The sequence below is a fragment of the Hyperolius riggenbachi genome, chromosome 1 (assembly GCF_040937935.1).
Source record: "Hyperolius riggenbachi isolate aHypRig1 chromosome 1, aHypRig1.pri, whole genome shotgun sequence".
In the NCBI taxonomy this organism is placed as follows: Eukaryota; Metazoa; Chordata; class Amphibia; order Anura; family Hyperoliidae; genus Hyperolius; species Hyperolius riggenbachi.
In genome coordinates, this window is record NC_090646.1 from 85,202,428 (window position 1) to 85,274,516 (window position 72,089).

Sequence of the window (72,089 nt, forward strand, 5' to 3'; positions counted from 1 at the left end):
TAAATTTGAAAAGTGGTATTATTATTTATTAGTATTTTTTATTTACAGCACCAACTTCGGTAGCACTGTATATTATTGTCTTCGAGTTTTATATACTTATAAAATCCATGATGGCCACACTGGACATTTTACAATTCATTAAACTACTGTACGATGAGCTTTTGGCATCTGCAAATGAATTCAGGCATGGATGTAATGCTTGTCTAGTGTGCATGATGTAATGTGTGTTCACTGAGACAGAAAGCTTGGCTGTAAAACTCCTGCATAGCATCTGTGGATGGACACTTTCCCAGTCTATTTAACCAGCTGAGCGGTCTGGACGAGCTCAGCTCGTCCAACACCGCCAGCGGCTGCCGCTCAGGCCCTGCTGGGCCGATTTGAATGAAATAAAAAGCAGCACACGCAGCCGGCACTTTGCCAGCCGCGTGTGCTGCCTGATCGCCGCCGCTCTGCGGCGATTCGCCGCGAGCAGCGGCGAAAGAGGGTCCCCCCAGCCGCCTGAGCCCAGCGTAGCCGGAACAAAAAGTTCCGGCCAGCGCTAAGGGCTGGATCGGAGGCGGCTGACGTCAGGACGTCGGCTGACGTCGATGACGTCACTCCGCTCGTCGCTATGGTGACGATATAAGCAAAACAAGGAAGGCCGCTCATTGCGGCCTTCCTTGTTTATTCTGGGCGCCGGAGGCGATCGGAAGATCGCCTCCGGAGCGCCCTCTAGTGGGCTTTCATGCAGCCAACTTTCAGTTGGCTGCATGAAATAGTTTTTTTTTTATTTAAAAAAAACCCTCCCGCAGCCACCCTGGCGATTTAATCAGAACGCCAGGGTGGTTAATCTGCATTCCTTGCTTGATGTATACATTTATTATAAGGCTGTCTCCAGTACTTAAGAGGAACCGTAATAACACATACTGTAGTAGAATGTAATAAATAATTCAGGATAACCATTTTTCGTGGTTATTTTTTCGGTGTCAGAGCGAGGAATGCCTCTGATCAGTGTCGCTTGCGAATTTTCGACCAGTCATTTTCGCATCGAAAATGCTATTTTCGATTTCGAGAATATATTAGCGAAAATGCATTGCAATACTGGTCAAAGGAAATTAAATTTTCTTTCTAATGTGAAAATTCACGATAAACCACAAAAAAAAAAGTTTACCACGAAAATTCGTGACAAGCGCAAAAATAATTTATTTTAGAGCAAAAATTTGTGCAAATAAAATCACAAACTTATTACAAAATGAATTTCAATGGCATTTTTACATGAAAGTAAAATTTTATGTTATTTTCATGAAAATTGATGCAAAGAGAATATCGGCATTTTTCGCTCATGACTGCTTCTGATATAGGCCTCATTCACACCGGGTGCATTGAAAAACGGGTAAAAACGCATGATAAAAATTGCATGCGCTTGTGCGTGCTTTAGTGCGTGTTTCAGTGCATTGCAGTGCGGTTTTTTAAAGCATGTTTTGCTTATTGTAGCAGTAGCATTTGTCAGTAAAGATTTGTTTTCATCTGTAAATGTATTTTTTCCCCCAAATACAGGTAAAAAACACGTGCGCTTCTATGCGCTAAAAAAGCGCACCCATTGAGGTGCGTTTTACAGCTCAGCGCACAGAAATGCATGCAACATTATGTTTTTGTAATGCAACTCAGCACAGCACATAGATGTGAACCAGGCACATTTAATTACATGGGGAAATCAATACCTTGCAGAACACACAGGGCAATGCGCTGCAAAAAGCGCACAAAAACGGCCATAATGTGAACGAGGCCTTAAAGTGAATGGGAACCACATTTAACAAAATGAGACAGATACTTACCCAAGGAGAGGGAAGGCTCTGGGTCCTATAGAGCCTTCCCGCTCCTCTCCTGGTCCCCTCGTTCCAGTGCTGGCTCGCCCGGTAGCAGTATTTGAATAAATTAGTCAAATACTGCTTTACCCGGCCGAAGGAGGCTTCAGAAGTCTTCAGGGAGCCCGACTGCTCCTGAAGAAGGGCGGCCCTGTACTGCGCCTGCTCAAGCACGCTCTCTTGCACGCTCACGCCTGTGCAGTATGGAGCGTGCGGCTCCCGAAGACTTCCAAATACCCTTTCGGTGGGGGATTGAAACAGGGGAGCCAGCACAGGATAGAGAGCACCGAGAGAGGAGACGGAAGGCTCTATATGACCCAGAGCCTGCCCTCTCCTTAGGTAAGTATTTGCTTCATTGTTTTTAAAATGCGATTCCCATTCACTTTAATCCCATAGTGTTCAGCCTACACTATAATGTCGTGCAGCCTTCTACCCCAGAGCACTCTGGGAGAGGATGTGATGTTCCTGCTTACTTCACAAAGGGGAAAAAAAATATTCCAAAGTGATTTACTTTGCCAGTAGTAAAGATGCTAATTTGTGAATAATGACTGTAAGAAAAGCAATTATATTTGTTAAAGTAAACTTGTAATAACAAATATAAAGATAGATACTTAGCTAGGTAGAGGGAATTCTCTGGATGACCAAGGCCAGATTTATACTTGATCTGCCTCTAGGCCTACTATCTTGTGGCTCCCATTCCATATGCAGTAGCTGCCCTCCAATTCACTGAGCAGCCCCCTCTTCAATGTGCAGTATACATATACAGTACCCTCTGTTTCATGTACAGCTCCCTTAACCTCTTGAGGACTGCAGGGCTAAACCCCCCTAGTGACCAGGCAATTTTTAGTTTAAAAGGCCACTGCAGCTTTAAGGCCAAGCTGCAGGGCCGCACAACATAGCACACGAGTGATTCCCCCCCCCCCTTTTCTCCCCACCAACAGAGCTCTCTGTTGGTGGGGTCTGATCGCTCCCCCCATGTTTTTTTTTTTTTTATAAATATTTTTGTTTGTGTTTTTTTTAAAAAAACAGCTGTTCCTTTAAACCCCTTCCCTCCCTCCCTCGCTTCCTCCCCCCAGCCAGCCAATCATGGCGATCAGCTCTCATAGGCTTTACCCTATGAGAGCCGATCGCTCTCTTGTCCCCCAGGGGGACAGCCGTGTCACACGGCTGTCCCCAGTGCAGCGCTGCTGCTGATCGCAGCGCTGCACAGAGTAAATAGACGGCGATTACGCCGTCTAACAGTCTCCCGAGCGGCAATAGCCGCTCGGAGACTGAAGGCGGGGCGGAGCTCCGCCCCTCAAGCAGGAGATGCGCGCGCAGCCTGCGCGCGATCTCCTGCAAAACAGAGCCCCAGGACTTTACGCCAATTGGCGTTAGGCGGTCCTGGGGCTGCCGCCGCGGCCACGCCTACTGGCGTGACGCGGTCGGCAAGAGGTTAAGCTTAATTTCGACTAGGTACAGGTGCAATTTTTATTGCGTAATATTTGCAATATACCTTAAGCAGCCTCACACTGATGCTTATCCTAGGCTGTTTATTATGCAGAATACTCCCTCTCCCCCAAGCATTCTGGGAGACCAGCTATGATTTGGACTGGCTTTAGAACTTTCAGTAAACTAACATTCTGCAGAGATTGCCTGCCAGTGCCAGTCAAGTTTTTGCCACCTCTGATACATTTCAGAGTGTAAATCATGGAGTGGATATATTTTACAATGGGCAAAAACTGACTAATTTAAAAATGAGTCTAAAAAATAAATAAATAATTTTATTCATTATGTTATTTTGGTGACAGTTCCTCTTTAAGCAGTTACAGCAGAATACCCGAGACAAAAGCACATAAAGGACACAGCATTCAAAAGGCTGTATGCAGCAACAAGCTATATTGGAGCTTAGTAGACACACACTGCAAGTTACGGGCGAGCTCCACCTGAAACATGTAGTGTGTCCACTAAGCTTCAACACAGCTTGTTGCTGCATACAGCCTTTTGAATGCCGTGTCCTTCTTATGCTTTTGCCTATTGGATTTACAGCGGCGGTGTACCTGTTGGATGCTGCTGGTCACCAGCTGGACGGATTTTATTTCCTGAGGTTTGAAGCTTTGTTACTAGCAGAATACCCAAGACATTTAAAGAGACACTGAAGGCACTTAAAAATGGCTTTTTAATTTTTATTTACTGTATGTTAGGCATGTTTGCCCCTGTTAAAACGCCACTATCCTGCGGCAGAACGAGGATTTTTTACCCCCCCCCAAATCCCCTGTGCAAAATTCATGACTTTCTTGTTCATGGATTTTGCTGCCCGGAGAGGCAGAGCTTTCAGCTGTAGCTCTGCCTCCATGCGTGTCAATCAGCGCTGATCACCGCCTCTCCCCGCCCCTCTCAGTGAAGGAAGACTGAGAGGGGCGGGGTGAGGCGGTGATCCGTGCTGATGGACGTGAGTAGAGGCAGAGCTACAGCCCAAAGCTCTGCCTCTCACGGAAGCGCTCCCTGCAATGTGGAGGGGATTTGGGGGGGGGGGGGTAAAAAAACCCTTGTTCTGCTGCGGGATAGCGGAGTTTTAACATGCCTAACATAAATAAAAGGTAAAAAAAACATTTTTAAATTGGCTTCAGAGTCTCTTTAAGTTGGAAATAATAATAATAAAAAAAAATTGGAACTGCTTTATCCATTGCTCCATTGTACTATTGCTATTGTTGCACATTTGGATTTTTGGGAATTTCTTTCAAGGTCACAGCTGGCTGATAAATGAAATGGAGAGGTAACTATAACGTAACTAAACTAAAAAAAAATCTTATTTATTGCATACTATATAAACGTACACTCAAACAGAACTAAAGGTACTCTGTAAGTCTAAGTTTTGACTGTTGTGTACAAACCACAAATCATCAAGTTGATGACAATGAAGTAGCATAAATTGGTTAATATTTCATTAGGATACTTTATTGTTTCCCGTCATTTATTAACAATCGTGGTTTGTGTTTTGTTTCTATGTTGCGGTCTATCAGGACGGCCAGCAGCGGATGCAGGAATTTTGCCGTCCTTTCTATCTGTTTCGCTGCCGGTGGGATGCGTGGGTTCCGCTGTGTCCTGCCGCTTGGCCTTGAGAAGTTAAAGATTAGCGCTTTTCTGTCCTTCTTCTTGGAGTTGGCAGAAGATTTCAGAAAGATCTGCAATAATAACTGCTGCCTCTCCAGATAGCCGTCATTGCAGTGTCCTGTTCTGCTGACTCCTCCGCCGCTTTCAACTGAAGGATAGACGGGATGCTAGAAGTTTGACGATTACTTTACTCTACACCTCAATCCCGGCTTGTCCCCTCTGTGACCACTGAATCCGTTTACAGAGTATATATTGATTTCTGCTTCTTTTTTCTCTCTCTCTCCTCAGTCATCACATTCCCTGTGAGCGACTTCTAGGAAAAAGCAGCAATTTGTCTCGTAATGTGGAGGCTTTGGCCTGGCCCCAGGCTTTTTCTGAAGATTCCCCTGAGCTTACACTCCCCAGCCTCATCCCCAAATACCAATGAATGGTGACATTGTCCTCCCCCTGTTCCACCCCGTACCAAGCTGCGCACTGGGAGCAGGTGAATGCCGCCATTGAACTAGGGGTGGACAGGCTGACTGTGAGATGAAGGCGAGGCACTGAGGGCTGTATATAGGGAGAGAGCCAGGTAGCTACTTCTCTGTCCCAGCTCAAGAAAAGCCATTCACGCCACACGTACGTGTATAGACCACTGTGCACAACGCCTGTTTTCTTTTATTACCATTTATTTCTCCTATAAAGGGGAATTTCACTTTCGTTATTTTGACATTCTAATAAATATAGACAAGTGCCGCACAAAAGTTTTTTTGTTATTTTAAAATGAAGATATTTTGAGATATTTCTGAATGACTTGTCGTTCAAACCAGTCGTTTGAACGCCAGTTTGGCGTGTGTACGAACGATCATTAGACTGATAGCAGCAGTTTTGACTGATCCGCTTGGCGGATCCATGGACTAACTGTCGTTCTAACAACAGTTAGGTCCGTACATGTGCACAAATGACTTGTTGTTTGACAGTCTATTAGTTTGACACTAAAAGACATTCGAACAAGTTGTTTAATCAGTCATTTGATCCATTGTTTTATCCAGTCCATTGACCATCCAAATGACATATAAATTAGCTATAATTAGCATTTCGAACATTTTGTCAACTGTCTGTACAAGGAGTCTGAACGACTTTTTGTTTGAATGAGAAGTCGTTAAAACGTCCAGTTTGGACGACAATCGGGCATAGAATCAGATGTGTGTGCGCACCTTAAAGAGACTCCGTAACAAAAATTGCATCCTGTTTTTTTATCATCCTACAAGTTCCAAAAGCTATTCTAATGTGTTCTGGCTAACTGCAGCACTTTGTACTATCACAGTCTCTGTAATAAATCAACTTATCTCTCTCTTGTCAGACTTGTCAGCCTGTGTCTGGAAGGCTGCCAAGTTCTTCAGTGTTGTGGTTCTGCTATGAACTCCCCCTTCCAGGCCCCTCTATGCACACTGCCTGTGTGTTATTTAGATTAGAGCAGCTTCTCTCTTATCTTTTACAAGCTGGATAAATCGTCCTCTGAGCTGGCTGGGCTTTCACATAGTGAGGAATTACAGACAAGGGCAAAGCTGTTTGCAGGAAGAAACGAGCAGCCTGAAACTTCAGTGCATGAGAACAGGGGGAAAGAAACACACAAATGATCTCTTGAGATTCAAAAGGAAGGCTGTATACAGCCTGCTTGTGTATGGATGTATTTTCTATGTGTGGACATACTGTACATCAACCTACTTCCTGTTTTGGTGGCCATTTTGTTTGTTTATAAACAAACTTTTTAAAACTGTTTTTAACCACTTTTAATGCGGCGGGGAGCGTCGAAATTGTGACAGAGGGTAATAGGAGATGTCCCCTAACGCACTGGTATGTTTACTTTTGTGTGATTTTAACAATACAGATTCTCTTTAACCACTTTACCCCCGCGCGTACGTATTTCTCCGCCCCTTTTTCCATCCTTTAAAAACCAGGGACGGAGAAACACGTACTTTCCGCGTTCCCGACGCTGTCCGCGCTCCCGCTCGTAAACACGCCGCCCGCCGCTAGTAAAACCGCCGCCGCCCGCTCGCCCGGAGATCAATGAACGGGAAAATCCATTCCCGTTCGTTGATCTAAGCCCCACAATGACCCGCTGCTCTCCTATGGGCAGCGCGATCATTGTGAGAAGAAACTCACGTGTCCAGCCTCCTTATTCTTCCTCCAAGCTTCCGGAAGGAGGCTTGGAGGTCGCAATAAAGCAAAAAGTTACTGTGGCCATCTTGTGGCCAAATAGTAAACTACACCCTACACATTTTTCACATACAAATAAATGACTTTTACACAAAAAATTAACTCATTACCTCCCACACTCCCCATTTTTTTTTTTTTTTTGTAATTAAAAAAAAATTCAAAAATTTACAATTAAAAAAAATACATAATTAGTTACCTTAGGGACTGAACTTTTTAAATATTTAAGTCAAGAGGGTATAACACTGTTACTTTATAAACTATGGGCTTGTAATTAGGGATGGACGCAAAACTGAAAAAAATGCACCTTTATTTCCAAATGAAATATTGGCGCCAAACATTGTGATAGGGACATAATTTAAACGGTTTTATAACCGGGACAAAAGGGCACATAAATTTCATGGGTTTTAATTACAGTAGCATGCATTATTTAAAAACTATAATGGCCGAAAACTGAAAAATAATTTTTTTTTCCCCCACATTTTTCCTATTTTCCCATTAAAACACATTTAGAAAAAAATAATTCTTGGCATAATGTCCCACCTAAAGAAAGCCTAATTGGTGGCGGAAAAAACAAGATATAGTTCATTTCATTGCGATAAGTAATGATAAAGTTATAGACGAATGAATGGAAGGAGCGCTGAAAGGTGAAAATTGCTCTGGTGGTCAGGGGGTAAAACCCCTCAGTGGTGAAGTGGTTAAGTAGTGATACTCATGTCTAGAACTCATGGAGAAGTATGTGATTTGTATGATCAGCTGATAGATTTGCAAAGTTCTGATTTCCTGTGATCCCACCCAGTTGTAGCACATGAGCATGACTACCAAATCAGAGACTTACAATGGGATGCGAAAGTTTGGGCAACCTTGTTAATCGTCATGATTTTCCTGTATAAATTATTGGTTGTTATGATAAAAAATGTCAGTTAAATATATCATGTAGGAGACACACACAGTGATATTTGAAAAGTGAAATTAAGTTTATTGGATTTACAGAAAGTGTGCAATAATTGTTTAAACAAAATGAGGCAGGTGCATAAATTTGGGCACCACAAAAAGGAAATGAAATCAATATTTAGTAGATCCTTCTTTTGCAGAAATTACAGCCTCTAAATGCTTCCTGTAGGTTCCAATGATAGTCTGGATTCTGGTTGAAGGTATTTTAGACCATTCCTCTTTACAAAACATCTCTAGTTCATTCAGGTTTGATGGCTTCCGAGCATAGACAGCTCTCTTTAACTCACACCACAGATTTTCAGTTATATTCTGGTCTGGGGACTGAGATGGCCTTCCCAGAACGTTGTACTTGTTCCTCTGCATTAATGCCTTAGTGGATTTTGAGCAGTGTTTAGGGTTGTTGTCTTCAAAAAAGATCCAGCCCCAGCGCAGCTTCAGCTTTGTCACTGATTCCTGGACATTGATCTCCAGAATATGCTGATACTGAGTGGAATCCATGTGTCCCCCAACCTTGACACGATTACCAGTCTTTGCACTGGCCACACAGCCCCACAGCATGATGGAACCACCACCATATTTACTGTAGGTAGCAGGTGTTTTTCTTGGAATGCTGTGGTTGCTTTTCCTCCATGCATAACGTCCCTTGTTATGCCCAAGTAACTCAATTTTAGTTTCATCAGTCCACAGCACCTTATTCCAAAATAAAGCTGGCTTGTCCAAATGTGCTTTAGCATACCTCAAGTGGCTCTGTTTGTGCTGTGGGCAGAGAAAAGGCTTCTTCTGCATCACTCTCACATACACTTCTTGTGTAAAGTGCGCTATTGTCATGATCACTGCTGCAGCAGGCATTGCTGGAAGTAGTAGTGCTGCAGCTCAGGCAGTTCTGATCTCTTTCCATGCAAGCTGCATAGCTTTGTCTGCCTTTCCCTGCTGTCAGCTTGTGACTGATTATCATTCACCTGTGTGGGAATCTGCATGTCTGCTCCCATTGGATGACCTCAGTATAAAGATCTGCTTCCTGCAGGACTCCTCGGGTTTTCATAGCTTCAGTTTAAGCCTGTCTTGCTGTCGCTTCAGCCCCCGATCGTGTTTCTTGTTCTAAAGATACTTTGCTGGTTTTGCATCATATATTGGTTCATTGCCCATATATATGCATACCAGCACGTTTATTATTTTCCTTGTATTCGTGTTACGTTGATACATCAGTGACGCTGATATATACGTACACGAACTGTTTATATCCTGTGTTCAGTTAGTCAGTTCTAGCACGTTGATCACCCGTGCTGAGCTAGTTATCCTGTTCCTGGTCCTGTTTGTGGATTGCGTTCATCTCTGTGAGGAGATAACGAATCCTTCTGAATCCTGTCCTGTTACCGTTTGTGGATTGCGTTCATCTCTGCGAAGAGATAGCGAATCCTTCTGAGTCCTGTTCCCTGTATTACTCCAGTCCTAGTCAGCGTTCCTGCTTATGTCATATATCGGTTCATTGCCGATATATACATATGTTAGTCAGACGTTACAAATAGTTTCATTGATAGCTGTAATTGTAATACGCTAGGAATACATACTTATTGTATATTTGTCTGTGTTACGTTCATCTATCTTGATCCTGCTATTTCCTGACTATCCTGTCCTGTCTTTGTGAGGCACGCCATCGCTGCAACGCATTGGCTGCCTCATTCCAGTCTGTCTTGTTGTGGACGCTTGCTGTCACTAAGTAGCGGCTAGCTAGCAAGCGTTCATTCTGTCTACCTGTCCTGATCTCCTCAGTTCTGGTTTATGCGCTCAGCGCTACTTTGCGCTGAGACGTTATAGCGAAAGCATTGTTTGTGGCTGTCGGATCTGCACCGGCTCTGTGCGCCACAATCTCCTTTTGGAGTCAGTCCTCCCCTCCACTATACTGGGGATAGCCTGTTTCCTTGTGCTAGTGTGTGTACCTCCTCCACGTCAGCTCATGCGTTGCATGCTGACTGTGGAGAATACACCACCAAGCCTTACAGCTATATGGTTGAACGATGCACAGTCTCGCCATCTGCAGCAAGATGGTGTTGTAGGTCTTTGGTGTTGGTCTGTGGGTTGACTCTGATTGTTCTCACCATTCGTTGCTTTGGTTTATCCGAGATTTTTCTTGGTCTGCCACTTCCAGCCTTAACTTGAACTGAGCCTGTGGTCTTCTATTTCCTCAATATGTTCCTAACTGTGGAAACAGACAGCTGACATCTCTGAGACAGCTTTCTGTATCCTTTCCCTAAACCATGATGGTGAACAATCTTTGTCTTTAGGTCATTTGAGAGTTGTTTTGAGACCCCCATGTTGTTTCTCTTCAGAGAAAATTAAAAGAGGAGGGAAACTTACAATTGACCCCCTTAAATACTCCTTTTCATAATTGGATTCACCGATTCACCTGTGCATGTAGGTCAGGGGTCACTGAGTTTACCAAGCCAATTTGAGTTCCAAGAATTAGTTCTAAAGGTTTTGGAATCAATAAAATGACAAATTTATGCACTTGCAAATTTTATTTAAACAATTATTGCGCACTTTCTGTAAATCCAATAAATGTCATTTTGCTTCTCAAATATCGCTGTGTGTGTCTAATATATGATGTATTAAACTGATATTTTTTATTGTAACAGCCAACGATTTATACAGGAAAATCATGATGATTAACAAGGTTGCCCAAACTTTCGCATCCCACTGTACATATCCATCACCTGACCAAACTGATCACATGCTGCTCTTAGACATAACCATGACTAAACTATAAGTGCAACATGCTTAGACACTCCCACCTCACTGCAGGATTAATTGTATTGGAAGAGCCCTTATTCATTTTTCTACACCTGCACTAATCCGCAGGCTGGCAGCAAGTGTTGACACACCATTCTGACAGTTTCTTTTACAAACACTGTGGAATGGGTGTGTGCTACATGCACACAAAAACAAAGAAAGGCTTGGTTCACACATAAAAAGGTGTCTATTCCTGTCCTGTCAGTTTTTGACAATTGGCATCAGTTTTGTATGTGTTTATATGGGTGTGATCACACATAAAATATATACATTTCCTGTCCAGTCTGGTAAAACTGAAAGAAAAGTGATGGAAAGCTGACAGGACAGTACTGAACTGGACTGTATCAGAAATGTACAGATTTATGTGTGAACAAAGTCTAAGGCCCGGTTTACATCTGCGTTTTTTTTGCGAAGCCGAACGGACAATGGAACCTTACGGATGGTTCCGTTGTCAAATGCTAATGTAAACCAAGCCTAAGCAAACTGAAATAATGTGTGGCATTTATCCTAGCAGTAAGTAGAGGCAAGGAAGATTAATAGGTCTATTTCTCAATGGGAAAACAGACTATTCCCCAGGAAGATGTTTTTCCAGGTCAGCACATGTATAAAAGCATCAGTCAGCTGAGAAGAGGATACCTTTTCAGCAAGATCTCCACTTTTATAGCTCAATTAAAATAAAATGATGAGATAATTGGCAGTTTTAAGTGTTCATTCACCACCCATACAGATAAGTCTTGAAACTTTTATCTGTTCCTGGAACTCAGAAGTTAAATAGTTACATAGTTATTTGGGTTGAAAAAAGACATACGTCCATCGAGTTCAACCAGAAGTTTTATGACCTCTAATTAGTTATCAGTGATGGTTATGCTTATCCCTAACAGTGGCAGTGGCAAGGGAACACAGGCTAGTTCTAAGCAAGATTAGAACAGTACATATACATGTTAATCTCATCATGGTACATCATGCCGCTTCAGGTACTCTTTGCAAAAGAGTACCTGAATTCAGAGTACCTGAATTCAGTCTCCCGGGTCGCCATCTACTGCGCCTGCGCAGCCCTGGCCACACGCGTCCTCGTTCTGCGCAGGCACAGTAGAGATTTTCTAATAGTGCGTCTGAGCAGAGCGAATGAGGATGCGCAAAAACTGAGCCGCATTGGGGGACCGGGGGATCGTTGAGTACCAGCGTGGGACTGGACGGCTGCAGGGAGATGGGAGAAACCCCAGGTAAGTGAATATCATTTTTTTTTTAAACAATCTTCATGTCTGATTAAGTGCTTCTGTAAATAAAGAAATGACTGAGAATCCCCCATAAATAGATGGATTAGTCCAAAACCTGACAGATCTGTCAGATTTTCATTGCCTACTGTAAGTGATAGCGACATAGGGAAAATAGTAATTCATATTGCATTTGCACATTTATATGTACCGTATGTATTTTAAATGTTATACTTTTTCACAATAGTTTGTCTTTTAAAATAACTGCTATTTACTGTGTACATACTGTACACACGCCCGATTTGGCGTGCGGACGACTGAACGACGGGACGTTCAAACGACCTGTCATTCGCAAAAATCAGACGTGTGTATGGGCCTTAAGAGTCACTGCACTCTTCACAGGAACACAGCCCTCTGTCCTGCCTTACCTAATACTGTGTGACGAGATTACCAGAACAGCTAACTCAGATTTCGCTGGCAGCTTGCTTGTCCTCTCAACTGTAATTTCATTTTTTTTTCAAACTGAGAGATTTTGGAGCATTTCCTATTGCCAAACTTGCCAGCAATAAGTGCTTGTGAGTTCTTCATTTAGGGAATGGGCGCAGTGGCGTAGCTAAGGAGCTCTGGGCCCTAGTGCAAGTTTTACATTGGGCCCCCAAGCACTCTATCCATAACAATTGATACAGTGCATCATGAGGATTACCAGCCAATCCTATTGCCAGTTTCACTCAATCATTAAGAAGCATTACTCAGGTGAAAGCCTGAGTGACCCTCCCATGTCCCGGGCGATGGGGAGCGAGGTTTTGTGCTGTGGTGCTGTCCTTAAGCACCATGGCCTCGCTCCCCACACATGCGCGCGCACTCGCAACACATCTGCCACTATCTTCCGCTGCTGCAATCTGGGGGTGTCCTTAAATAAGAAGACCTCCAGAGCTCCCTGTCGGCTGTCCGCACATCCCTGAAGCCTCCGTAGCTGAGGCAGGCACCACCAATCAATTTACCTGCATCCGCGACAATGCACGGAGTGCACAGAGCAAGCTCTTCTTCCATCTCCCTGTTCCAAAAATATATTTAATATATGGTCCCCAGATAGGAGACCCTCCATGGGATTTGCAGCGAACTACCTCCTAAATGCAGCAGCGGCCACTTATCACCTAGAATAAGATATGGCCCTTTGTCTGGAGAGGGCTTTAAAGCAAGAGCCAGATTATAGTCAATGTGAGAAAACCCCTGAAACCTCCATTATTTATGACAGCTAGTTTGGCTTTTGTCCCAATGCCTAGTGCCAGAAGTCGGAATTCATACATTTTCCACTGCTGCCCATGGCCTACCACAACAGAGGAGAGAAATGCCTGATCTGTCTCGCTTCAGATAAGCAATGGCGTCTCGTCGGTCAAGCATACGACATTTTAATTGGAAGTTAGGAGCCCGGGTCTGGACAGATATGCACTGCTGATTTGCTGATCGATAGCGTTCTCACTCTCTTGGCAGTAAAGTACAGTATCCTTTATCAAAAAACCTGACAGGTCCTCTTTAATGCATCCAAACTTCAGCAGGCATTGTCAAAGTTTCAGTGACCACGAGTGATGAGCGCTTGCAGTCCCAACGTGCTGACCTCAAATAAACTTTCATTGAAAGAACATTGCAAAGAGGCAAGCCATACAATTCCCTTGCTGAACAGAAGTGAAGGAAGAGCGATGGTTACAAAGGGTGCGCAGAATGAGGCACTGTTGCGCTGACCATGTGACACCTATTGAGCATAGCGAGGGGATGAATTGCTACACCGCTTGATTCACACACATTCCTCATAGCTTCCTGCTGTGAAAGTCCTTGGCCAGGGATTAGTTTGATCACATTGCTACATTAGCAGCATGTTGCACTTTCAGGATTGGAGCCTTTTCTCCAATCTTTTGAGTTAGGGATGATCCTGCAGACAGGACAGGAACATCACAACCACAAGTGTAAGTATTGTTGTAGTCTAGGGCCAATTAACTTATCTGTATGTTGTTGGCATGTGGGAGGAAACCTGAGTGCCTGGAGGAAACCCACGCAGACTCAAGGAGAACATACAAACTCCTTGCAGATGTTGACTTGGCTGGCATTCGAACTGGGGACCCAGTCGTCACCGTGCTGCCCCATATAACAATAGGATACCTAAGGCCCCCTTATAACAAATGCAGCCTCATGCCCCCTTATAACTAGCTTAGCCTTCTACTCCCCATATCCCCATATGGAGAATAACATGCCTAAGGCCCCCGTATGACAAGTGCAGCCTCATGCACCTGTTAAGAAATATCAGCAATCAGTCTCCTGGAAGTATAGTGTAGGTTTATTTACTGTACAGGACACAATACAATACAGTATGTCTGCCCAGGAAGGCTCGGAACAGTAGAGATATAAGCCAAATTACACATTATAATTATTCCTCCTACCTTGACCCCGATTGGGTCTAAGCTAACCAATGGACACACATAAATGAATACCTATGAGCAGATGAGGTTGGTTAGTTGTTAACTATTATCACTGGTATTTGTTTATGCAGTAGTTATAATTCAAGCCTAGTTAGATTTCCCTACAAGACACCACAAAACCATCCCCCTCAGCACATTCCAAAACCCAGGAAAACGTGAAAGAAGAGAACCAGTTTAAGTTTTGTAAGAGTAAATGTATAGAAATGTACAGTAAAAAGGCAATGTGGCAAAATTTCTTACAGGAGGCCATTTTGTTATACTTACAATGTTACATTCACAGTCATATAAAAAGTGCTACCACATGGCCCACGCTATGACAAGTGCAGTTCCCTGGCCCTCCATACAATGGGAGCAACCTCATGGTTCCTGTACTCCTCATTCTAACACAACGAGGGTTGTCCACAGACCTCAGGAATCACTCTGTTAATCTCGGGGAGTCACAGATCATCGTAAGAGGTCCATCAAGCCTCCAATCATAATCCAGTCCATACACAATCCATTGATTCCGGACTCAACCCTTGCACGAATAATCTTCAGAATTTATTGTAATAATGTATGCGGTTATACAGCAGCCAAAAAAGCACAACGTTTCAGGCTACGTGCCCTTTCTCAAGTGCTTGAGAAAGGGCATGTAGCCCGAAACGTTGTGCTTTTTTGTCTGCTGTATAACCGCATACATTATTACAATAAATTCTGAAGATTATTTGTGCAAGGGTTGAGTCCTGTCCTCATCTCCCATTTAGGAAGTGTAGTCAGTTCGGTAGGTAAAAACATGTATGACTGAAGAAAAAACAGGCGGGCCGGGGAGGTTTGGTTTTAAAATAAACACTGCTTCTGCAAAGGAACAACACTTTCCTACGTTGTGTATGATTGTGTGTATGATTGTGCCATTAGTATCTGGGCTGATGCTATCAATTCCAATCTGCATCATAACCTGCAACTGAACCCAATAGCAGAAAAACAGCCCCAAAATATTACAATGAAGAAGCCCAGCAGATTTTTTTGTGTATTTTATGAACAATATGTCTGATTTTTTTTTTGTCAGAAAACCATTTCAGGAAGCTAGGACGGGCAACAAAAGAATGGAAAGCACCCAAGGGAACGTTTCCCTACCAGGCAACTCATTCTCACACTTATTGTACTTTGTTGTTTCAACTCTCAGCTGCCATTATGAACACATTTATTGCATTTATTATTAACACTGCACTTTATTACATTGACTCTCGACACTTATTTATGGTATATGTGTAAATACAGTATTTGCCTATATTGAAAGTGGTAGGGAGCACCGATGGTAAAGATGACAGCGTGCCCAGACCCCAACCCCAGTGTCTCCTGGGGTACAACAATCCAAAAAGCAAATGGGTTGGGCCACCAGACGTAGTTACAGTTCTTTATTACATATTTATTACATAGGAGAATCGGCAGCAGTGATAGACTGACGTTTCAGGCAATCTTGCCCTTCATCAACCTGCAGTAGCCACATATAACACGTGAAACACACCACCTCTAAATATACACCCAGCGAAGTGTGGGCGGATCTGATAGAGAACCACTGAATCAAAATGTAAATCAAGACTAAACGTCACCATCAATGGCTGTCACTCACTGCTCCAACGCCATGTCTATGATGCACCTCCGTCCCTCACAACGTGTGTAAGAAACACAACATGCTCCCCCCCCCCCCCCCCCGCTGAACAAACGCAAACAGTGCAGCATCAGCGGGCCTACGTTATTGGAACCAAACCAATTGACAGACAGTAAGGCGGACACGTAGTTCCCTGTCAGAAGTGGGGTGGAAAAAGCACTACTAAACGGAAATAGCCAATAAAAATGGTTACCAGCATAGGCCTCAACCCTCAACACATGGGGGGCGGCAGTAACCACCATAACCACACATGTGTCCACACCATGGCAACCAAGCTGTTGTTGACAAGTGTGAAAAGTCATCGGCTGTGCATGGATAGAAAAAAGAAAAATAGAATAAAGTGATATAAAGCTAATGTGGTATCTCACCTGGTCCACCGCATAGGTCCACAGATTACAGTTCTGTCTCAAATAAAAAGACATAATAGCATGATTAACATACATTGTAGAAAATAGATAATAAAAGCACATAGCTGAACCGTATTGTCAAGCAAGCCTAACGAACATTTAAAGTGGACCCTACTCGGGTCACCCGAGCTCCTGCAAAGAACAGACTGAAAACTGTTCATTCCAGAGTCGGACTGGGCCACAGTAGTACAGTTTTTTCCCTCAGTGGGCCCCGCCTCCAGGTCTCTGGTGGGCCCCCCCTCCTTGTCTGACAGAGCTCCAATTGCTGAATTACTCTGAATTACAATGTTGCTAAGATCGTGTACATTTGGCCCTGTCCATAATACATCATGACCACGCCCACCTTCCGGTGCATGGTCACGCCCTTTTTTCACTGCAATCCTGGGATGTGTGGGCCCCAGGTTTAAATTTCTTTAGTGGGCCCCCAATGTCCCAGTCCGACCCTGGTTCATTCCACATAGAAATGCTGTAGAAATCAGCTGCACTGAGCTGTGTTTGTTTATTTAGATACAGTTGAGTGTAACAAGTGTGTAATCAGTAGGCATGACACACAGGTCTCAGCATTAAGGGCTGGTTCACACAGGCATTTTTGTGGCTTTTAAAGCGGCGTTTCAGATGCAGTGTTTTTTGGGACCTACTGCTGTCCCATTCAAGTGAATGGGAGCGTTTAGAGCTGGCTTTTGCAGGCTTTCATGAAAGCCTGGCGGTAGATCCCGGCGTTGCATCTACTCTTGAAAGCAACATGTTGCTTTCAGAGGCAGTAAACTCCAGGAATCAATAGCAGAGACCAGAATTGCTAGCCTTGAACGCTTCCTAAAAGCCTTCAAAAGCTAGCGTCTAAACGCTGGCATTTAAACGCCGGCGTTTGAACGTGGCGCCGAGCGTAAGCTCGGCAGAAGCCCGTGTGAACCAGCCTTTAGCTGTACAGGAAAGACATATGCTTTAACCCTTCCTTTGTTCCCTGAAAGTTAATCCGCTAAATTTTCAGGGCTTTTTTTTTGGATTTCTGTACATTGTCACAAAGAAATGTTTTTCCCTGATTGTTTTCATACTGTCCCTAATCTTTTAGAGCAGAGAGGAAGTTCTGAACTCAGATCTACTTTAAATACAGAAGCTTAATTCATATTCCTTGTCCCTGTCACCCCACCTCCAATTGGCTGGAATCCTATCAATGAGGGGTGACAGGGACAAGGCCCTCCTCAAAAAGGATGCCTTTTGAGATAGAAAGTTGGGGAGTTTTGGGATGGGTGGACTCAATAGGGAATATGATTTAAAGAGAATCTGTATTGTTAAAATCACACAAAAGTAAACATACCAGTGCGTTAGGGGACATCTCCTATTACCCTCTGACACCATTTCGCCGCTCCTTGCCGCATTAAAAGTTGTTAAAAACAGTTTTAAAAAGTTTGTTTATAAACAAACAAAATGGCCACCAAAACAGGAAGTAGGTTGATGTACAGTATGTCCACACATAGAAAATACATCCATACACAAGCAGGCTGTATACAGCCTTCCTGTTTAATCTCAAGAGATCATTTGTGTGTTTCTTTCCCCCTGCAGCTATCTTCCACTGCAGAGTGCAGACAGCTCTGCCTGTATGTAATTCCTCAGTATGTGAAAGCCCAGCCAGCTCAGAGGAGGATTTATCCAGCTTGTAAAATATAATAGAGCAGAGAGAAGCTGCACTAATCTAAATAACACACAGGCAGTGTGCAGAGAGGGGCCTGGAGGGGGGAGATGCATCACAGAACCACAACACTGAAGAACTTGGCAGCCTTCCAGACACAGGCTGACAAGTCTGACAAGAGAGAGATAAGTTGATTTATTACAGAGATGGTGATAGTAGAACGTGCTGCAGTAAGCCAGAGCACATTAGAATAGATTTTGGAACTCGTAGGATGGAAGAAAACCGGATGAAATTTTTGTTACGGAGTCTCTTTAAGCCAAGTGATTTGAAGGGAATATATTCCCTTCAAATCACTTTGTGTGTTCCCATCCTGGTGCTACTGTGTGTAGTTGGTAACTTGTGCTTGTGCAGGGTTGGTTGATTATTAACATCCTGTACTAGCAGAACTAAAATATTTACCATAGTCCAGCCAGGATTTTTCCCTCTGCATTCCTAATGGGTTTTAAGGTGCAATGTCATTCTAGGACAGCAGATTGCACCTGCTTCACATAACCAGGTCCAGAAACTAAGGAGGAAGGTTTGAGTAGTTTTCAATGCAATAAAAGGCAACTGACAACAACACACACTATAATGTTTTGTTTTCAAATGCACAGTGGATATAGAAAAGAATCAAGCTATTCATGCTACAGCTTTGCAGTCTAAAATGAGAACACACACTAAACAATTTAATTTCTCCAGATGTATTTACTCAACCCGTTATAAAATCTAAGTGAAATACAGAACAACACAAAAAAATCAATCAGAAGGATCTAAGATCGCTCCCTACTAACAATGCTTTTAAAATCAACCATGTTAAACACGTCCAAAAGAAGCACAGGTGGGGTGTAACGATTTTGGAACTTTCTCCGTGATCAGCGCACAACGCGTGCGCTGACAGGGCGGAAATCCTCCACAAGCGTGTAATTGCAGGCACCCAGCAAAAGGTGCTACGCACCTGTAGAGGGAAATTCCTGTCGGCATATGGCGCTGGGGAGTGCAGAGGAACCAATCCTCTGTACCTCCACAAATGCCAGACAGGGATTGTACGAAGCGCAGAACGCAATCGCAAGAGAGGCGATTGCGAATGAGAACGAGCAAAGGGACAGGTTGTATGTGTGTGCGTCAATCCAGTCACCGCCCCGCGACCGCGCACACACAACAGCAGACATGAAATAGGAACGCGATCGCAAGAGGTGCGATCGCCAGACGTGACACAAGGCAGATCAGAATAGAATACAAGGGTAGCAAAGGCACAGCAAATAATACAATGAGAAGATGCGGAAAATAACAAACGCTAGCTAACCGCGAACACCGCACTCATTCGCAACAGTGCACGCGGTTATGTGCGGTCTCCACGTGATAAGCACAATAGAGACAAGCACGCCTAACTAACCATCGACAGACAAACATGAAACAGGGGACGCGAACGCTTGCTTAACGGTTACCTCACCGAGCCTCCAGCAAGCGGTCGTAGCAGACAAGACAGACACACGAAAACAGGGACAAGCGAGAGATAGGATCCACAGCACTAGCGAAAAGTGGCTAGCGCGATCCAGGTACAGAGTAGCAGAACAGAAGGATCCACAGCACTAGCGAAAAGTGGCTAGCGCGATCCCAGGAGACAGAACAGAAGGATCCACAGCGCTAGCGAAAAGTGGCTAGCGCGATCCAGAGAGGCAGAACAGAAGAGATAGCTGGTAGCAACCGCTGCACCAGCTATGCTCCAAGAACAGAGATCAGAACGACTTCCTATCGACCACCGCTGGGACAGGACAATCGCAACAGACAAACAAAACAGGTAAACAATCCTAACTGCACTAGGGAAATCTGCCTAGCACAGTTTCCAGGAATTACTCTAAGCTGATCTTCAAACAGAGAGTAAGGCTGACACCCCACCAGGAGTGTTACATAGGACGAAATCCTTATGAACAGCGAAGCATTGTGGGAAAGACATAGTACTTATAGTACACGCCTCCAATGAATGTGGCTAGGCAATTTGCATGACAACGTATGCAAATTCCTCTGCAAGCACAAGCTGCAAAACTGACAGAAGCTCTTCTTTCCAGAGTCCTGCAGCATGCAAACCTACACAATGGTCAAAAGGCTGCCTGCCTGCACAGGCAGCTGAGCAAATCATCACAGTACCCCCCCCCCCCCCTCCAGGGTCGAATTCCAGACGACCCTCAAAACTGCTATTAGCAACAGACTCAAACTGAAGACTCATGAAGGTCGGGGCAGCCTGACAAGGTCCAATTCCAGAGTCAGTCCACCCGAAACCGACCTCATCGGAAACAGAAGCCACCGAAACATGCCCATCAGTACTACCAGTCTCGGTATAACACCCATCAGGACTGTGAACGCCAGAGAAGAAGCCATCGACACCCTCCAGACAATACCCACCACCTTCCAAGGAGCGTCCGAAAATACCAAACCTGCCACAATACCTGTTCGAAGTGTCCCTTACAACACAAAAGCCACTGTTGATCTTATCCAGGGTACCAAGCAAAATTTCTCCCGGAATCTCTCAGGACCTTTTGAAGCTCCACAGAGATCCCAAGAGGGCAGAACAATCACCAGGCTCACATGGAGAATTACCAAGAACCCCCATGGAACCAATGACAATTCCGGATTCAGAATTACGAGGACACCCATCAAGATCAAGACTTTCAGGGACCACTTCTGGCCATGCAAGCAGGCAGGCCATATCAGAGCATGTCTCCACCGAGGAAGTATCTGAGTACGCTGGTAACCGAGGCACACTTGGGCTTTCTGGGTCACAGAGCACACTGGGGTACACCAGCACAGGAGAAACCTCAGGACATGTCGGGGAACTGCCAACCTCAGAGTCCGGCACGACAAGACCAAAACCAGTACCGGACAGAGAATCATCATGAGTGGAGGTCACAGGCACTGGACTTTCAAAAGAAGACTCGGATACAAATTCAGAAATTTCTGTGACAATAATATCATCATTGACTACATATGAGTGAAGCTCCATCGGAACTGAAAAGGTAGCCAGCAAGGCAGCAATGCCTACGGAAGAGGGTAACACCTCAGAAGGACTTGGGGGGCAGGAGACATCTCCTACAAGTTCTGCACCCTTTGGGAGGAACTCAGAGACCTCCAGAACATCAAACAAGACCTCAGGAACATCATTTTTCAAGTTTTCTAAGAAGGATTCTGTACTATCCATGTTACAGGGCAAAACTGGAACTTTATTTGGAGAACAGGGCAGATGTCCCAGGGAAGGTTCCACCATAAACTGAGACTGAATTTCATCATCATGAGTGGAACGTACAGGAATTTTCACTGGACCACACACTGACTCCCTAACTTTAATCTCGCTGCACCCAGAATTCTGCGTAGCAGTCAAACTAGCTTGCAACTCCAAAACTGCAGAAAGACAGGTAAAAATAGCAGCAATACCTAGGCGAGCCTCTAGGGGCAGGGCAGTAGACATTGTACAAGGCAATATTGACTCATCCAGAGTACAGGGTGGAGAGTCAGAACTTTCTTCAAAGCAAGAAAGGGACTCCCAAATGTCAGTGTGATTGGACATCGTTTTGTTATTCACAGAGCAGGCTCAGAGAAAGCGTCTCTAAATAAGGCAAAGAAGGTTCAGCATCAGATTCGCAAAACCGAAGCACTGTCTCACTCTTAGATTTGGCTAACAATGTCGAATCCGAGGAATCAGGACGCAAAACCTGCAAATCAAAATTCACTTTAGGTTGTGAAACTGATGCTTCCATAGCGCAAACCTCCGCGATCTGTGGAGCAGACTGCAAGGCATCTAGGACCGAAACACTGGAGCAACTGTCTCCAGGCAACGGGCCCTTACAGGTGAGAACAGGGTGAGACAGGGAATCATTTGCAGAAGAAATAGCGACATCAACAGGATAAACTTTATTAGGCATATTAATTTTACTTTTGACGCTGCACAGTCGAGAAACTTTCCCCATAGCAGGGTCACAGATGGAAGATCTCAAAGATCTGTTTCTAAATGACAAAGGATCCCACACATCCTTGAGGAAACCGGCAGACTCATGCCGATCACAATCTGCAGGAACATCCGAGAAACAGGCATCAGATCGCACAGATTCAAACTGCACACTGTCAGGAGAGAATCCTTCAGGATTCGCACAGGAATCAACCACAGCGGCACACTCATTCATTTCAGATTGCACAAAGTCAAGACTCTCATGCTTTACCCCAGAAAGGCAGGAACAATCATCCGACAACGATGTCTCTTTATTGGAATCAATTGGTTGGTGTGTGTGCAACTCATCCAAAATCGTTTGCCATACATAGATCACCAGATCCACATCATCCTTGTCACATTCATCGGAATCAATCAGAAGGTACATAGAATCAAGACAAGCATTCAAGACATCTTCGCTTTTTGCGATGTAAAAATCGCAAAAGGCTTTCCAATCAAAATCGAATTCCTCCAGCAAGGCCCCAACATCCCAGGAAGCAAATGGGGGTTCAAACAGGCCAGTATCCAGATAATCTCCATAGGGGTGGAGTTCAGGAACAAGAACCGATTTTTTAACTGCTTTAACCCATTCAGGTTCCATCGTTTTCACGTGAGAAATGTTCACCTCCCATTCATTAGCCTATAACTTTATCACTACTTATCACAATGCACTGATCTATATCTTGTTTTTTCTGCCACCAATTAGGCTTTCTTTGGGGGGTACATTTTGCTAAGAGCCACTTTACTGTAAATGCATTTTAACAGGAAGAATAAGAAAAAAAATGGAAAAATTCATTATTTCTCATTTTTCAGCCATTATAGTTTTAAAATAATACATGCCTCCATAATTAAAACTCGCGTATTGTATTTGTCCATATGTCCAGGTTATTACACCGTTAAAATTATGTCCCTATCACAATGTATGGCGACAATATTTTATGTGGAAATAAAGGTGCATTTTTTCCATTTTGCATCTATCACTATTTACAAGTTTAAAATAAAAAAAATATAGAAATATTTCATCTTTACATTGATATTTAAAAAGTTTAGACCCTTAGGTAAATATTTACATGTTTTTTTTTATTATTGTAATGGTTGTTTTTTTTTTATATTAAACATTTTATTTGGGTACTTTTGGGAGGGTGGGAGGTAAACAATAGATTTATAATGTAAATGTGTGTTAATTCTTTTTGTGTTTTTTTTTCAGGTGTAGTATTACTTTTTGGCCACAAGATGGCGGCCATGAGTTTGTTTACATGACGTCACTCTAAGTGTAGCACGCGCTTAGAGTGATGCATCGGGAAGGAGACGGCCAGAAAAAGCTCAGCTTCCGAGAGAAGCTGTCGCTTTTTCAGCGGGGGAGAGGAATCAATGATCGGGCTCCATAGCCCGATACATTGATTCCTTGGCTACCGAATCCGCGGCCGGGAGTGCGCGTGCACGCACACGATCGGCCGCGGGGGCGCGCGGTAGCGCGCATGGTTCCTGGACGTAGAAACTACGTCCAGGAACCAAAATAGGTTAATGTAGTGTGCGATCCTACCTATAGCAGGATCCACATAAGCTTTGGATTGGGGCAAAAAACCTGGAAACTGATCAGCAGATGCATTATAAACATCATTATCATACTGCATGGTTTTGCCCATTTCAGACTTGACAGAAATAACCTCTTTATTTGTGGTTGCTATGGGCAACGGATCTTTCCGCTGGGAAGCCTTCCTAGATCTTTTACGTTTAGACTTAGAGGCTTTGGATGGCTGCTTTATGGATGAAAGAGTAGATGGAACAGCTGATTGAGCTGCTGACAACAACTCATAAGGCCTGGAACCCACTGAAATCCGCAAACGCAAAACGCAACCGCTAGCGTTTTGTCTGAGCGTTTTGCAAGCGGATTCATGCGCGTTTTCAATCGTGTTTTGCAACAGTGTATTTTTTTGCTCAGCGGTTGTGTAGCGTTTTGCGTTTCGCGTTTTTATCCTGATTGGTCCTGTGAATTATTTTTAATTTTGTTACAGTGTGCTGAACCGCAAAACGCTAGCAAAACCGCTCAGTTTAGGTTTTGCTGAGCGTTTCTGCTAGCGTTTCAATACTTTACATTGAAGCGCTAACGCTCCCAAAATGCTGCAGGTCCTGCGTTTGCGTTTCTGGGAAACGCAAACGCTCCTGTGGAAGTTGCCCCATCCATTAACATCAGTTGAGCGTTTTGGAAAAACGCTAGCGTATCGCAGCGCTGCCAAAATGCTCAAAAAACGCTCTTGTGGGTTCCAGCCCTAAAGGGGGTATGGTAATTGAGGTAATCTCAGCCAATTGTGAATTAAAAAGGCCAAGAATTCCAGGGGTCTTTGACTCAGGGTGGTATGATCTAACACATCATAAGCCCACATTGACATTTCGCCCCCCAACAGAATGTAGACCATTTGGGGGGCCCAATTAGACACTGGGGTGCATTGGAATTCAGGGTTCGCTAACAGTTTCGTACACTCAGACAAAAATTCGTCTGCTGATTCAGGTTCAAGTTTTTTAAATCTCTTAAAGGTACAAGAGCCATATTCGACAAAATCGTACAAATCGGAAATTCCGTCTACACTGGGGTTTTGGGTTTGGCTGTTCATACTGTAACGATTGTGGAACTTTCTCCGTGATCAGCGCACAACGCGTGCGCTGACACGGCGGAAATCCTCCACAAGCGTGTAATTGCAGGCACCCAGCAAAAGGTGCTACGCACCTGTAGAGGGAAATTCCTGTCGGCAGATGGCGCTGGGGAGTGCAGAGGAACCAATCCTCTGTACCTCCACAAATGCCAGACAGGGATTGTACGAAGCGCAGAACGCAATCGCAAGAGAGGCGATTGCGAATGAGAACGAGCAAAGGGACAGGTTGTATGTGTGTGCGCCAATCCAGTCGCCACCCCGCGACCGTGCACACACAAGAGCAGATATGAAATAGGAACGCGATCGCGAGAGGTGCGATCGCCAGACGTGACACAAGGCAGATCAGAATAGAATACGAGGGTAGCAAAGGCACAGCAAATAATACAATGAGAAGATGCGGAAAATAACAAACGCTAGCTAACCGCGAACACCGCACTCATTCGCAACAGTGCACGCGGTTATGCGCGGTCTCCACGTGATAAGCACAATAGAGACAAGCACGCCTAACTAACCATCGACAGACAAACATGAAACAGGGGACGCGAACGCTTGCTTAACGGTTACCTCACCGAGCCTCCAGCAAGCGGTCGTAGCAGACAAGACAGACACACGAAAACAGGGACAAGCGAGAGATAGGATCCACAGCACTAGCGAAAAGTGGCTAGCGCGATCCAGGTATAGAGTAGCAGAACAGAAGGATCCACAGCACTAGCGAAAAGTGGCTAGCGCGATCCCAGGAGACAGAACAGAAGGATCCACAGCGCTAGCGAAAAGTGGCTAGCGCGATCCCAGGAGACAGAACAGAAGGATCCACAGCGCTAGCGAAAAGTGGCTAGCACGATCCAGAGAGGCAGAACAGAAGAGATAGCTGGTAGCAACCGCTGCACCAGCTATGCTCCAAGAACAGAGATCAGAACGACTTCCTATCGACCACCGCTGGAACAGGACAATCGCAACAGACAAACAAAACAGATAAACAATCCTAACTGCACTAGGGAAATCTGCCTAGCACAGTTTCCAGGAATTACTCTAAGCTGATCTTCAAACAGAGAGTAAGGCTGACACCCCACCAGGAGTGTTACATAGGACGAAATCCTTATGAACAGCGAAGCATTGTGGGAAAGACATAATACTTATAGTACACACCTCCAATGAATGTGGCCAGGCAATTTGCATGACAACGTATGCAAATTCCTCTGCAAGCACAAGCTGCAAAACTGACAGAAGCTCTTCTTTCCAGAGTCCTGCAGCATGCAAACCTACACAATGGTCAAAAGGCTGCCTGCCTGCACAGGCAGCTGAGCAAATCATCACAGTACCCCCCCCCCCCCCCCCTCCAGGGTCGAATTCCAGACGACCCTCAAAACTGCTATTAGCAACAGACTCAAACTGAAGACTCATGAAGGTCGGGGCAGCCTGACAAGGTCCAATTCCAGAGTCAGTCCACCCGAAACCGACCTCATCGGAAACAGAAGCCACCGAAACATGCCCATCAGTACTACCAGTCTCGGTATAACACCCATCAGGACTGTGAACGCCAGAGAAGAAGCCATCGACACCCTCCAGACAGTACCCACCACCTTCCAAGGAGCGTCCGAAAATACCAAACCTGCCACAATACCTGTTCGAAGTGTCCCTTACAACACAAAAGCCACTGTTGATCTTATCCAGGGTACCAAGCAAAATTTCTCCCGGAATCTCCCAGGACCTTTTGAAGCTCCACAGAGATCCCAAGAGGGCAGAACAATCACCAGGCTCACATGGAGAATTACCAAGAACCCCCATGGAACCAATGACAATTCCGGATTCAGAATTACGAGGACACCCATCAAGATCAAGACTTTCAGGGACCACTTCTGGCCATGCAAGCAGGCAGGCCATATCAGAGCATGTCTCCACCAAGGAAGCATCTGAGTACGCTGGTAACCGAGGCACACTTGGGCTTTCTGGGTCACAGAGCACACTGGGGTACACCAGCACAGGAGAAACCTCAGGACATGTCGGGGAACTGCCAACCTCAGAGTCCGGCACGACAAGACCAAAACCAGTACCGGACAGAGAATCATCATGAGTGGAGGTCACAGGCACTGGACTTTCAAAAGAAGACTCGGATACAAATTCAGAAATTTCTGTGACAATAATATCATCATTGACTACATATGAGTGAAGCTCCATCGGAACTGAAAAGGTAGCCAGCAAGGCAGCAATGCCTACGGAAGAGGGTAACACCTCAGAAGGACTTGGGGTGCAGGAGACATCTCCTACAAGTTCTGCACTCTTTGGGAGGAACTCGGAGACCTCCAGAACATCAAACAAGACCTCAGGAACATCATTTTTCAAGTTTTCTAAGAAGGATTCTGTACTATCCATGTTACAGGGCAAAACTGGAACTTTATTTGGAGAACAGGGCAGATGTCCCAGGGAAGGTTCCATCATAAACTGAGACTGAATTTCATCATCATGAGTGGAACGTACAGGAATATTCACTGGACCACACACTGACTCCCTAACTTTAATCTCGCTGCACCCAGAATTCTGCGTAGCAGTCAAACTAGCTTGCAACTCCAAAACTGCAGAAAGACAGGTAAAAATAGCAGCAATACCTAGACGAGCCTCTAGGGGCAGGGCAGGAGACATTGTACAAGGCAATATTGACTCATCCAGAGTACAGGGTGGAGAGTCAGAACTTTCTTCAAAGCAAGAAAGGGACTCCCAAATGTCAGTGTGATTGGACATCGTTTTGTTATTCATAGTACAGAGCAGGCTCAGAGAAAGCATCTCTAAATAAGGCAAAGAAGGTTCAGCATCAGATTCGCAAAACCGAAGCACTGTCTCACTCTTAGATTCGGCTAACAATGTCGAATCCGAGGAATCAGGACGCAAAACCTGCAAATCAAAATTCACTTTAGGTTGTGAAACTGATGCTTCCATAGCGCAAACCTCCACGATCTGTGGAGCAGACTGCAAGGCATCTAGGACCGAAACACTGGAGCAACTGTCTCCAGGCAACGGGCCCTTACAGGTGAGAACAGGGTGAGACAGGGAATCATTTGCAGAAGAAATAGCGACATCAACAGGATAAACTTTATTAGGCATATTAATTTTACTTTTGACGCTGCACAGTCGAGAAACTTTCCCCATAGCAGGGTCACAGATGGAAGATCTCAAAGATCTGTTTCTAAATGACAAAGGATCCCACACATCCTTGAGGAAACCGGCAGACTCATGCCGATCACAATCTGCAGGAACATCCGAGAAACAGGCATCAGATCGCACAGATTCAAACTGCACACTGTCAGGAGAGAATCCTTCAGGATTCGCACAGGAATCAACCACAGCGGCACACTCATTCATTTCAGATTGCACAAAGTCAAGACTCTCATGCTTTACCCCAGAAAGGCAGGAACAATCATCCGACAACGATGTCTCTTTATTGGAATCAATTGGTTGGTGTGTGTGCAACTCATCCAAAATCGTTTGCCATACATAGATCACCAGATCCACATCATCCTTGTCACATTCATCGGAATCAATCAGAAGGTACATAGAATCAAGACAAGCATTCAAGACATCTTCGCTTTTTGCGATGTAAAAATCGCAAAAGGCTTTCCAATCAAAATCGAATTCCTCCAGCAAGGCCCCAACATCCCAGGAAGCAAATGGGGGTTCAAACAGGCCAGTATCCAGATAATCTCCATAGGGGTGGAGTTCAGGAACAAGAACCGATTTTTTAACTGCTTTAACCCATTCAGGTTCCATCGTTTTCACGTGAGAAATGTTCACCTCCCATTCATTAGCCTATAACTTTATCACTACTTATCACAATGCACTGATCTATATCTTGTTTTTTCTGCCACCAATTAGGCTTTCTTTGGGGGGTACATTTTGCTAAGAGCCACTTTACTGTAAATGCATTTTAACAGGAAGAATAAGAAAAAAAATGGAAAAATTCATTATTTCTCATTTTTCAGCCATTATAGTTTTAAAATAATACATGCCTCCATAATTAAAACTCACGTATTGTATTTGTCCATATGTCCAGGTTATTACACCGTTAAAATTATGTCCCTATCACAATGTATGGCGACAATATTTTATGTGGAAATAAAGGTGCATTTTTTCCATTTTGCATCTATCACTATTTACAAGTTTAAAATAAAAAAATATAGAAATATTTCATCTTTACATTGATATTTAAAAAGTTTAGACCCTTAGGTAAATATTTACATGTTTTTTTTATTATTGTAATGGTTGTTTTTTTTTTATATTAAACATTTTATTTGGGTACTTTTGGGAGGGTGGGAGGTAAACAATAGATTTATAATGTAAATGTGTGTTAATTCTTTTTGAGTTTTTTTTTCAGGTGTAGTATTACTTTTTGGCCACAAGATGGCGGCCATGAGTTTGTTTACATGACGTCACTCTAAGTGTAGCACGCGCTTAGAGTGATGCATCGGGAAGGAGACGGCCAGAAAAAGCTCAGCTTCCGAGAGAAGCTGTCGCTTTTTCAGCGGGGGAGAGGAATCAATGATCGGGCTCCATAGCCCGATACATTGATTCCTTGGCTACCGAATCCGCGGCCGGGAGTGCGCGTGCACGCACACGATCGGCCGCGGGGGCGCGCGGTAGCGCGCATGGTTCCTGGACGTAGAAACTACGTCCAGGAACCAAAATAGGTTAATGTAGTGTGCGATCCTACCTATAGCAGGATCCACATAAGCTTTGGATTGGGGCAAAAAACCTGGAAACTGATCAGCAGATGCATTATAAACATCATTATCATACTGCATGGTTTTGCCCATTTCAGACTTGACAGAAATAACCTCTTTATTTGTGGTTGCTATGGGCAACGGATCTTTCCGCTGGGAAGCCTTCCTAGATCTTTTACGTTTAGACTTAGAGGCTTTGGATGGCTGCTTTATGGATGAAAGAGTAGATGGAACAGCTGATTGAGCTGCTGACAACAACTCATAAGGCCTGGAACCCACTGAAATCCGCAAACGCAAAACGCAACCGCTAGCGTTTTGTCTGAGCGTTTTGCAAGCGGATTCATGCGCGTTTTCAATCGTGTTTTGCAACAGTGTATTTTTTTGCTCAGCGGTTGTGTAGCGTTTTGCGTTTCGCGTTTTTATCCTGATTGGTCCTGTGAATTATTTTTAATTTTGTTACAGTGTGCTGAACCGCAAAACGCTAGCAAAACCGCTCAGTTTAGGTTTTGCTGAGCGTTTCTGCTAGCGTTTCAATACTTTACATTGAAGCGCTAACGCTCCCAAAATGCTGCAGGTCCTGCGTTTGCGTTTCTGGGAAACGCAAACGCTCCTGTGGAAGTTGCCCCATCCATTAACATCAGTTGAGCGTTTTGGAAAAACGCTAGCGTATCGCAGCGCTGCCAAAATGCTCAAAAAACGCTCTTGTGGGTTCCAGCCCTAAAGGGGGTATGGTAATTGAGGTAATCTCAGCCAATTGTGAATTAAAAAGGCCAAGAATTCCAGGGGTCTTTGACTCAGGGTGGTATGATCTAACACATCATAAGCCCACATTGACATTTCGCCCCCCAACAGAATGTAGACCATTTGGGGGGCCCAAGTAGACACTGGGGTGCATTGGAATTCAGGGTTCGCTAACAGTTTCGTACACTCAGACAAAAATTCGTCTGCTGATTCAGGTTCAAGTTTTTTAAATCTCTTAAAGGTACAAGAGCCATATTCGACAAAATCGTACAAATCGGAAATTCCGTCTACACTGGGGTTTTGGGTTTGGCTGTTCATACTGTAACGATTGTGGAACTTTCTCCGTGATCAGCGCACAACGCGTGTGCTGACACGGCGGAAATCCTCCACAAGCGTGTAATTGCAGGCACCCAGCAAAAGGTGCTACGCACCTGTAGAGGGAAATTCCTGTCGGCAGATGGCGCTGGGGAGTGCAGAGGAACCAATCCTCTGTACCTCCACAAATGCCAGACAGGGATTGTACGAAGCGCAGAACGCAATCGCAAGAGAGGCGATTGCGAATGAGAACGAGCAAAGGGACAGGTTGTATGTGTGTGCGCCAATCCAGTCGCCACCCCGCGACCGTGCACACACAAGAGCAGATATGAAATAGGAACGCGATCGCGAGAGGTGCGATCGCCAGACGTGACACAAGGCAGATCAGAATAGAATACGAGGGTAGCAAAGGCACAGCAAATAATACAATGAGAAGATGCGGAAAATAACAAACGCTAGCTAACCGCGAACACCGCACTCATTCGCAACAGTGCACGCGGTTATGCGCGGTCTCCACGTGATAAGCACAATAGAGACAAGCACGCCTAACTAACCATCGACAGACAAACATGAAACAGGGGACGCGAACGCTTGCTTAACGGTTACCTCACCGAGCCTCCAGCAAGCGGTCGTAGCAGACAAGACAGACACACGAAAACAGGGACAAGCGAGAGATAGGATCCACAGCACTAGCGAAAAGTGGCTAGCGCGATCCAGGTATAGAGTAGCAGAACAGAAGGATCCACAGCACTAGCGAAAAGTGGCTAGCGCGATCCCAGGAGACAGAACAGAAGGATCCACAGCGCTAGCGAAAAGTGGCTAGCGCGATCCCAGGAGACAGAACAGAAGGATCCACAGCGCTAGCGAAAAGTGGCTAGCGCGATCCAGAGAGGCAGAACAGAAGAGATAGCTGGTAGCAACCGCTGCACCAGCTATGCTCCAAGAACAGAGATCAGAACGACTTCCTATCGACCACCGCTGGGACAGGACAATCGCAACAGACAAACAAAACAGATAAACAATCCTAACTGCACTAGGGAAATCTGCCTAGCACAGTTTCCAGGAATTACTCTAAGCTGATCTTCAAACAGAGAGTAATGCTGACACCCCACCAGGAGTGTTACATAGGACGAAATCCTTATGAACAGCGAAGCATTGTGGGAAAGACATAGTACTTATAGTACACACCTCCAATGAATGTGGCCAGGCAATTTGCATGACAACGTATGCAAATTCCTCTGCAAGCACAAGCTGCAAAACTGACAGAAGCTCTTCTTTCCAGAGTCCTGCAGCATGCAAACCTACACAATGGTCAAAAGGCTGCCTGCCTGCACAGGCAGCTGAGCAAATCATCACATGTGGCACCAGAGAATCCCAGTGCTTGGTAGAGCAACTGAAAGCAAACAATCTATTTTGGGGGACAGGCACAATTTAGAAGATGAATTCAAAAAATAGTCAAAAAGTAATACCAATCCCTAGAAGAAAGGTAAACAATATAATTAAAAAGTGGAAAGTGTTCAATACTAGTGGAGCCCTTCCCATACCAGGCCATCCCTGAAAACTGGATGAAAGAGTGAGGAGACATCTGGTCAGAGAAGCTCCCGAGAGGCTTGTGACAACTTTGAAGCAGTTGCTGGAATTAATGCCAAAAGAGTGGTCAATATATACATATCATTAGTGCTTCACAAATGTGGTGTGTCTAGGAGCGCTGCAAGAATAAAAGACATTCCTTGTGAAAGGCCACATTGAGGTTTGCCAAAACACTCTGAAAATTCTGAGGCTAAATGGAATACAGGGTTATGATCAAATAAGTCCAACATATAACTACTTTAACTATTACCCTGATATTGTACACTCTGCCTGATTATCTATTCTAGGGCTTCCTCCAGCACCAAGTGGACAGTGGGCTGAGGGCTCCCTCGTCATCCTCCCCAGCTGTTCTGTTGTCCCACAGAATGCTCTGATAGTTTGGTCATTCAGGGCTCTTCCGCTCATGCGCGGGCCGGCCACACACATGTCAAGCTATACTGTGCATGTGCAGAATGCTTCCAGCTATGGGGCCCATGTACGGCCGGTGTATGCGCAGAAGAGCCCCGACTGGCAAAACTATCAGAGCTTTTCATGGGAGAATAGAGCTGCTTGGGAGGACGGCGAGGGAGCCAATGGTCCACATGGGGCTGGAGAAAGCTCAAGGTAAGTATAAATCAGGCACAGTGTACCCAGGGCCGGATTTAGGCCAAGGTAATCTAGGCCATGGCCTAGGGCACCACAGGAGCAAGGGCACCAAAGCAGCAGGCTAAACTGGTGCAGCATTTGCAAGCTTGCAAATTCTGCAATGCAGGGAGGTCAGGCGAGTGCCTGACTGTGGTACTCTGCCGCTAGCGGCCAGTGCAGCGTCCACCTTGCTCTCGGTGCACATTTGCATCGTGGCCGGCGGCTATGGCTTTGGGCAGCATTGGAGACGGGAAGGAAGAGGAAACTTCTGCACTGGAGACGAACGTAGAAATGAGTGACACTGATGGCTGCTGCGGTGGGAAGTTGAGCTGGCTACCTATACTGAAAGGGGGGTGATAAAAGGAGGGATTAAAAGAGCCAACTGGCTACCTATACTGGAGGTAAATGGGGATGGCTCATCTGACTACCTATACTGGACTGGAGGGAAGGGGGAGTGGTCATCTCGATACCTATACTGAAGGGGGCAGCTGGTGACAGTGGCCTTGGGCGGTAAAGAGTACAAATCCGGCCCTGAATGTACCATCTCAGGTACACTTTAGGGCTCTTGCACACTACATGCAAATCGGAAACGCAAATCGGAATTGTAAATTGGATTTGCAGTGTGCAGGGGGCTATATGTGCATTATGTAGTTTGTGTAAAAAAACAGTAAAATTTACAAGCGCTATTTTAAAAACTATTTTATAGAGAAGGTGAAAAATAAGTAAGAAGAGTTAATTCATGAGATATGTTTTGTTACTCACCCCTTAGTTTGGGAATTAATGAGTTAGGTTTGGTGCAGTGATTAGTATGAAAACTACTAGACTGGCGAGGATCAAACAGGGAAGAAATATGCATATTTTCACATGGTTGGATTAATGTCACAACTATATATTTAATAACATTTGGTGCTTACCTGTCAAACCAGTGAAAAATATGTGCTTTAGCAGAATCTGGCACCGGAGAAGACTTCAGACCATCTGACTTGGGGGACAAGTGCAAATCACTTAACATAAAAGCAGAGCCCGGACAAGGTCCTCCAGCATCCAAGGCTGAGACACCACAGTGCGCCCCCCCCCCCCCCCCATCCCTGCCACTCCACCTGTCACACACTGATTGCTATTACACTAAGATGAGCCCCAGGGCTCCAAACACCTTTATATCTAGTTATCTGGCTTGCAGTCACTGCCATGTATCCTCTTATCTTATTTCTCTCTGCTTCAAACACATTAGGGGAATGTTAGCTGAGTGAGTTGTGCGCCCCCTCCTACACTGCGCCCTGAGGCTGGAGCCTCTCTTGTCTCTGCCTCGGCCCGGCTCTGCATAACAGTAGCAGTTTGGTTTACACTAATTAGGCAGATTTTCACCCTTGCATGCAGTGGTCTAGCAATAGGGGCTGCAGAGGTTGCAACTGCATCCACAGCCTTGGGCCAGAGGGGCCCACCCTCAACCACAGTATTATCACTCTATTGGGCTTTGCTGGTAATGATCGCTTCTATAGATGCTTTGAATAGTACTACTGATCATTAACAAGCTGTTCCCCATCCCCTTCTTGCGCCTCTGACACCATGGTTGTTTTTGGCAGGTTCTGGTGCGCCAAATCCATTGTTATGTACGGTGTTTAGGGGGCCCCAATGTAAAACTTGCACTGGGGTCCACAGCTTCTTATCTGCGCCACTGCTTGCATGGTAGATATTCCCTATGTCTGCTCTTTCCTGTTGCCATGGGCAACCTGTCAGAGCACACATACTGTATAAAAATGACCTTGTTCACTTTCTTTTGACATCTGTGTCACCCTCGAATGTGTGTTGTGATTAGAAACAGACAGGCCCAACTTAGGAGTGGCTGCTTAGGACAGAAGATGTGATGACTAGAGAGTTTCATTCTGCTGACCTGTGAGATTGATTGGGTCCCGCCATAAAGAAAGTCATTGTGATTGTATCTATGCAGGATGACTGTAATATTCTCAGTCACTGTATCTGTGTGTCAATAAATACAGCACAGGTTTACAGGCAGCAGGCAGTAGTACTGATGGATTTGTAGATTGGTTCCCTGCAGACGCTTTGTATGAGAGTGGCCCAGCATTGATTGTGCATAAATCTCCCCCTTGGTTTATTGTTTCTGCTTTATATGCTCAGTCAGCCTGCAGACATCGCACTTCGTCAACTGCCTGTGACATGCACATGAGCAGGGGTGCTGTACACACAGGTTATTGCATTCATGATACATATACAGTATAAGCGCCAGCCGTGTGTGTGTTTGTGTGTGTGTGTGTGTGTGTGTGTTTGTGTGTGTGTGTGTGTGTGTGTGTATGTATATATATATATATATATATATATATATATATATATATACATATATATACACACACACACACACACACACAGGGCCAGTGCTTCCATTGCCCCAGGGCCCTGACCAGGGGCTTAACTAGACATCACTGGGCCCCCCTGCTTTCCCCACCCCCACCTCCAATGTGTTTTCCCCGTGCAGATAAAAACACTTAGACTTAAAGGAAATGTCAGGCAAACTATGCTACCCCCAGATCTACTTACTCCGGGCTTCCTCCAGCCCTTCGCAGCCGACAAGTCCCTCGTTGCAGCTGTGTTCCCAGTACATACACACACATACAGTACATACACAGCCGTATTATTTTACTACATGAGAGCACATGCAATTTGGAGGGACAACAATGACATGCTGAACATAAGATATAGTATTTACTGTAACTTTGGCAAAACATTCAGAATGTCACTGATTGATACTGTTATTACAGGATCGTGGACTCAGTATGAGACAGCGACAGTCAGACATCAATCTTACCCACTCCATTGTGTTGTAAAAGTAATCAGAGCCATAAGGTCATTAGTCTGTGCATGATAAGAATCTAGGAATTTGTTCGGAGTGATTGCTGAAAAGGGACAGTCTACAACTTTTTTTCAAAATGTGACTCCTTTGTTTGTAAAGTTGTACATGAAGTCATCAGAACGTTGCAGCAGTGAGAGACAGATGTTTTTTACGAACCCTAGGGAGCAGGGACAGTGTACAAATTCCAAAGTGTGTATAATTCATTATCTGTGTTGTGGACACTTGCAGTTAATATAACATTGGTGCGAATGCAGAATACGTTTTTTCTCTCCAAGCCCTTAGCTGTCAGTCTCTCAAACTTTTCCCCCCATGGACCCCCTGTGGCTTCTGGGCCCCCTTGCGGAGGCATTTCTTGCAGGGTCTATTGTTATGCCCCTGGCCCTGACCACTGCAGGGCCCCCACACATCTTCAGCCATGCTGCCATCGCATGTGCACTGGCCATACAGACACAGGCAGCCTGGCAGAAGATGTTGAAAGATGATGAAAGCAGCAGCCGCCGGGACAGGTGAGTTCTTACACCGTGCAGAGAATATTAATTAGCCATGTGCCTGGCTGAGGAGGAGGAGGGGGAGACCTCATCCTCCAATACTACTGAGCATGTGCAAACAGTCTAACGCGGCTTAGCCGCGTAGAATGCACCGAATGCAGCACTTTGAAATAACGTGAAGCGTTACAATGTAACGCAACGTGGGCACTGTGAACAGCCCATTGATTTTTCATTGCTATGCGGTGGGCTACGTTACAGCCTGCACTAACGTGCGCCTGTAACGTCTTACTGTGAAAACAGCCTTAATGCACATTAGAAAATTAGCATCTGTTTTAAAGAGAACCCGAGCCAAAGCTCGGATTCATAAACACATACTTACCCAACAAGAGTACCTCTGGATCCTATAAGGGCTTCCCAGGTGCTCCTCCCTCCTGTTCTCCAGGACCCTCCTTAATATCAGGGCCGCACTCCTCTTCTGGCACAAGTGCAGTCATACTAATGGAGTAGCACGGAGCCTCTAGCTTATTGCACTGGTGTGGCAGTACATGCTCAGACACAGAACAGCCATGCTGTGTTTGTGCTTTAAGAGGAGCATGGCCCCGATGTTCCTACCATCAAGCACTCATCAGTTTCCTTCTTGAGGGCGAAGGGGGACCAGAGGACAGCATGGGAAGAGTCTGTGAGGGCCCTTTTCCATGAGCAGTTGAATCTGCACACACCTCTCTCCAGCTGATTCCACCAACTCTCTTACTGCTGTTGGCAGGGGGTCACGGGAACCACCCCCACCGCTCTCACATACTGCTTTACCACCCTCATTTATCCTTACACAGTAAATATTATATGTAAACTTGGCTGTAATACAACATAAAAAAGACTACATCCATAGGATATGTAATCACATGTGCATCTAATACTGGCATAAAATAACAGAACATCAGAATCAAGTTTATTTCGGCAAGTACAATGGGGGTTGGGTTGGCCTGGCATCGGACTTTCATCAGTTGTGAGAGATGGGGACACCATAATGCCTGTCCCATTAAAAGTCTGAGATTCTAGATTGCCTGGAGGCCTCTGGCTGCTGCTCGGCTGGCCCTTGTGACGCAGCAACTACCGTATTTTTCAGACTATTAGATGCTCCTGACCATAAGACGCACCTAGGTTTAGAAGACAAAAACGGGGAAAAAATATACTAAACCTGGTGCATCCATGGTGATGGGGCATCTTATGGATTATGCCCCCTTTGTACCTCATTCCCCCTTGTACCTCTTATTTCTCCCTGTGTCCCCCTTGTGTCCCCCATGTGTCCGCCTCTGTCCTCCTTGTGTCCTCCTATATGCCCCTTTGTGTCCCCCTTGTCTCCTCCTATATGCCCCTTTGTGTCCCCCTGTATCCTCCATTTTGTCCCCCCTGTGTCCTCTGCATTGGCACAGTACAGGGACTCCCTGACATTGCGGCGGGTTGGAGGTTCGTATTGACAGGCGTTCACATTCAGGCACTCGCTGTATTTGGACTGTGTGTATTTGGACACACACTTTTGGGGGAGAAAAAGTGAGTCTTAGAGTCCAAAAAATACAGTACTTGATTGATTGGAGGCTGCAGAGTGATGGCTTGAGGACTGCTGAGTGGGGCACATGTGAGCCAGCGTGGGGGAGCGGGGGTGACCGCCGGGCTCACCTGGTAGCAGTGGCACAAAGAGGCCAGGACTGGAGAGGTGGCCTGGCTCGCCTGGGTTGCGGCCAGCGTGTGGAGCGATAATGCCTGACCCCCCCCCCCCCCCCCCCCTTGTGGCTGCGGTGGTGATTTTAGCTGGCCTGTCCGGAGGTAGCATCTTGCGGAATAAAAAGGTGGCATCCTGCGGCAGTAGTCTGGCTGTGACTTGGCAGGTCCCAGCCGGCACATCGATGACAGGATGCGCTCACTGGGTCTGGGTCCCCTGGAATCGGGGAGCCCCTCGGTTGTGGAGAGGCTAACGCAGTAAAGTTAAGTGACCTTGGGGAAGTGGATTGCCTGTTTTTTGTTTTTTTAAAAGAGGATAATTTCAACTTGTGGGGAGTATGCAAGCTTTTATAACTACTTCTTTGAAATTATTTGGGTCTGGTGATTTGAACAAGAATTCGTCTTAAGTCTTATCCTGGAGGTGAGTTTGTGGAGTGAGATTATGAAATAGATTGCCTTCATCCCACAGAGAAGCCTCAGGTCAGCTTTTACTCTTCCAGAGCACTTTTGAAGGTTGTTACACAAAGTTTAGGACTTCTATTAATGTCCTCTAAGAAATGAACCTCTTCTGAAGATGGCTTGTGGCCTTACTCCTTAACAAATATAGTAGGAGGAAATAGGTGAGGGAATAGGGTGTATGCAAGGCCAGTTACCTATTACATTAATAATAACTAGGATAATTGAGCAAGATAATGATTTATTGTAGCACCATATGCAATGTGTTTCGGGCTCTCATCTGCTTCTTCAGGTAGCAGGTGGTGCCACATTCTCCATAGTCCATACACGCTCTGTACCATGGAGCTAGAAGTACCTGTTGCCTGAAGATGTGCATCATGAATTCATGCTGTTATAAACCGTTATCTTGGTCAAGGTTCTAAAAATTCTCAGCAGAGAGCGTTCTAGGAAGAGGTTATATTCTCCTCAGGCTTTCAAAAAGTCTTGAACAGATAGACTAATCCAAAACCTGTCAGATTTTCACTAGACAGCAACATAGGAAAAAAGTAATTTATAGTACAGTTACTCTGGGAGAAATCACATTTTACATATATATGTACCGTAATTTATAGTTTTGCAATTGTTGTCCATGAGAAAGTCAGCTGGTCCAGACTCTGTGTCTGCGAAATGCTTGAAATTCTGTGCTGATCAGCTAGCCTCCGTGTTCACACCGACCTCACTAATATTGCAAAAGTTTGGATGTTTGTTATTGAATCACGCAACAATGGCTGAACGGGTTTGAATGAAATTCACATAGTACATTACCCGGAATAATATATAGGATACTTTTTATCCCCATAACCAAAAAGTGGGCGGAGACAAACACACATTTCACTGGGAAAATGTAAACTGCAGCCATTCTTACACTGTTAAAGGTAGGGTTCTTAAATTTTGCACAGTTGGTCACTTGGTGACTGGGATCAATATTCAGAAAAGTGGGTGGAGCCTACAAAAGTCAATCAAAATTCACCTATTGATTTTCAAGGGGAATATTTAATTGCTGCCATTCTTGCACTGTTAAAGGCACAAGCCTCCAAACTGGTACAGTTTGTCAATGGGTGACTGGGGTTCAAATTTAGAAAAGGGGGTGGAGCCACAAACAGTCTTTGGGTGACCAGGATTCTAAATCAGAAAAGGGGGTGGAGCCACAAACAGCCAATCAGATTTGCTTCATTTCATTGCAAATCATTGATGCCAAAGTCCGCAAAGCTCACAAACGTTGTCACTGAGTAATTGAGTAATTGTGTGTTAGAGTTAGAAAAAGTGGGCGCAGTCAACAGCAGCCAAATATATACCCGGGCAACGCCAGGCCATCAGTGGGCGGAGACAAATACAAATTTCACTGGGAAAATGTCAACTAGTCTGCAGTCATTCTTACACTGTTAATGGCAGGGTTCTCAAACTTCACACAGTTGGTCACTGAGTGAGTGGGATTAATACACAGAAAAGTGGGTGGAGCTTACAAAAGCCAATCAAAATTTACCTATTGATTTTCAAGGGGAATATTTAATTGCTGCCATTCTTGCACTGTTAATGGCACAAGCCTCAAACCCGGTACAGTTTGTCAGTGGGTGACTGGGGTTCAAATTTAGAAAAGGGGGTGGAGCCACACACAGCCAATCAGATTTGTTTCATTTCAGTGAAGATTATTGATGCCAAAGACCGCAAAGTTCACAAACTTGGTCATTGAGTAATTGAGTAACTGTGTGTTAGGGTTAGAAAGAGTGCGTGCAGCCAACACCAGCCAAATACATACCCGAGCAACACTGGGCCATCAGCTAGTATTTTCAATATATCTCTGTAACTCTCAATGGTCCCTGCCTGTTTTAAAGAACAACTGAAGTGGGAGGGATATAAAGGCTGACATATTTATTTCCTTCTAAGCAATACCGGCAAGTTCCGATATAGCAGTACACTGCGGCCACCTGCCGCTGCCTGTACACCTCCGGGTCCTCCGTTCCACGTGTCCTGGTACTTCCGTATTGGTGCAGCTACTGTAACACCACCGACCCTGGCACATGTACACTGCTGGTGTTACAGTAGCTGCACCAGTGCGGAAATACACAGGGCATTGCGGAACAGGAAAGGAGGACCCGGAGCTGTACTGCGGTATACAACTATATCAGAAATTGCCAGAGGAGAAGAGGAAAGCTTGAAGAAGCCAGACCAGGGCGACATGGGAGAGGAGCACGGCACTGAGCTGACTTGTTAGCTTGGTTGGGAGGGCAGCAGGGGGCTAGTCTAGTTTTGGTGTAGTGCATAGTCTAGTACAGTGTAGTGTTGTGCAGTGAAGTGGAGTAGAGTGTATAGTATAATACAGTTTAGTGTAGTGCAGTGTAACTGGTAGGAGCAGCAGGGGTTAGTGCAGGGGCGCCTTTACCGGCTGGCACTACAAGCGGGCGCCTGAGGCGGCATGAAGGGAGGGAGGCGCCGGGCGCGCTGCGGAGGAGGAGGGGTTTAACTGCATGCGGCTGATCACCGCTATTAAAATCAGCTGCTTGTCGGTGGCGATCGAGGTTTATTTACACCACGTGGTGCTCTGCCGCTTATATGCACGCCCCCCCTCCCCCGCCCAATAGAGTTGCTGGAAAGAGAGATAGTCCCGCCCACTCCACCTCCTCCAAATTGCCTTGCCCGCCCACCGCCCCTCTCCCTAGCAGCAGCCGCAGTTTGTTTACTGCGTGTGTGTGTGTGCGCGACGCCGCCTCTAACTCCGCCCCCCGCCTGAAGGCAGCGTGACTCTCCTGGCGGGCGCCGCATGCCTGAGGGGACAGGGAGATTGCACGACTACTGTGTCTGTGCCCCCTGCTGAGCCCCCCCTTGGCCGGCCTTGCATATGTACTGCTCTCTCTCTCCCCCTTCCCGGACCCCTCAAATAAGTGGCTGCATTAGGAGTGCTGCTGAGGTAAGCCCATGCCCATAGTAGGCTAAAGTTGTGATCACTTCTTGCTGCTGCATTAATAAAAAAAAAAGTGGACCTGAACTCTTACACAGGACAGAAGGAAAACTTGGAGAGATGCACCCTGTATGTATTTAGATGTAGCCTGTTTCATTCCCCCTCATTTATTACTAATCGCAAGTTGTAATTTGATCCTCCCTGTGTCACCTGACTGCCATGCCACGGCAGATAAGCTCATTAGAAAGCACAGGATGTTAACAATATGTATGCTTCCATGAAAGCAGGAAGTAGAAAAAGTGATGATTTATTTTAAGATTTGTATCAGATGTAACAAAGAAAGGTTTTTGCTTAAAGTGTACCAGAGACGAGCAGCGTCTTTGGTACAATACTTACCGTAGGCTTCCTTAAACACGTTAGGGCTGCTCGTCCCTTGCCATTTCCCTGGCCCAGGGGGAGGGGGTGTTTCATGTGGCTGAAGATGGAGGGGGGGGGCGCCACAGGTTTTCTCGCCTGGAGTGACAAAATGGCTAGAGGCGCCCCTGGGTTAGTGTAGTGTAGTGTAGCTTAGATAGACTAGCTTAGAGACATCTTAGGTCCATAAGATGCCCCTGAACTATACTAGGCTTAGTATTTTTCTTTTTCCCCCTGACTTTTTACCTCTAAACCTAGGCTTGCCTTAAATTCCAGAGCGTCTTACAATATCTATACTGTATTGTTCTGTCTGTGTCCCCTAAGGGCCCTTTCACACCAGAGGGATTTTTCGGCGTTTTAACGCCACGGCCGAAGTTGTTGTTTTGCTAGGTAAAAGAAAGTCCATAGACTTTCATTTCACTTTCACATCTAACTCGGCGTTTTGGAGCGTTGCGTTTCAACGCTCCCAGGAGCTTTTTCAGGGCTGTTTACAGCCGAAGTTGGCTGTTGGCGTTTCAATGATAGTCAATGAAAAACGCCAACTTCAGCGTTTTCAAAGCCTTTTCAAAGCTATCTTGTTCACTTATTTTTATAGAAGAAAAAAAAAAAGGACGTTTTCATATGGGCTGTAAAACTCTTTCAAAACGCTTTGAAAACGCTATGTATTGGCGTTAAGCAAAAGGCTGACTTTCAGCCTTTTCTACCGCAGCCTCTAGTGTGAAAGAGCCCTAAGCAAATGCCAGATCACATTCCTTGTAAGTGCGAACTTGTTTGGTGAAATAAAATTGGTTTTGATTCTATAACATTACACCAACACAGTTTCCTTTTGGATGTACTTGGTGGCGACAATGACAGAAACGCTGAAGCATCAAGATTTGTAGGAAGAACAGTCTCTCTCATCCAATGACACCATGCATAGAGTAGCAACACTCGCATATAAAATGTATCAATGCAATCAAGCCAACGACAGTCTACTGCAGTCATATAAGTGAATGATGGGCTCTGTGTGGCTGTTATGGATAACTGGACTGTGCTCTCAACCACATTTGGTCACTTCAGCAAGAAAAGATGCATATTTGTCAGTATTGATTTGCCGACTCTTGAGAATGGCCGACCAGCTGACTGTTCATCATACTGAAGGAAAGGCACTGCAGTGCCTCACCTATGAGATGTCCTACTGCCTCCAGCTGACTGTGACATGCCTGAAGTGCACACATCCCCCATACAGGAATCTACCAGTGTGGGAACTTCTGATGACATAATAATAGAGCAGTTAACCCATGCAGGGACCAAACAATGGGTGGGTGAGGGATCCATGCAGACAGGGCTCACCATAGTCACAGGCATGGTCACCTCCCAAACATATTGTATTTTATGAATACATCACCACTGAACCTTGAATGTGTCTAGAGAAGCACATCAATGGCTGTGCAGCAAAAATGAATCAGACAAGCAGCTGCTTTAGGACCTTGTGTGATGGCTCAGCTTTTCCCATGATCTACCCTAATGCTGCCATAGATGAAAGCAGGTCACTAAGGGGAGATCCTGACACTGAGAGAGGTCAAGCCAGGCCTGACCGGTACAAATACTGCACATTCCAAACCCGCCAATAACAAAAGGAATAAAGTAAGATCAATCGTTGTGGATCACCATGAGACAATGTACAAATCGCTCTTACTTTGTCTCAGTCTTATTGCTGTTACCAACAAAACAACAGCAGAAAATGACTAGTATTGCCATTGTGTAGCCAGGGGCATAACAAAAAATCATGGGGCCCCCAGCAAAACGTTGATGGGCCCCCCAATGTTAACACCCTTTCCCTTGTCCCTCACTGTCTGGGGACCCATCTCACAAGTGTCATAAAACAAGTGTGGCCAATGGCCATCATAATCTTCACACCCTTACCAAGTGAAACCAGAAAAACTGATCTGAAGGACGGAACTCTTTACTGGAGGAAGGGAAGGCTAGTAGGTGAGTGTGTGTGTGTGTGGGGGGGGGGGGGGCACTTCTCTGGGCTGCTCCTCTGTAGTTAGTTACACCCAGGGCCAGTTCTAGACGTTTTATGCTGCCTAAAGCAAACTTGTGAGGATGCGCCCCCCTTCCCGATTTGGATTGGTCGCACAGCACCCGACAATTTACTCTGCTTCATTTAATGTTCTCACATGACATGCTGCAGCTCAGCACAATAGCACACTGGCTGGCTGTGAGTCAGTGATAACCAAAATGCTTATCCTATGCCACTCCATTCCTCCTTAGTCAGGACAGCAGTGCCATCTCCTCTCTCCTGCTGTGCAAGTCAAATAAAACACTGCTGCTATCCTGCCTCCCCCCTCCTTACTCACTGCTAGACTCCTCACACAGCACATCAAGCTGCTTTTGCCCAATGATGACCTCTTCACCTCACTCTTCTCCCACTTCTCCTCCTACTCTGACTGCATGCTGGTAGTGTAAACACAGTACAAACATGCTGCCCCTGTAATTTCTGCGCCTGATGCAAATGTTTCACCTTGCTTCTTGAGAGAACCGGCCCTGATTAGGCCCTTAGCTTGTAGCAACAACAATGCTTCCACTTGTGTTTATGGAATCACGGAGGTAGACATGGATCACATGCTAAAACAAAGTCACACTGGCCACATGACAGCAGCAGACCAAAGTACAGCATAGTTTTGGTGTCCATATGATGTCATTAAAGTCACACTGTTCTGATACTTGTTGCTGTTGAGTTACTGTTGTGCCATCTAGACCTCATGGTGATAACTTAAAGCGGAATATAACCCTGCATTTCAACTTTGCTCTAAAACATTATTTACAGCATATTATATGCAACTAGCATTTTTTTCTTTTACTAGACCAGCATTGGAAGGGTTACACAGAGCTTTAAAGTTCCATGGAGAGAAATGCAGAGGCAGCCGAAGTTTAGATAGATACATTTAAATAAACACAATGTAACAAGTGTGTAATGAATGTGACACACATTCTGACTGTGCAGGAGCTGGAGGACAGCCCGAGAGTGTGTCACATTCCACACTTGTTACATTGTGTTTACTTAAAGTGAACCTCCAGACTAAAAATCTACTCAGCAGAACTGAAAAGGCTTGGTGTTTGTTTAACAGTTTCACAGCATCAGAACTTTGTTTTTCTTACCAAAGCATCATTTTAGCTGCATTTTTAGCTAAGCTCCACCCATCAAAGAAAAAAAGCCTGGGCTTTTTTCCCCTGATGCTGTGCAGAGCATGATGGGATTTCCTATGTTGTTATTCACGTTGCCTAGCAACTGGGAGAGGTGCTCAGGACACAGGACAGTTGGAATTGTGTCTCATGCTCCCTGTCACCTCCTTTCAACCAAAAAGATAGCTGCCATCATGAAATCAAACATTTGCCTGTTCTTTTAAAACAGTGTGGGTAAGAGATTATATTACCAATCTATTTTAATTAACATAACTAATGTAACTTAATGACAGTATGTTTGTTTAGGCTGGAGTTCCTCTTTAAATGTATCCATCTAAACTTCGGCTGCAGCAGCATTTCCATCCATGGAACTTTAAAGCTCTGTGTGTAACCCTTCCAATGCTGGTTTAGTAAAAAAAAATGCTAGTTGCATATAATATGCTGTAAATAATGTTTTAGAGCAAAGTTGAAATGCAGGGTTAAATTCCACTTTAATATCACTATAGTAACATGAAATATTTTTGGAGAAGTTTTGAATAAGGTTTATATTACTTATTGGCTTTCTCAGCACTTTAAAAGAGAAAGATGTCCACATATTTTCCTCACACTCCGTTCCTGTATACTGGGCTTGATTTGAAGGGCCTCCTCCCATTGGCCGCAGTGACATGTAGCGCCCACAGCACTGCCTTTTTGCAAGATAAAGAATCAATTAGGCATCAGGAAGGAGTTTATGTTGGGGAGGGGGGCTAGGGCTAGGCACTAGGGATAATTTAATGTGGTGAGGGTGACGCATAAGGGAAAGGTTAATGTTGAGTCAGAAGATATGAGTTAGATATGTAAAATAATTTAATTGTAGGGGGGTTGTTCTAGTTAGGCGTCAGAACGTGTTTATATTGATAACATGGGATTCTGGATGCACACCTTGTCTTACCTATCCTGGGTACTTGCCTTTTTTGGCAAGTAAGCAGGATTTTTAAAGGTAAATTACAGCAGGGGGGAAAACTCATACATAATTTATAAAAGCAATTTACAACACTGGTCCTTTCCTCTGGAGCCTTCTGTGTTTGGATGCCAGTGCCAGAGGGTGAACTGAGAATGGGTGAGATTATAATGCTGCAATGGCCCTGCCCCCTTGCCCACGTGACTACACTCCCTCTTTCTACCCCCTCCCCTACGCAGTTCATGCCACTCCCATCCCTCCCACTGGTGTAACGACTATGGGCCCCAAGTGGGCATGTGCACTCAAGTTGGATAGTGAGTGGGGAAGAAGATGGGAGATACAGTAAGGCTGCCCATAGTTGGCTTGTACTCAGTGGCATAGCAATAGGGGATGCAGAGATTGTGACTGCACAGGGGCCCCTGGACCATAGGGGCCCACTAGGGGCAGTCCTTCATCCATCTTATTCACTTTGCATTGGTGCTGTGCTGGTAATGAACACCTCTATTTGTGCATTACATAGTAGTAATCCTTAAACTGTTTTCATATTCTTACACCCCTCTGGCACTGCAGCTGTCCTTGGCAGGTTTTGAGGTCCCATATCAATACAGTTCTTTAAGGGCCCCATGTAAAACTCGCACTGGAGTCCCAAGCATCTTAGTTACACCACTGCTTCTACTGTTTATACAAGGGTATAAGTCCACTCATTGATTTTTGGACAGACATTCCTACAATTAGCTTCTGTACTTGTTAGAAGGTAATGCTGTGCTTTGTAACACTTCATATCGCTGGTAATACTATATTTACTGGGCCTCCGTTTAATAATATGACAGCGCTGCGTTATTCTACTGAAAGACTGTCACTATTGTGTCACTATATAAGTTTGGAATTGCTTGAGTATGGTACAGCTTTATGGATGCATGGTGTCACACTGTTTTAGATATTACTGTTTGTGTTCTTTTTTCTTTTTGTTTTTATTTTGCAGTTTTTTTTTTAGTTTTAATACTGTATGTGTCTCTGTTGGGGAGATTGCTCTTATTTTCCTACCCTGTTGACAGCAGGATTCCAGGTACCACTAAGAAACAAGAAAAAAAAAATGGGTGTTCTAAGTAGCAGAGACACAAACTGCAATAAAAACCACAGACAATACATCCTTACCCTTCTCTGCTCAACCCAAAACAACAAAGAAAAATGTAGCGGTATGTGAATATTGGCTGGAGATGAATCTTAAACAGCTTACTCAAAGATAAGGACGCTGTGTTATTGCATGCTGCACCACATTCTGGCAAATCAGCATTACCTTAATAAAACTGCCGCATTTATTATTTAGAACGTCCCTGTGAGGATGTACATCAAAATAAGAAGAAGCGAGTTCTACTCTCCGGCTGGAAAATGATATTAATAGTAAGTAATCAATGTTGCTGAGAATAGCTGTGGTTAGGACTGTGCCATCCTACCTGGGTGTCGGCCAGCACTGGTCATAGCGGCCAGCAGGCACTGCAGAAGTTGGAGCTGTCTGCATAGGAGTGAGCAGGACTTCACAGAGATCTAGATGCTCCCACTGGTGACCTTCTCAATAATTCTTGTTTCCAGGGCCGGCGCTTCCATGCAGGCAAAGAGGGCACCGACTACTTCGGGGCCCCAGCGCCACTGGACCCCCAAGGTGGTCTACCGTTGACTGCTTTTGGCCTTGTATGTTCTGTAGCTGAGAAACCGCAGGCAGCATGGCGGAAGACGGAGATTGGAAAGAGCTGCTGCCGGGGCAGACGAGTTGTTACAAGGTGGCTCATCACCTTGTAACAACTCGTCTGCCCCGGCGGCAGCTTTTTCCAATCTCCGTCTTCCGCCACGCTGCCTGCGGTTTCTGCATGCCCGGCGCATGCTATGTGTAAGTAACATGCGCCTGACATACAGAAGCAGGCAGCATGGTTGAAGACTGAGATTGGAGCAGCAGCCGCTGGGACAGGTAAGTTGTTACAAAGCAGCACAGGCTCAGTTACAGAACATGCAGATGTGAGTCAGTAGGAGAGCACCTGGGGGGGGGGGGGGGGCCTGGGGGCTCTTTGCTTGGGGGGGGGGGACTCCTTTTCCCCTGGGGCTCCCACATGGCATACACTGGCCTTGCTTGTTTCTAGCCAAAACTGCTATAACCTGTGAGTGTTAATCCATGCCTTGCACTGATGAGGACCAACAAGTCCGTAACAGCTGTACTCATGTTAAGTTAGTGTGGCTCTGTAAAATGAAGCGGCCATGTAGACACTAATTGCCATACAGTGAATGTATGTCTGCCCTTTAGCAACCTAAAGGGTTTATTTGCACCGGGAACCAAGAGCTGTGGAGGGCTCCAACTACTAACCTTCCCTACCTCCAATACAGGGAACTATATTTCAGATCAGGTGATTTTGTTACACTTGTTATGGGTGTGAAGATCACGATGGCCACTTTTTTTTATGACCATTGTGAGATGGGCCCTGAGGTCATGAAGGGCACCAAGGGGAGGCAAGGGAAGGGGTGTGAAGATGGGGGGGCTATCAATCAGTTTCGCTGGAATTGTAGTTACGCCACTGTGGGGTGGTTAAGATTAGTCATCAGGAAAGGGGTTTGTGGTGGGGAGGGTTTTACGGTTAGGTAGGGGAACAGGTAAGGTTAGGCTTTGGGAAGGGGGATTGTAAGATTAGGCATCAAGGGGGTGTTGGTTAGGGTTAGACATCGGCAGGGGGGATGGTTAGGGTGAGGCAATGGGGGGAGGATCAGTGAATAATGGCGCACAGCGCCTATGCATAAAAATGGCGCCGCATTAAAAAGATACGCTTATCGCTATTTATCGTTAGTACTGCATAATAATGGCGCACAGGGAAAAAAGAAGAAAAACGGCACACAGTAACGTTATTTACCAATAGTGCCGTTCATATGCCAAACAGCAGATGTTATTGTGCACAGTAACGTTATTTATGGTTAGGGACTACCAGGGGGGTGGTTAGGGTTAGGTACCACCAGGGGGGTGGTTAGGGTTAGGGACCACCAGGGGGGTGGTTAGGGTTAGGTACCACCAGGGGGGTGGTTAGGGTTAGGAACCACCAGGGGGGTCTTAGGGTTAGGGATAGGTACAGAGAGGGTTCTGTGTGTTAACGCTAAATAACAATAAGGCTTTAACGTTAAATAGCGATAAGGCTTTAACGTTAAATAGCGATAAGTGTCAAACAGATTAGCGGCAACACCGTGCGCCATTATTCACAGGCACCATTTTCAGATGGACTCATGGGGGGGGGGGGGTGTCTGTGTGAGAGTTAGGATTAGGTTTAGCTGTTGTAAAATATCAATAAGATTTACAGAATCTGAATTACCACTGTAAATTAGTAGAATACCAGTAAATGTTACCAATATTCTACTATCGGCCATTTCTTGGCACCTACATTTCCTGGTGCCTTTATTTCACATATGCAGAGGCCGCGCCTGTGAACTCCCTTTTAAAAAGGCCCATGGACCGGGGTTGGGGACCCTCAATAACGTGTTGCATTATTATACAAAGATATTTATTCATCCAAAGACCAACACTATCTTAAATATGTTGTTTTAATAGAATTATTTCATCCAGGGAAAATAGAGCAGAGAACAGTGTATATAATTAGCAATTTACTTTTGTGTTAAAGGGAATCTGAAGTGAAAATAACCTTATGATATAGTGCATGTGTAGCGCAGCTAAGAAATAAAACATTAGGAGCAAGGAAAAGAGTCTCATATTGTTTCCAGTATAGGAAGAGTTACCTTGTTATCTATGCAGCTTTTCTGAGCTTTACAACTAAAACCCCCTCTACACCATGCAATTTCACGTGCGATCGATCGAATTCGATTAGATCGATTAAATGTGACATGTCTGATCGGGACTCGATCGATCGTGTGATTGATTTTGGTTAGTTTTCCATGCAAAATCAATCACAAGATCGATGGAATCCCGATCGGACATGTCGCATTTAATCGATCTAATCGAATTCGATCCAGTCAAATACGATCGATAACACATTAAATTGCATGGTGTAGAGGGGGCTTAATTTAGTCAGACGGCAATGCTATTTTTTGAAGTACTTATCTCAAAATGTCTCTCACTGTTTCTTGTTTGTTTAAGGTTTTTCTGACAGGAAGTTCAAAGGGTCATTAGATCTGTTCTGTTTCATCATTTAAAATACAGAGTGTAATTTGTAAACTGTAAATATTAGAAAATGATGCAATGTTATAGAAAAACAGCTATATAACTGAAAATAAAATATGAGACTCTTTTCTTTGCTACTATTGTTCTATTCATTTACCGTACTACACATTTATTATGTCATACGTTTATTTTTTTCACTTCAGTGTCACTTTAACCTGGACTCTCACGTTATGTTATCCCCTTCACAAACCACATTGATCATTGGCTTGACATTTGCCCCATTGATCGGCAGTTCAATAACATTTATGACAGATTTAAAACGCACGGCCACCACATTAGGCACTGCATGTTACATGGTAGATAGGGAAAGTGATAACATTAACGTAAACCTGTTATGAGAGACTGACCTGTGCTGCTGTGCAGAAAAACTGCAGAGACAAGATCACAACAGCAGAAATAAAGGATGCTCATTCACACCGACATACAGGGTGGCCTGTGAGCTCATCACAACATAAATCAGCATTACATATTCTACAGAAACTGAAACATGCAGGGCTGCTGCTCAACCAAATCATTTCATGGGGAGAGGAGGGTAATCAGATGCTGGAGCTGCTGGCTAGTGCTCACTTTAACTTACTAAGGGTTCGTTCACACTAAGGGCGTTTTTGCCTTTTTTCCAGTGCAGATTTCTTCCAATTCTGACTACCTCTAGTCAGACTTGTCTCTCCAGAAGCTGCAGGGCCCTTTTCTACTATATCAGTTGCTGTCAGTTATAACTGAAAGGACAACTGATGTGCAAGGTAATGTCTATGTTTCCCTATGGCTCAAGTTATATTACTGGTTATTGAGTGCTGACCCACAAGCTGTTACAGGGTCATTGACATTTTTAAAATGGAGAACAGAGAATTCCATTGATCACAGTGAACTGCACAGGAGGTAAGTATGATGTGTGTATGTTTCTCTTGACTTTTATTTTTTAGTTCAGGTTTGCTTTCAAGTCCAACAACACTTTGGCCTCTGTTATTTTTAACTGGCATGTGGCATAGACTGTCTATGGAATTTTATAATTTACAAATCACTTCAGGTACGATTTAAGTCACCATTCTGCTTTGTAAATGCCTCCGTGAGCGTTTCTCCTGCAGTTTACAGGCACATAAAAACTCCCATAATGCTCCTGTAAAACCTGCAGTTCTTTCTGCCTAGGCTCTAGAACACATTTTTTGTAACTAAAATGAGATTTGGTAATGCTGATGTGTCTGGTTGATTCATATGAAATGTGATACAGTCGGGACTTCAGAATTTGGCTAGTGGCTCTGAGGAAAGCTAAGCATACATTCTTCAGGAATCAGTAAGCCAGCAGCTGAGCAAACACTCTGTGAGGACCAACAAACTGAGTTGGAGCCGCCCAGTATGACAAAAATCTATTCCAGATTATCTACAACTCTATATAGATAAAAAACAACAAGAGAGGCAATTGCTTACCACTTTAGACGATTAGACACTAGTTCGACTGGAATTTTTTTTTGTTCAGTGCAAAATGAAGACAGACAATGCATTTCATGGGTTCTCGCCTGCTTCCTCAGCAGACTAGGACCCGTGAAACGCGTTGTCTGTCTTAATTTTGTCTTACACATTTGACCCATTACCTAACGGTACTGCACCATTGGGCACCTGGTCTCTCTGTTTACTCAGGTGATCCTGGGCTTTTGACGCAATAGGAATCACCTACACCCAGGGCCGCGCCTGTGCGGGTGCTGCCGGTGCATTGCACCCAGGCTCCTTTGCAGCAGGTCCGGCGGAAGGCAAGGAAGGACGGGCAGAAGTCCTCCTATCTCATCTTCCCACTCCCAGCAACACACTGTGCCTGACGTCACATATAGACGTCGGCGCAGCGCAGTCCAATCGGGAAACAGGCAGCCCACCTGACCTCACGTCACGCTTGACGGGGGAGGAGCCAACGACGTGCAGCCAATACGCAGCCACAGCTTAGTGTGTGAGACTGCTGCGGCCGCCCGTCCGCCCACCCGACCCGACCCGTGGACAGAGTAGAGAGACTCTTTGAGAGTCGAGACTCGAGATCAGCAGCGCCAGCGCTGCCAGCACAGTGAGTGTCCGCAGCCCGCTCCTCCTAGTGCCGCCCGCCCGCCGCCGCCATGGTCACACAGTCAGCTCCAGCCAGCCAGAGGAGACGGAGTAGGAGGAGGACAGACAGGCTGACTGAGCCAGGCCCAGCCAGTAGTGTTTGAGTGCCGCCGATATCCTCCTCCAGAGGCAGAGCCACTGCCTATATACTCCTCCCTCCTCCACCCAGACCCAGAGAATCAGGTGAGTGAATTGCTGTGCTGCCTGCCAGCCTGCCAATAAGATTGCATTTGTGGGGAAAATCTGCTGCCAATAAGATTGCATTTGTGGGGAAATCAACTGCTGCCAATAACATTGCATTTGTGGGGAAATCGACTGCTGCCAATAACATTGCATTTGTGGGGAAATCGACTGCTGCCAACAAGATTGCATTTGTGAGGAAATCGACTGCTGCCAATAAGATTGCATTTGTGGGGAAATCTGCTGCCATTAAGATTGCATTTGTGGGTTAATCTGCTGCCAATTCTCATTGCATTTGTGGAGAAATCTGCTGCCAATAAGATTGCATTTGTGGGGAAATCGACTTCTGCCAATAAGATTGCATTTGTGGGGAAATCTGCTGCCATTAAGATTGAACTTGTGGGTAAATCTGAGTAGGAATGGGGTATCACATGCATGCGTAAAGAGGTGGAAGGTGTGGGTGTGATTAGGCAGGACATGGGTGTGGTTATGTGGTTGAGCGCGGTTAATTTAACCACTCCCATAGGCGCCAGAGAAAATCTTGCACCCAGGTGCCAGGCACCCCAGGCTCACCCCTGCTTACACCTACTTACTCTGAGGATCAACTGAGCATAGGGGGGGGGGGGAATTATTTTATAACTATAAAATGCAGCCATTAGTACCAAGCAGCACCCATCACATGGAGGGAAAAAAACACGCTTCAGTTATTTAGAGATTAATCAGTTCACATTCATGAAGGAGGGCAGTGCCCTGGCTATTGTTACTGTTACTGAGTTACCCAGGGGAAGGTAAAAATTTCCACTAGGCCCGCATGTGTGAGAATGACATGCCTGCAAGGTGAGAGAAGAATAGAGATTATATGGGAGGGAGCTGTGGATGAGTTATTCATCTATAAGTGTGAAGAAGCCAGTTTAAATGCATACCATGACTCTGACCTTGTAAAGTTATATATTGTGGTGCAATGGGTTCAGGAGGTCAGTCACTTATGCCTTCCTGTGTGACGGAAGCACCTGACACAATTTCACCTCAGTGTTGAGTAAACATAACAGGCTTATATGAGGGCTGATCTAAACACCTATTTTTTATGTCATTCTAGTGGTTCAGTGTAGCGTACATTAAAATAAATATTTTTAAAAGTATTCTGTTTGCTGGATAATTGGGACAGAATGAAGACATAGGATAGATTGATACATGCACAGCTTCACTCAGTTTGCTTTATATACAGTAACCAGATTTATCTTGGCAGGGGGAGTGGGGAGGGGAAATAGGTGAAAAATGGACGTGGCCATGACACAGGCAGAGCTAACTGTAATGTAACAGAGTAACTCAAAGGTAGTGGGCCCGAGAATCCTCCCAAAACATAGGCAAAGTGACCCTAAAGGTAATTGGACAATGTTCAGCAAACACAAAATGCTAAATGCTGCAGCAATAACCCCAAAATAGGAAATACAGCCACTAGGACCATCAAATAAAAGCAGCAAACGGTACCTCCAATACATGAAATGCAGCAATCATTACCTCCCACACGTGTTAAAATGTAGCAAACATTTTCTCCCACACATGAAATGCTACAAATATTACCACACACACATGTTAAAATGCAGCAAATGTTACCTCCCACTCATGAAATGCAGCACATATGGAAAATTCAGCAAGTGTTACCTCCCGACATTTGTGAAATGCACACACATTGCCCCATGAAATGCAGCAAATGTTACCTCATACATAATTAGTGAAAAAATACAAAAATGATACAAAATACAGAATTGGTAATGACAGTGATAAAAGTAACATAAATAAAATGTACAATCATTTTCAAAGACACAAAAGGGTGAGAGAGCCGTGCCCTTGCGAGCTTACAATCTAAAGACCTCAGACAAAAGTGCATAAAACATTCCTCCCACTGTGTGTTGTTGGGTGGGAGGGTGACACTGGGTGCTGCTGAGCAGGTCTGTTTCCAGGGCCAGGCGGAAAGTGAGACTGCCCTAAGCACCGGGCAGAGCGGCAGGTAGGGTCGCACAGCGGCGGGGGAAAGCAGGCGGGCATAGCGCTACAACTCGCCTTCAGCAATGCACGTTTCTTCAATCTCCTTCCTCCCATGCATCTGTTGCGTTGGTAACAGAGCCCGATGTGATGACGTAACAGCATGTCATCACAGGGGGTGCTGTTACCAACGTCGCGACGGACACCTGGGAGGAAGGTGAGTTGTAATGCTATGCCCACCCGCTCTCCCCTGCCACTGCCTAGCAACGTATACTGTGAACACATGCCTGGCTATACTGGAAGCTCCTATGCCTGGCTAGTGGGAGGGTCACTCTCGGTGCTGCTGGGTGGTAGGGTGACTCTCCGTGCTGCTGGGTGGTAGGGTAACTCAGGGTGCTGGGTGGTACCTGTGGCGCACTATCCCTCCTCCATTATTCCTGTGGCTGCCTAGAGTCTGATGTTGTCAAAGACGTCATGCACATAGGCAGGCAGCATGCTGGAGGTGGAGCTGCTACTACTGTGTATGCGCCCGGGACAACAAACCCACAGATCAGAGCTGCAGTAGTTCTGGGGCCTACCTCTTCCAGCGCTGGGCTCTTGGCCCATATGCAATTAAGTTTTTCTCCTGAGTTTTCTCTAGGAGATAATTTTTTATCTTCTATTTCTAACTTTTTTGCACCATGCAATTGAAAAAGTACCAAAAAGTAGGTAAGGAAGGTTACTTAAAATCATTTTGAATATTTTCTTGCTTGCTGCTGGTTATCAAAGGCATTTTATTGACAAATTTGAAAATATCAAGTAGGAGAAAACTCAGGAGAAAAAAATTGCCTTTTAAGCCACCAGCAAGCAAGAAAATACTCAAAATAATTTTGATAGTACTTTTTCTCCAATTTTTGGGTACTTTTTCAATTGTAATAGGCTGAAAAGTTATTTTAAACAGGATATGAAAATTATCGCCTAGGAGAAAACTCTGGAGAAAAGTTAATTGCCTATGGGCACTTGTCTTTAAGCCCACCAAGTGTAGTTGCAGTAAGGCCCCTATTTTCTTGGCACCCCCTCCCCCGTGAGATGAAGCTGCCTGCTTGGCGCAGTGGTCACACATTACTCACACATTTTCGTGATGGCCTATTCTTTATTTACACAGAGAATGGAGAGGAGCCAGAAAACCAGTGATGCAGATTGATCTGTGAAATGATCATAAACAGACAGACGGCAAACATGATGTCAGGGGCTTGTGCCAGGCTCGTCATCCCCTCCACGGAAATGTTTGTGTGTGTTTTACAGTAGAGGCAACACAGCGAGTGTAAAATAAAGGGGTAGCCTTTGCCAGGCTCGGAGTGGATCCAGACGACGCTCCTGCTGATGACACAGTCCTAAGTCTCTCCTGCTAATACCAGGAATCTGGTGTACCCCGGAGGATCAGCCACAATAGTGCAATTCATTGATCCATTTAGCAATGCACCATCCAGTCTCTCCCGATGGCGTTCTACTACAGCTAGCCTTGCCAAAGAGAAATGATTTTTATTTTAGGATTTATTAAAGAGACTCTGTAACATCAAAAAGATCCCCTGGGGGGTACTCACCTCGGGTGGGGGAAGCCTCCGGATCCTAATGAGGCTTCCCACGCCGTCCTCTGTCCCACGGGGGTCTCGCTGCAGCCCTCCGAACAGCCGGCGACAGACCCGACTGTCAGTTCAATATTTACCTTTGCTGGCTCCAGCGGGGGCGCTGTGGCTGCTTTCGGCTCCGAACTACACGGAAATACCCGATCTCAGTCGGGTCCGCTCTACTGCGCAGGCGGCGGAAACTTGCGCCTGCGCAGTAGAGCAGAGCCGACGGCGATCGTGTATTTCCACCTACTTCGGAGCCGACACCCGTCAGAGCGCCTGCGCAGGAGCCGGGAAGGTAAATATTGACGTCATCTTTCACGGAGGGCTGCAGCAAGACCCCCGTGGGACAGAGGACGGCGTGGGAAGCCTCATTAGGATCCGGAGGCTTCCCCTACCCGAGGTGAGCAGCCCCCAGGGGATCTTTTGAAGTTACATATCCTCTTTAAAGTGACTCTGGGATTGTCACCTATTTCAATGTCCTACAGTCCTGACTCTCATGTGCTAATTATGTCTTCAAAACATTTTCAGCAAAGTCCCCGCTAGCCAGAAGTCAGAAACCAGAAGTCTCAACTACTCAGCAAACCTGAAGGGGGATGACAGGGACTTTTTTTGGGGGGGGGGGTTAAGGAATAATTTGGGCAGGATTGGAGGCGATCAAATACCCACTGAGCTTCTAGCGACGTCTTGCAGCCTTTCTCTTGCTCCTAGCGGCTTCCAGCATCTGTGCATGGTTCCTGCATGTTTCAATGCTGGTCAGGTGACATGCTGGCTTGCGGGCATGGAGAGAACTCCGGAAAGCTGATAAGCTACTAGGAGCTGCAGGAAGGCTACAAGACAGTGAGTATTTAGGGAGGAGGTTTATACTGTACTTTTTTAGCCGGTTGCTCATCAGGCGATCCCCCGCTGCATGAAGTGGTATAGGTATAGTTAAAACAAAATCTGTAAGAACGTTGGGATACACATACCACTGATTTTACAAAGAACATGCAAAACTCTGCAGTTAAAATACACAAATCCAAGTGTTGTGAGCTCCATAAAGGAAAAAAAAAAAAGAATAACAAAGAGACTACACTCTTAATGGGTGGTTTGCCTGATCCGTGCTGCGTGGTCTCTCTAGCCTGCAGCACAGATCAAGATTATGCCAGGGCGATCAGACTTACCCCCTTTTTTCCCCACTAGGGGGATGTCCTGCTGGGGGGGTCTAATCACCGCCGGCTTGCTGCGCTTTGCGAGGGGGGCTCTTCAAAGCCCCCCTCCGCAGCGTTTTCGGCGCTCCGTCCCTCTCCCTCCCTCTCCCTTCCCCTCTGAGCGGCGCAGGACGGATATCAGTCCTGTGCATTGTAGGATAGGCTTCAGCCTATCATATGCCGGCGATCCTCGGCCAATCAGAGGCCGGAGATCGCTGATCTGCCTTACGGTATGATGTAAACAGCGAAGATTTCTTCCCCGCGTGTTTACATTTTGCCGGCGAGCCGCGATCGACGGCTCTCCGGCTGTTCACGGAGACACCCTCCGTGTACTGACATGGAAAGGCTTCTCAATCAAGTGGCCGTTTCCATGGTAAACCACTTAAGACCTGCCGACGCCTATGGGCGTTAGCTGGTCGTTAAGGACTCCCGAGGCGAACAGCTAATTCTTTCTTTACTTACCTGGGGCTTCATCTAGCACCTAGAAGTCATTTGGGTCCATCACCGCAGCTCCGATCCTCCCCAGTGTCCTACTGGCTGCCTATATGATGGCCGTCCCATCGGCAGATCGGTGCGTCTGTGCATGCGAGCTTCCGCGCGCCCACATCAACAGACACATACTGCACCTGCACAGAAGTACTGTGCAGGCATAGGTGAGTGCCCGATGATGTGGGTGATCGCCTGCGCCTTACAGGCGGCCAGCGGGTAACATGGTAGATTCTCACAGAAAATGACAGACTGCGCTAAAAACAAAACAAAATGTTGCTTTAATCAATAAATTAAAATAATTGTCCAATGAACCCGATCCTGTTGCCCTCAGATTGATGTATATATATATATATATATACAGTGAGCTAGAACATAAGGACATAAATAGAGGAGACTATAAGGTTAAAAAACGAAGTTAATACAGACCCACTGAGGATCTGAAATGCAGGATGCAAGCCAGATTTCACTGGGCAATAAGGACATAAAATTGAGGGAACTGTAGGATTAAAAAACAAAATTAATACAGGCCCGCTGAGGATCTAGAATGCAGGATGCAAACTGGGCAATGTAATATTCACAGTATGCTGATTTCCGGAATTGATTGCAATTGCACTTGTATACGGTGGAGCTCAGTAGTAAGTTGTCAGTGCGATTAAGGTGAAGGACCTCAATGATATGTGGGGATATACCAATAGGTTGTTAGTCCGTCCTCATATAGATCTTGTAGGTTTGTAGCAATGAAAACACACAGTGCTTGAATTAATGAGTCTCACCCTTCCGGATCCGTAAGTCGCGCTGGAGTGTTGTGCGGGGAGCCGCTCAATCTCAGCCGCCCCGGCCGGTAGCTGGGTGAGAGAGTCTAGACTGGTGCTGACGTCGGGCTGGGTTAGCCCGGCTCCCTTGCTGGCGAGGGCTGTGTGGACTAAAGCGATTTGCTGGAGATGGATTCGCCGTATAGTCCTGCGGTGCTAGCAACCGCGTAGCTTTGCCACGCCTCCTTCCCCTGTGGTCTGTGACGTCACACTTGCAGCCTCTGCTGACGTTTCGGGAGGAACGCCTCCCTTTCTCAAAGCTGGGCTGCTGAGGGGGATCAGAGGCTCTCTTATGAAGCTTCGCCTGTGTGTTAATTACTACTCCTAATCAAAGGCATACAAGTCCAGATCCTTGTTTAATCCATGTGGTATCATGGAATTGAGATTAAAAATCCATAGAGTCTCTCTCCGCGACATTTCTAATAGGTAGTCCCCACCTCTCCACGGTCTGTCCACTTGTTCCACTGCGCAATATTTCGTTCCCTTAAAGGAACATCCATGTACCATTTTATAGTGATCTGAAAGAGGGTGTTTTTTGTTTCCTTTTTTGATGTTTGCACAGTGCTCGCTCAGTCTCTCTTTTAGAGCCCGTTTTGTTCTTCCTACATAGTGCTTCTGACAGGGACAGGTTAACACATATATAACTCCCTTTGTGTCACAATTGGTGACATCTCTAATCTTGAAGGTTTCTTTATTTCCCATTGATGTAACATCATAAACCCTTTCTACAGGTGAACTGGACTCCCGACAGGCCCTGCAAAATCCACACCTCTTAAAGTACCCATTCTTCTTCTTGGTTCTAGTTGTTTTTATAGTGGGTGCTAGTATATTACCTAAATTCTTAGTTCTCCTAAAAATCACTCTAGGATTCTCTGGTAGAATCAAGGTAAGGGAGGGATCTTCCAGCAACAAATGCCAATATTTTCCCACTATATTCCTAACTTTTGGAGCCTGTGATGAGTACTGCATTATTAGATTGGGTTGATGACTGATTGAATCAGATGGTTTATCTTTAACTTGTAATAGTCGACCTCTCTCCGTATTTTTGGCTCTTTCTCTGGCCTCCCCAATCAGTTCTCCTGAGTACCCTTTGGATTTAAATCTGTCTTGTAAAATATCTGCTTCCGCTTCAAAATCTGACAACTTGGAGCAATTTCTCCTAAGCCTGAGAAATTGGCCACCTGGAATATTCATAAGCCATCTAAGATGATGACAACTGTCCACATTGATAAAACTATTAGTGTCAACTGGTTTCAAATACGTTTTGGTTAGCATTTGCCCCCCTTCCACATAAATTGTGAGATCTAAAAAGTGAACTTGTTGCTGGCTGCACTCACTGGTGAACTTCAAGTTGTACTGGTTATCATTAATCCACCCAATGAATGTATCAAGACTGGATTTGGTCCCTCGCCAGATAAAGAAGGCGTCATCTATAAATCTCCTCCAGAGCACCAAGGAGGACCCGGGGCCCAGCGTGCCACGAAGCTGGGACTGTTCCCAATGGGACATATATAAGTTAGCGAAGGAGGGAGCAAACCGTGTCCCCATCGCCGTCCCGGTGCTCTGGAGGAAATATTGACCCTCATAATTGAAATAGTTATGCTGTAATATAAAACGTATGCTCTCCAGGACAAACTGGATCTGATCTTCCTTTAAATCTTGTGCTTCCTGCATAAAAAATTGAACTGCCTCAATCCCTTTCTCATGAGGGATCACAGTATACAAGGAGCTCACATCAATCGTACAGAGCCAATCTCCATCTTCCCAGACATAGTCATCAAGTATCCTCAAAAAGTGACCTGTGTCCTTAATGTAACTTGGGGTGTTCTTAACCATCTGTTGCAAATATGTGTCTACATAATGGGATAAGTTGGACGTCATAGAGCCGATCCCCGATATAATCGGCCTTCCCGGGGGATCCACCAGTCCCTTGTGTATTTTCGGGAGATGGTAATACACGGGGATTCTGGGGTTTTCCTCATATAAATAGGCATACTCATCCTCATTGATGATTCCCATAGATTTAGCTTCCTCCAGCATAGCCTTCAGCCTTTTGAGGAATTTGTAGGTGGGATCCATCATAAGTGGTAGATAAGTATCCACCTGATGTAATTGTCGAGTCGCTTCACAGTGATATTGCTCAATGTCCTGTAGGACTACACCTCCCCCCTTATCTGCTGGCCTAATCACAATAGTCATATCATTCTGTAGATCTCTCATTGCTTGCCTTTCTGTGGAGGATAGATTGTCTGTGAAGTAGGTTTTAAGTTTCTTAAGATCTTCCAAGACCAGGGTCTCAAAGGCATTCATTGCTTTGCTTGCTTCTTGGACTGGATTAAATTTGGACTTGCTTTTCAGCCCTGAATGTTTATATCCATCTGTCTGCATGGGATTTTCAATTAATTGTTGATCTGCCTTTTTCATAAAATATTTTTTGAGACACAACTTCCTCATAAACTTCTTAATGCCTATATAGGCTTCAAATTTATTAAGCTTGCTGCCCGGTGCAAACTTGATACCCTTTGACAATACCCTATGTTCAATTGTGGAGAGGTTTCTATGGCTAAGATTAAATACTCCCCCCTCCCCCACAGATCTAACTACATCAAGTGGAAGGTCTATTTCTTGCGGTTTCCTAGATAGCCCCCTCCGCCCTCTTGGCCTACAGTTAATCTTTTTTCTTTGATGTACTGATCTAACCTTTGTTGATGTGATTTGTCTGGTGGATTTTTTCTCTGTCTTGATTGTTTTGTTACACTTCTTGTTTCCCTCTGAAAATTTGGCATCCCCAATGTAAGTGCCGTGCGATTATCCAAAAAATGAACATTAGACTTTGGATTAGCCCCCAAGGCACTATATCGGTTGGAGGTAGGGATATTTGTACTTGATCCTACTGCCTCTTGCCTCCTCTGATCTCCAGTATGTTGTGTATTACATGTTCGTGTATTTGTACTGGAATATGTGTCTGCTCTGTTTGGGCTGGGGGAATTCGCAGGTGTTGTGTATTCTGCACTGTCTATAGATCCTGTAATTTTGGAGGGTGTCCCGGTAGTCCTGGGATTGGTGGAGTAAGATATTCTTGTGGCGGGAATTAAGCCCTTATCATGAAGACTGGGTTCTAAAAGATCTTCCCTCAAGGGCATGTGGAGATCGACACTAGGGGACTGAGTATTGATAGTAACTCCTTGACTGGCCTTTACAGATTCCTGGGCCGCCGCCACCACTGGACCCATATCCATCTGCCCACCCTCCCGGGGATTATTAAGTCCATCGTTTAACTCTACATTATGGTTGGTCCCAGGTGCCTCATTGGAGATGTCATGTGGTGGAAGAGGGGTGTAGGGGATGTTGGAGGGGGCCTCACTTATTGCATTATGTATAATGGGAACTGATGTCTCATTCGGTAAGAAACTGGGTATATCAGGTGTAGCATTTAGTAGAATCTGACCTGAAGTTAATAATGAGAGGTTCTCAATAGAGGACACTTCCTCAAGACCTAATATTCTATCCTCATCAGGGTATGAGCGTGTGGGGAGTTGGTTCTCTTCCCCATGTATGCCATCTCTTTCGAATTTCCTAATTTTTTGTTTAATTATATCGTCTTCCATATTCGTGAGTCTCACTTGTATGTTGGATTCTAAATTCTTATAGAAGTCATTGTTACGGAAAGGTTCCAACTTATTGTACAGTTGTCTAATATCCTCTCCACTTTTCATCACATCAATTTTTCTTAATTCCATAATAAACTCCATAACCTGTATGGAGAATCCATGGAACATGCGATCCCATTCTAATTGTGCTGATTCAGATTGTAAGTCAAAAGATAAAGCTTTTCGGACCTCTAACCCAGGCGGGCATTTATCATGTAGTCTGTATCTTTCTAGGGTGTATATTTCCCATAGATTTTTTGTTTCTTGAGTGAGCTTTTTTTCCAATGATCGGCAGTGCGATTTAATGACATCGTTTTCAAATGGAACGGCAGGCTTTGTAGTTTCATGATTAAAAAACTTTTCCAATCGCTGCAGCCTATCTTCTCTATACTGCCACAAATTACTACTAGTGGATACTTCTATCTCCATTGTCGGCTGCTGACACTAATAGGGTGTAAGTTATAATTGAGCAATATTCACTTAGTGTAGCGCCAACACCACTCAGCCGCTAGTCTGTCAAAGGGACCCCAACCCCTTGATAATAGTAAATTGAAACAGAAAATGACAGACTGCGCTAAAAACAAAACAAAATGTTGCTTTAATCAATAAATTATTTTAATTTATTGATTAAAGCAACATTTTGTTTTGTTTTTAGCGCAGTCTGTCATTTTCTGTTTCAATTTACTATTATCAAGGGGTTGGGGTCCCTTTGACAGACTAGCGGCTGAGTGGTGTTGGCGCTACACTAAGTGAATATTGCTCAATTATAACTTACACCCTATTAGTGTCAGCAGCCGACAATGGAGATAGAAGTATCCACTAGTAGTAATTTGTGGCAGTATAGAGAAGATAGGCTGCAGCGATTGGAAAAGTTTTTTAATCATGAAACTACAAAGCCTGCCGTTCCATTTGAAAACGATGTCATTAAATCGCACTGCCGATCATTGGAAAAAAAGCTCACTCAAGAAACAAAAAATCTATGGGAAATATACACCCTAGAAAGATACAGACTACATGATAAATGCCCGCCTGGGTTAGAGGTCCGAAAAGCTTTATCTTTTGACTTACAATCTGAATCAGCACAATTAGAATGGGATCGCATGTTCCATGGATTCTCCATACAGGTTATGGAGTTTATTATGGAATTAAGAAAAATTGATGTGATGAAAAGTGGAGAGGATATTAGACAACTGTACAATAAGTTGGAACCTTTCCGTAACAATGACTTCTATAAGAATTTAGAATCCAACATACAAGTGAGACTCACGAATATGGAAGACGATATAATTAAACAAAAAATTAGGAAATTCGAAAGAGATGGCATACATGGGGAAGAGAACCAACTCCCCACACGCTCATACCCTGATGAGGATAGAATATTAGGTCTTGAGGAAGTGTCCTCTATTGAGAACCTCTCATTATTAACTTCAGGTCAGATTCTACTAAATGCTACACCTGATATACCCAGTTTCTTACCGAATGAGACATCAGTTCCCATTATACATAATGCAATAAGTGAGGCCCCCTCCAACATCCCCTACACCCCTCTTCCACCACATGACATCTCCAATGAGGCACCTGGGACCAACCATAATGTAGAGTTAAACGATGGACTCAATAATCCCCGGGAGGGTGGGCAGATGGATATGAGTCCAGTGGTGGCGGCGGCCCAGGAATTTGTAAAGGCCAGTCAAGGAGTTACTATCAATACTCAGTCCCCTAGTGTCGATCTCCCCATGCCCTTGAGGGAAGATCTTTTAGAACCCAGTCTTCATGATAAGGGCTTAATTCCCGCCACAAGAATATCTTACTCCACCAATCCCAGGACTACCGGGACACCCTCCAAAATTACAGGATCTATAGACAGTGCAGAATACACAACACCTGCGAATTCCCCCAGCCCAAACAGAGCAGACACATATTCCAGTACAAATACACGAACATGTAATACACAACATACTGGAGATCAGAGGAGGCAAGAGGCAGTAGGATCAAGTACAAATATCCCTACCTCCAACCGATATAGTGCCTTGGGGGCTAATCCAAAGTCTAATGTTCATTTTTTGGATAATCGCACGGCACTTACATTGGGGATGCCAAATTTTCAGAGGGAAACAAGAAGTGTAACAAAACAATCAAGACAGAGAAAAAATCCACCAGACAAATCACATCAACAAAGGTTAGATCAGTACATCAAAGAAAAAAGATTAACTGTAGGCCAAGAGGGCGGAGGGGGAGGGGGCTATCTAGGAAACCGCAAGAAATAGACCTTCCACTTGATGTAGTTAGATCTGTGGGGGAGGGGGGAGTATTTAATCTTAGCCATAGAAACCTCTCCACAATTGAACATAGGGTATTGTCAAAGGGTATCAAGTTTGCACCGGGCAGCAAGCTTAATAAATTTGAAGCCTATATAGGCATTAAGAAGTTTATGAGGAAGTTGTGTCTCAAAAAATATTTTATGAAAAAGGCAGATCAACAATTAATTGAAAATCCCATGCAGACAGATGGATATAAACATACAGGGCTGAAAAGCAAGTCCAAATTTAATCCAGTCCAAGAAGCAAGCAAAGCAATGAATGCCTTTGAGACCCTGGTCTTGGAAGATCTTAAGAAACTTAAAACCTACTTCACAGACAATCTATCCTCCACAGAAAGGCAAGCAATGAGAGATCTACAGAATGATATGACTATTGTGATTAGGCCAGCAGATAAGGGGGGAGGTGTAGTCCTACAGGACATTGAGCAATATCACTGTGAAGCGACTCGACAATTACATCAGGTGGATACTTATCTACCACTTATGATGGATCCCACCTACAAATTCCTCAAAAGGCTGAAGGCTATGCTGGAGGAAGCTAAATCTATGGGAATCATCAATGAGGATGAGTATGCCTATTTATATGAGGAAAACCCCAGAATCCCCGTGTATTACCATCTCCCGAAAATACACAAGGGACTGGTGGATCCCCCGGGAAGGCCTATTATATCGGGGATCGGCTCTATGACGTCCAACTTATCCCATTATGTAGACACATATTTGCAAGAGATGGTTAAGAACACCCCAAGTTACATTAAGGACACAGGTCACTTTTTGAGGATACTTGATGACTATGTCTGGGAAGATGGAGATTGGCTCTGTACGATTGATGTGAGCTCCTTGTATACTGTGATCCCTCATGAGAAAGGGATTGAGGCAGTTCAATTTTTTATGCAGGAAGCACAAGATTTAAAGAGAATCTGTACTCTAATATTCTTACAATAAAAAGCATACCATTCTATTCATTATTTTCTCCTGTGCCCCTCTGTGCTGTTTCTGCCACTCTCTGCTGCAATCCTGGCTTGTAATTAACAGTTTTAGGCAGTGTTTACAAACAAACTAACCAGCTTCTAATAGGCTCAGCTAAGCATAGTGTGTGAGTCATTCACAGTGTGCAGGGGGCCTGCAGAGGGTGTGTATCGCTTCTACCAATCACAAGCAGCCCTGCACATTCCACACAATCAATCCTTAGCCCGACAAACAGGACAGAGGAAAGATACATTGATTTATTACAGAGACAGTGCAGTTAGGAAAGACTGCAGTAAGCCAGAGCAGATTAGAACAGGCATAGGAACTTATAGGATAGAAGAACTAAGGCTGAAAAATTTGTTACAGAGTCTCTTTAAAGGAAGATCAGATCCAGTTTGTCCTGGAGAGCATACGTTTTATATTACAGCATAACTATTTCAATTATGAGGGTCAATATTTCCTCCAGAGCACCGGGACGGCGATGGGGACACGGTTTGCTCCCTCCTTCGCTAACTTATATATGTCCCATTGGGAACAGTCCCAGCTTCGTGGCACGCTGGGCCCCGGGTCCTCCTTGGTGCTCTGGAGGAGATTTATAGATGACGCCTTCTTTATCTGGCGAGGGACCAAATCCAGTCTTGATACATTCATTGGGTGGATTAATGATAACCAGTACAACTTGAAGTTCACCAGTGAGTGCAGCCAGCAACAAGTTCACTTTTTAGATCTCACAATTTATGTGGAAGGGGGGCAAATGCTAACCAAAACGTATTTGAAACCAGTTGACACTAATTGTTTTATCAATGTGGACAGTTGTCATCATCTTAGATGGCTTATGAATATTCCAGGTGGCCAATTTCTCAGGCTTAGGAGAAATTGCTCCAAGTTGTCAGATTTTGAAGCGGAAGCAGATATTTTACAAGACAGATTTAAATCCAAAGGGTACTCAGGAGAACTGATTGGGGAGGCCAGAGAAAGAGCCAAAAATACGGAGAGAGGTCGACTATTACAAGTTAAAGATAAACCATCTGATTCAATCAGTCATCAACCCAATCTAATAATGCAGTACTCATCACAGGCTCCAAAAGTTAGGAATATAGTGGGAAAATATTGGCATTTGTTGCGGGAAGATCCCTCCCTTACCTTGATTCTACCAGAGAATCCTAGAGTGATTTTTAGGAGAACTAAGAATTTAGGTAATATACTAGCACCCACTATAAAAACAACTAGAACCAAGAAGAAGAATAGGTACTTTAAGAGGTGTGGATTTTGCAGGGCCTGTCGGGAGTCCAGTTCACCTGTAGAAAGGGTTTATGATGTTACATCAATGGGAAATAAAGAAACCTTCAAGATTAGAGATGTCACCAATTGTGACACAAAGGGAGTTATATATGTGTTAACCTGTCCCTGTCAGAAGCACTATGTAGGAAGAACAAAACGGGCTCTAAAAGAGAGACTGAGCGAGCACTGTGCAAACATCAAAAAAGGAAACAAAAAACACCCCCTTTCAGATCACTATAAAATGTTACATGGATGTTCCTTTAAGGGAACGAAATATTGCGCAGTGGAACAAGTGGACAGACCGTGGAGAGGTGGGGACTACCTATTAGAAATGTCGCGGAGAGAGACTCTATGGATTTTTAATCTCAATTCCATGATACCACATGGATTAAACAAGGATCTGGACTTGTATGCCTTTGATTAGGAGTAGTAATTAACACACAGGCGAAGCTTCATAAGAGAGCCTCTGATCCCCCTCAGCAGCCCAGCTTTGAGAAAGGGAGGCGTTCCTCCCGAAACGTCAGCAGAGGCTGCAAGTGTGACGTCACAGACCACAGGGGAAGGAGGCGTGGCAAAGCTACGCGGTTGCTAGCACCGCAGGACTATACGGCGAATCCATCTCCAGCAAATCGCTTTAGTCCACACAGCCCTCGCCAGCAAGGGAGCCGGGCTAACCCAGCCCGACGTCAGCACCAGTCTAGACTCTCTCACCCAGCTACCGGCCGGGGCGGCTGAGATTGAGCGGCTCCCCGCACAACACTCCAGCGCGACTTACGGATCCGGAAGGGTGAGACTCATTAATTCAAGCACTGTGTGTTTTCATTGCTACAAACCTACAAGATCTATATGAGGACGGACTAACAACCTATTGGTATATCCCCACATATCATTGAGGTCCTTCACCTTAATCGCACTGACAACTTACTACTGAGCTCCACCGTATACAAGTGCAATTGCAATCAATTCCGGAAATCAGCATACTGTGAATATTACATTGCCCAGTTTGCATCCTGCATTCTAGATCCTCAGCGGGCCTGTATTAATTTTGTTTTTTAATCCTACAGTTCCCTCAATTTTATGTCCTTATTGCCCAGTGAAATCTGGCTTGCATCCTGCATTTCAGATCCTCAGTGGGTCTGTATTAACTTCGTTTTTTAACCTTATAGTCTCCTCTATTTATGTCCTTATGTTCTAGCTCACTGTATATATATATATACATCAATCTGAGGGCAACAGGATCGGGTTCATTGGACAATTATTTTAATTTATTGATTAAAGCAACATTTTGTTTTGTTTTTAGCGCAGTCTGTCATTTTCTGTTTCAATTTACTATTATCAAGGGGTTGGGGTCCCTTTGACAGACTAGCGGCTGAGTGGTGTTGGCGCTACACTAAGTGAATAATGGTAGATTCTCAGCAGAGACGGCCTCTCTAACATGTGCACTGGCCTTAATAAAGGAGTAGGAAATGTATTTACTTTGACCCAACCAACTGAGGGGTCTCCATACTTGAAACAGGGTCCCAGCTTTAGCAGGTGTCAGATGTAAAATACCAGTAAAAGCTGAGGTGGTGAGTTGGGTGCACAAAGCCCCTTATACTAGTCAATTGTCCAATAGTTTGAGTAGCCCATTGGCTATTGGTAGCCGACTGGCTAGTATTTAGGCTAACGGTTAGAGGCAGGTTGTGGTTCGACCGATTATTCAATCAGCTGGTAGTTTGAATAGCCAGTTAGGGTAGTTATTAGGAGGGCTGGTTAGTGTTAGAATGGGGTCGGGTAAGTCTATAGTAGAATATTGGTAATATTAAATGACTGATACTTTTCCTTTTGGCTTCTCCCGGCGCTCAATTCAGCATGTGGCTTGGCTATACGTATTCTCCATACTCTCATAGACTACCCTACCAATGTAAAGGAAAGATATGCCAATGTCTCTAGCTCTTTGTCTTCTCTCACGTCATCATCTGCAGATTGATGACCCGAGGTGAGAGGGATACGGAGGCTGCCATATTTTTATTTTCCTTTTAAACAATACCAGTTGCATGGCTGTTCTGCTGATCTTGCATCAGTCGTGTTTGAATCACACACCTTAAACAAGCATGCAGCTAATCCAGTCAGTCTTCAATAAGAAATATCTGATCTGCATGCTTGTTTAGGGTCTGTGGCAGAGGATCAGCAGGACAGCCAGGCAATTGCCTTTACACATCTCTCACATCGGGTACTCTTTAAAGTGGACCTGAACTCTTGCAAAGGACAGAAGGAAACACAGATAAATGCAGCCTGCATGTATTTAGAGAGTTTAGCCAATCTAATTCCCCTTCATCTGTGACTAATTACAGGTTGTAATTTGATCCCTCAGCCGAGTTAGCAGATATCTCATTTGTAAACACAGGTATGTTAACAATTTGTCTGCTTCCATGAAAGCAGGAAGAAGACAAACTGCAGATTTAATGCATGATTTGTATCAGCTTTAACAAAGAAATATTTTTCTTTAAATGTTATTATGCTGATGCTTATCTTTTAGAGCAGAGATGAAGTTCTGAATTCAGGTCCGCTTCAAATTCCTATAAGCTGACTCAGCACCTATGCAGGGGAGATGGGAGAGACTGCATGTAGCCCAGATTAAAATATACCGTATTACTGTAGCTAAGCAGTTTTAAGTAGACATCAAGCTTATACTGTAAAGCAGTTCAGAAAGAAATGATGATGTGAAAATGAAGTTTGATAGAGCTCCAATCATACCAGGAGAGATGCCAATCACTTCAGACTATGCTGTGGCTGCTTTCTGTGAAGGATCACTTCTTTACCTCATCCCAGCTAAATTCAAGGCACATACTGGGCTTGATTCACAAAGTGGTGCTAACTGTTAGCACGCCTGTGAAAACCCCCTTAGCACGTCTAAACAAGCTTTTTGCGCATAAAACTTTACGCGCGCAAAACTTTATGCGCGTACTGCACAGAGCGCAGGGCGCTCCGCGCGAAGTGCCCATTAAAGCCTATGGGACTTAGCGCGCGTAAAACTTTGCGCGCATAAAACTTTGCGCGCGCAAAGTTAGCGCGCGATCTGATTGAGAAATCCGGTGCTAACCTACTTAGCACCCTGGTTAGCGCGTCTAAAGACTTTAGACGTGCTAAGTAGGTTAGCACCGCTTTGTGAATCAAGCCCACTGTATGTTATTATACCTTTCAAAGTGTCTGCCTTCCTGACTTCCATCTGTAATACACAGAACAATCCTTACTCTAGAAATCATGCAGCTTTGGATTGACCGACTGCCATTTGTAGTGCTGGAACTGCTTACAGTATGTGCAATGCCCGAGCCAGTCAGTAGACATTTTTGTATTTATTTATAAATAATGTTACAGTAAATCTGCCACTTTATTCATCAAAAGACTAAAAAATCTAAACGATCAAACTAGTTTCTGCTTCCTGAGGTAAAGGTCTTGTGCCCCCCTCACAATATCTACATTGGCTGCTCTATTGGCTTTCTTCAGAGCTACAAATAATATTCAGCAAGTTTTGTAGTGTATTCTCAAGGCTGGATTTATACTTTTTTTTGCCCCTAGGCCAAGTATGTTGGGGCTCCCCTTCCAAGTGCAGCATTCCCATCCCATTCCATGATGTGCAGCCCCCTCTTCCATGTGTATCAACCATGTACAGCAGTCCCCTCCCATTCCATGTGCAACCCCCTCTTCCATGTGTTTCATGCATGCACAGCAGTCCCCTCCCATTCCATGTGCAGCCCCTTCTTCCATGTGTATCATCCATGTGCAGCAGCCCCCTCCCATTCCATGTACAGCCCCCTCTTCCATGTGTATCATCCATGTACAGCAGCGCCCCTCTCATTCCATGTGCAGCCCCCTCTTCCATGTGTTTGATCCATGCACAGCAGCGCCCCTCCCATTCCATGTGCAGCCCTCTCTTCCATGTGTATCATCCATGCACAGCAGTCCCCTCCCATTCCATGTGCAGACCCCTCTTCTATGTGTTTCATCCATGTACAGCAGTCCCCTCCCATTCCATGTCCAGCCCCCTCTTCCATGTGTATCATCCATGTATAGCAGCGCCCCTCCCATTCCATGTGCAGCCCCCTCTTCCATGTGTATCATCCATGTATAGCAGCACTCCTCCCATTCCATGTGCAGCCCCCTCTTCCATGTGTATCATCCATGTACAGCAGCACTCCTTCCATTCCATGTGCAGCCCCCTCTTCCATGTGTATCATCCATGTACAGCAGCACTCCTCCCATTCCATGTGCAGCCCCCTCTTCCATGTGTATCATCCATGTGCTGCAGCCCTTCTCTTCCTAGTACAGCTCCCTTGGGTATCAGCTTCCATTTTTATATGTTGCTCCCCATTTTCAACCTTCTCTATCATTATGAAGCAACCCTTATTTCATGTCCAGGTGCCCTTTTAGGTTGTAGCCGCCCAAGGTCCGGGTCTTTGTGACCTTCCTTTCCAGAAATCCGGCCCCATGTATCCTACATTATTGTGTGCTCCTTTCTTATGACCGCCTCATACTTGTATTACTAGGCCTACCTAACCAGCCCATAATCGCACGATCATGCATTTTGTACCTGGTTTGCCTTTTATAGCTTTGTCCTATGTTGAATAGCCTTGTTACATCTGTTACCCTTTGTATCATTGTATGCATTTATTGTCCAGCACTGCCTAATATGCTGGCACCTAATAAATACAATAGATAGTTAAAATGATAATTGTACCGTTTTCAGTCATGTCCATCTCCACAACCATTGCACACATTCTGCCTCCCCACAATCCCTCTGTATGCCTGCCTTCCAAATCCCACTGTCTGAAATGTGCGATATAGATGGGCTGAAGTATTCACCAGGCGAATAATTTGCTGTGAAGATCGCATATTCATATACCTTCTCAGGTGAATACATGCTGGATTTGATGTGCCCCCCCCCCCCCCCCCCTATACATCATCATTGAGCTAAATTTTAACCCCTTACCTCACAGTCAGCAGGCACATGGCAGCCAATCAGCTAGCACCCCCTCCTGGATCCCCCCCCCCCTATAAAAATACCAGGATGGCAGCCATCTCGAACCCATTCTGGGGCTGCAATGTTAGTGAGAGCAGGGACAGTGTGTTGCTGACAGGGAGAGCGTTAGGTAGGCCTGTGTTCTGTGTCCTTAGTGCAGATTCTTGCTGCTACTACATTGTCCTAAACAGCTAAGCCCTTCTAAGGGCTGATATATTGTTTTTCTTGCTATTGTATTGCTCTTCTGTGGCTAGTGCACAAGTTAGCTGTTGGAGACAGGTCTGCTGGTCCTAGAAGTGCACCGAACATAACCCAACAATCCTTCACACCACTACTGGCATCTAGTTTCCGCTGGACCCTGTGTAAAACCTTGTTGCTGTAGGAGACAGGTCTGCTGGTCCTAGTAGTGCACCGACCATAACCCAATAATCCTTCACACCACTACTGGCATCTA